This window comes from Rutilus rutilus (genome assembly GCF_951802725.1).
Source record: "Rutilus rutilus genome assembly, chromosome: 4".
NCBI lineage: Eukaryota > Metazoa > Chordata > Actinopteri > Cypriniformes > Leuciscidae > Rutilus > Rutilus rutilus.
This window is the reverse complement of record NC_140212.1, coordinates 8,262,571-8,334,659: the sequence shown is the minus strand read 5'-3', so window position 1 is coordinate 8,334,659 and position 72,089 is coordinate 8,262,571. Positions and strand designations below refer to the sequence as shown.

Here is a 72,089-nt window from a genome sequence, read left to right as displayed (position 1 = left end):
TCAAAAAACATAATTTCTCTCCCACTGAGGAAAGAAAGACATGGATATCTTGGATGGCATTGGGGTGAGTAAATTATTAGGAAATTTTCATTTTGGGGTGAACTAATCCTTTAAGTGGTCTGCAGTTTAAGTGTCTTAGATACTAAATACGTTTTAACTGCTATCCACCATATGTAACCACATGTAATAGTTTGCATTGAAATCTACTTAATTACATTTAATCAGTGTTTAACAGGAATAAATGCTTAGTTAAACTTCTCTTTCCAGAAGTTTTTTACAAAAGTTTTTGTGTGATCTCATTGCACTGAAACATGATGTAGACATGGCAATAAAAAAAAAAAAAAAAAGCCCAACATTCAGTCCGTTTGTATATAATTGTTATGATTTCAGATGCTTCACCATTTAACTTCCACTGCTCCAGTCTTTAACATTTCACAGCCACTTATAAAAATATCATATTCCTATTGAATGTAGACCCACTGATGGTGAACATATACAGTATATTTTGCCAAAAAACGGTGGAATGTACTTTGGGAAATAAGTTTACAAACAGCAGCTGTGATCAAGGATCTTTCCCTCAAAATAATGTAATGACTCTGAACTGAGCAGAGGAGCATGTTGTTCACTTTATGTCCTGCAGAGGGTGTTTTTACAGTCAGACATACACAGCATGCATACATGTTTTATACACTTGTTTCATATTTCTGTCAAATTTATTTTTATGTTTTCTGTTTCAGACTGACAATGTGCATGGATATTATGTCATCATTATCATATTGTGTAATTGGGGAATGTTGCAACATTTCTTTTTCAACAAACTGTTTTTTGTTTTTGTACACAAAATGCAAAATTCAATAAAGTTCTATGAATTATTGTATACTGTTATTCTGTAGTAGTACTTTGATATGTCTCTCTGTCTTAGTGTTTTTTGACAGCAGTTAGTTATCAGTGCTTGTATCTCTTCTCTGCAGGTGTCAGAATTTGCCACTGTGTACACTGAAGTGTTTCCCACATTCACTCTCATGACAGCTGGTTGAGTTTATCATGTGTGTGTGTCTCCTCCTTAAAGTGTCTGTAAGGTGGAGGAGGAGTCCCGTTCATCAACAGTGGTGTTCTCTTGATATATATGGAGATTTATTGGCTGATTTGTCGTTGTCTCTGTTCTCTTGAAGTTTAACTCTGAATGTGATTGGTGGTCATCAGAAGCCCCTCTCCTCTCTCTACGTTATCTTTCTCACCAGAGCAGACAAGAGTCTCTTTTTCTTCAGAATTGCTAAGAGAGCAGATGAAAAGATCATTGATCTTTCATAATTTAACTTTCATAGATAAACGACTCTTGTGTACAGGCAAAGTGAGGTTGGTTGGAGGTGATGGTCCCAAAATGGTCCCAAAATATTGCTCTGAGAGTAAATCACAAAGCATTTTAGAACTTAAACCAGCTCCTAAATCTTTGAAAAGTTAGGGGTAGTCAAGAGGACTTCTAAGTCACTAAGACCAAACCACAAACAATCATAAAATGGCTGTTGCTGGCAATGCCACGAAGTGCCACTGTGCCACGAAGGAAACGTTACTAGATGGTGTCTCCCCAAGGATACAACACTTAAAGGGACATGGTAAGCAGCTAAGGCCGCCATGTACACCTTTAGTGTGGAGGGGGGATAGACCTGCGGAGAAACGCTGCACCCACGGGGCAGATAACTGGGTCCGGCTGGTGCTCTCCGCACCAGGAAGTGAAAAAAATATCCACTTAAAGGCGTAGAGTTTCCTCGTGGAGGGAGCTCTGGAGTGGAGGATGGTCTCAACAATCTCGGTTGAGAGACCTGAACTTATGAGCTGGGCCCCCTCAGAGCCCAAGCCCAAAGTTTCCTCAATTCTGGGCGGGGGTGAAGGATCAACCCGCTCGCCTGAGAGAAAGGGTCCCCCCTGAGGGAAATCTCCAGAGGACTCTCCGTCAGGACATCTTTGTCGAAGCCTTCTTCGAGATAATGACTGTCCTCAGATCTGTCTTATCCCAAGACGACTACGGCTGAGACTACTAAAGGAACCAGCCTCTCGAGACTGGTCTCTAGTATAGCTCGAGAAGTCAATCCAGTGTCCTGAAACGGATGACCGGCAGGAAACAACCGAACTGACCCCTCTTAAACCCTCCTTCTGCGAGTCAGACACTGAGACTAGAACTTGCTGGAGACCGCTGCGCCCCAAAGCACACGAGGTTGTGGGGTTGGTAGAAAGGCCCCTGAGGGCACTGAAGAGAGATAGGCACCGTGTAATGAGGTGTTATCCATTTCCCCCTGGGAATTCACCATTTATTTTCTCTGAATTAAAAGACTCCTCAAATATCAGATGAGTACATATTTAAGTTTCTCAAAAATTAGAGCGATGCAAAAGCTGTTTGCTCACCATTATACTCCTGCCTATATATATATATATATATATATATATATATATATATATATATATATATATATATGTCACGGGGTGACAAACAGCTCCAGATCTGTAGGAGTGTTTGTCGTCATGACAACTAAACGGCAGATTGGCGACAGGTGTAGGGACTTCACTCTGAGCGTCTGATTGAGGCCACTCCCGCTTTTAGAGAGGATAAAACACACGAGGGGGAGAAGGCTGGGTGTGCTGTGCCATGCTGTGGTGCTGTGTTGTTCTTCTGCCCTGTTGATCTGGATCGTCCTCCCCCCCGATCGTTGGTGGTTTCTCTCTCGTGGGGAATTGGTTATGGGCACTGCAGTTGAGGGTTTGTCTTGAAGGAAGAGGAGCGTTGTTTGAGAGTACGCGAGGACGGCCCAGAGGAATGAAACGCGCTGACTGAGCTGGGGAAGAGAGAGATGAGTAGTTAACAAACTGAATCTCATAATTGCATTGTGTTCTCCACTAAATTGGGTATTGGATTGAAGTGTTTGGAGCATGTGTACACCCTTCACCGAGTGAAATACTGATTCTTTGTCGATCTCTCACCTCCTCTCCCCGATTGGAGTTCAGCGAGGTGAAGTCCGTCTGTGACCGCGAGGAAAAATCTCTCGAGTGTTCTGTCCGCCCCTGGCGATCATCAGTGCGGTAGACCAGGACTTGCGGGTGAGTGCTGGCCTTATGCGCACTAGAAGAGTGAAGTTGCAGTGTTTAAATTGACGTTTCCCCTCACGATTGCATGCTTAGAGTTGGATTGCAGTGTGTGTGTGTGGAAGAATATCTTTATTGCTGTGCAACCGCCCATGCGTCCTGGGGGTCTACTATCTACCGTGAGAGCTGAGTGAGATTGCTTACATCTACGTGCGGTGTCTAGAAAGAAGAACCTCTGCGAGACAACATCACCCCATTTGAGAACTGTGTATTGCTGTTGAAGTTGATTCTGTCTGTCCTAGAGAAGCCCCGCTCAGCCTGCGACTTGAGTCTGCTGCAGCCCTGAAGCCCAACTGCACGGTGTGAAGTTATCTGTCCCCTGCAACCCACGTGAGAGCTGTGTATTGCTGTTGAAGTTGATTCTGTCTGTTCTAGAGGAAGCTCTGCTCTGTCTGTGACTTGGAGTCTGCTGAAGCCCAACTGCATGGTGTGAAGTTATCTGTCCCCTGCAATACACGTGAGAACTGTATACTGCTGTGTGAAGTCTTAATTTCGTCTGCCTTAGAGAAAGCTCTGCTCTGACTGTGACTTTGAGTCTGCTGCAGCCCTGAAGCCCAACTGCACGGTGTGAAGTTATCTGTCCCCTGCAACCCACGTGAGAGCTGTGTATTGCTGTTGAAGTTGATTCTGTCTGTTCTAGAGAAACCCCGCTCTGTCTGTGACCTTGAGTCTGCTGCAGCCCTGAAGCCTACCTGCATGGTGTGAAGTCATCCGTCTCTTGCAACCCATGTGAGAACTGTGTATTGCTGTTGAAGCCGATTCTGTCACCTGTGACACTCACCTGTCTAACGCTCTCCCATTGAGAGTCTGGCACCAGTCTGTGAAGGGAGTGCGCCTTGATCCCTCTACTCACCTGTGATACTCACCTGTCTACTGCTCTCCCACTGCGAGTCTGGCACCAGTCTGGAAAGGAAGTACACTTTGAACCCTCTACTCACCTGTGATACTCACCTGTCTACCGCTCTCCCACTGTGAGTCTGGCACCAGTCTGTGGAGGAAGTGAGCCGTGATTTCTCTACTCACCTGTGATATCCACCTGTCTAACGCTCTCCCACTGTGAGTCTGGCACCAGTTTGTGAGGAAGTGAGCCGTGATCCCTCTACTCACCTGTGATACTCACCTGTCTACTGCTCTCCCACTGCGAGTCTGGCACCAGTCGGTGGAGGAAGTGAGCCGTGATTTCTCTACTCACCTGTGATATCCACCTGTCTAACGCCCTCCCACTGTGAGTCTGGCACCAGTTTGTGAGGAAGTGAGCCGTGATCCCTCTACTCACCTGTGACACTTACCTGTCGAACATCCTTCCACTGTAAGTCTGACACTCACCTGTGAAGGAAGTGATCCCCGTTCTCTCTACTCACCTGTGATACTCACCTGAGATTCTCGCCGGTCCATACCCGCGGCGGTGCTGTTCCGGGTTCCTGGGAAGAAGAAGCCAAGGAATTTTAGATTAGGATTTCTTAATTGCTTTTTAATAGAAAATAAAGTTGCCATTCCTTTTACTCCTGCCTCTTGCCTCCTCCTTGATACGCTCCTCTGGGTGACAGTGGTTTACGGGTGGGCGCAGTCTGGCTTGGCCCACCCCGACCTGTGACATATATATATATATATATATATATATATATATATATATATATATACAGTATATATATATATATATATATATATATATATATATATATATATATATATATATATATATATATATATATATATATAAATAAATACTGAGACAGTTTCACACAGAGCACTTGCTGAAGACACAGAAGCTAGTGACTGTTTGTTTCAGGTATGCTCTATAGTTTCCAATTAACGTCACATGACGTTCCGTCATGCCATTGGACTGATTTCATACGTGCTTCATGGCGCAATCACACAGAGGCGTTCCCACAGCTTCTCGACGCAGCTCGAGTTCCCTTAAAAGGGAACTGAGTTTTTCTCCGAATACTGAAGCCTGATTGGTTCACGTCTGTGCCCCCTACACAGACAAATGGCTTGTCAGTCCACCAAAACAGGCAGGGCTGACTGCCTATTTAAGTTGCCCTGAAAGCAATTTTATTTTTTATTTTTTTTGTTTTGTTTTGTTTTGAGCCCGTGGGTCATAATGCCACTTAGAGAAAACCCCAGAGGGTGGGAAGCGAATAGGCAGACAAAATCCATGCCTGGAGAGCAGGGACTTTTAGGTTATAAAATCTGGCAAAGGTGGATGGTTAGGACCAACCAGCCGGCGCACAGATATCAGCAATGGACACATGGACAATGCTATACTTTACTGCCATTGGGCCCAAACTCGAGACAGGAGGCGTCCACTGAAAGAGCCTGCAGCTCACCAACTCGCTTGAACGATGCCAGAGCCAACCAGCCTGGCCGAAGGTCGGCTGTCGTGAGTGGCTCAAATGGAGGGCCACAAAGTGCCTTCAAGACAATGGACAGGTCCCAGAAGCGGATTTAGCCCCCCTGGCCCCTCTGAGAAATCTGACCACCAGGTCATGGTTCTCAACTGACTAAAGCCCTGCACGGGCCTCAAATCTAGGCCCTAGATTTTTCTTTTTTTTTTTCTTTTTTTTTATGACGACCAAGCAGCCGACAGCGAGTTAAACATGTTTGATCAATTTAGCCTCTCAAATCAACACTTTTTACTTGGCTACAATAAAATCCATAGATATACAACAATTCAAGCATATCACACAGACACTTAGTTTAAATGTTTATTATCACAACCACAGTAAAACGACATTTTTGAAAAGCTGAGGCAGGCTTCTCTGCTGCTCGCAGTCACAACAGCGCTTGCAAACGAAATGAGCTATACAATCTAAACAAATAAAATAAAAAACAAACATGCAGGTTATCTTACCTCAAAAATCAAGTCTTCACTACAGAACATGGCCATTCTTATTTCCAATAGTTTCCAACAGTTAGACTAATGAAAATAAAGTCCAATCGAACGAAAAACAACAAGACAGCCTCCTAACATGGCTAAGAACAGTCGCTTACAGAGCATCGTGGAGAAAAAGCACAGCATCCACAGTGGAAGGTTTTAATCCAGTCCTCCTTTCTTCTATAACTCTTCCATCTGCGCTGAAGAGCTCACTACTGCTGCTGGCGGGGACACTAAACACAGAGCGAGCCAGTCTAATGTGAATCGTGGGTCGCGCCGCCGGGAAACTTTCTGTGTGCGTTTGCGTGAGCAGACTGTCATGTGTCAGTCATATGTCAGTGTGATAGGTTATAAAATGTCTTTCTATGTTTGTTTTTCCATTGCCAACTTCTCATATTTTCTTTTAATTAATGTCTAAAATATAAAAAGAAGGATAAGCCTAAAACAGGCCTGAGGCCCGGCCAGTGTGTGAACTATGACATGAAAATTGCCCCGAAGCCCGGCCCTAGGGGTGTAAATAAATTATTATTTAAATAATATGTAAATAATATGCTGTGAAAGCTTCTGTGTATACCTTGAACTCGGACGGGGTGCGTTCACCTGAAAGCGCCAGATGCACTGGCTCTGGGATACGAGGCAGCAAGTTTTTGCTCTGCTTGATCCTGAACCCCAGACTCTCCAAGTGGCTGAGGAGCATAGATCTGTAAAGTCCAATCAAACGAAAAACAAGTTCGAAAAACTAGTTCCTCCTTCGATTGGGCTAAGAGCAATCAATCATTGAGGTAATTCAGGAGAAGTACTCCCATCCGTCTCAGGGGGAGAGGGGCGCATACACGCATTTCATGAAGGTGCACGGAGCAGTCATTTGGGTCAGTCCAAATGGTGGGACTGTATATTGGTAAGCCACCCCTTCGAATGCAAATCTCAAGAACGGTCTGTGACGGGGAGCTACATGGATATGAAAGTATGCATCTATGCAATATCCTTTGTATCCTTGTGCTTGTGGGGACATTTTTTGGTCCCCATGAGGAAAACAGCTTATAAATCTTATGGCATCACTCGCATGTTACTTCCAAACTTTTTATAGGTTATTGATATCATTAAAAGTTAAAAGGGTTTTCTTCAGAAATCCTGACACTTTTTTTATTTAATTTTTTTACTTTTTTTTTATACTTGCCATTTCACAAGAGAAATTACCTAAAAAGCTCTCATCCAAACTGTAAAATACTCAATATATGAGGGTATATGAGGGCTTTGGCAGATACTGTAGTTCTGTACTGTACAGTACTGTAGTACTGGCTCTCTCTGCTGGTCACAATGTGAACAACATGCTTATCCTTACTATGGTTGTGGTTTTTGTGGGCCATCTGAAACCACTTTTGTGGAATTAGGTCAATTTCACATTAGTCAAAGCAATTATTTGAAGGAAGGTGTCACAAAATAAATATTGTGATGTTTTCCACCCCTCTGTGTAATTAGAGCTAACTTTTGCCATGTGCTCTTGCAAGCATTTATTAACTTATTTTTTTTAAATGCCATTTTACAAAAGTATCCATTTTACAGAGTTGAGTTTATTACGTGTTAATATCATGCTAACATATGTATACATTAATAGACAGTGTGTAGGACATTCACAGTTAGTTAGCACTGTGCTCTTGGTTAACATTTACATTTTTAATGGCTTTTTTGTTACTTGTTAATGTCATGCTAACATATCTAATAGACAGTGTTCAGAGTTAGTTATCAGTGCTTTTATCTCTTCTCTGCAGGTGTTGGGCTTTGATGCTGTAAATAAACTGGAGAGTTTCCTGTATCCTGTAAGTCAGTCAAATATGTGTGTGTGTGTGTGTGTGTGTGTTTCTGCATCCCCTCTTGATGGGTGGGGAGGAGGAGCTCATCAGCTCTGACTGTTAGATATGGAGAAGATCATTAAAGCCTGGTCTGATTTGTCACTGAAGTTGTTTGATGATTTCCTCTGTTCTGTCTAATAAGGTAACAGCGAGTGTGATTGGAGGGTTTTGAACCTCTTTCTCTCTCATTAAGGGGGCTGAGAGAGGACGCCTGTACTTCTGTATCATCAGTGCGGAGAAGCTTGTACTGGATGTTGAATTAATCAAGCAGAGAGAGATGGAGAGATGCCTGACACTCATTTTACTGTCTTCAGTTATAATACTCATCACAGCTGGTAAGTACACATGACATTTTTTATGATTTTTTTTTTTTTTAATGATGGGTTAAATGCTATATTATTTAAGATCTTAAAATTAAACTATACTGTAATGTGTTTTTTTTAGATGCCCGTGTAATCACATTGTCACAGTATAATGAATGTGCTCTTGTGTTTAACAGGCAGTTTATCTCTTTCTCTTTCTCTCTCTGTCTCTCCAGTTTATAAAGAGCTACAAATAAGTTTTACATGAGTGTCTTCTTTTTTATTCAATATAATATATTGTTATCAAAATAATATTAATTTATTAATTGAAACCCTAAGAGGTCATTATTGTAATTTTTTTGTCTTGTTGTGTTTTGATTGCAATTAAATTTTTCATGTGATATCAACATTGTAAATGTTGTCTCAATCTTCTGTTATCTAAAAAAATAAAACATTAATCACCTTTTCTCTGGTTGAAAACTATTTAATCGTCATGTGTCAAACATTATTCTATAACCATCAGGCATCTCTGTCCCTCGAGTTGGGTGGCCGTAAAATTGATCACACATTTGGAGTTCTGATTTGATAAACACTGATTTGGAAATATTAGTGACAGACATGTTAGCTTGAGCAAGTCCCATGAACATGTTTATGAAAAAGAAAAAGAATTACTCATTCATAATCCAGCAGGATAAATGCTGTATAATGTTATGTCAAGAAGTTGTGATCATGACAAACAAAAACAAAACCTAAAGGCCTTTTATAGGGTTACAATGTTAGTCTCTTAAACAATGCCAAGACCTCAGCTTCAGAAGAACTATATAGAGTGAAAAACATATATTAAAAGAATACACCAGGTTTAATATAGTTTAAGCTCAATCAACATAATTTGTGGCATAATTTTTTACTTAAATAATACATTTCTTCTTGTCCCCCCTTTAAAAAAAGAGGTTTTCCGTAAACTTTAAAATACTCACTGTCTCAATAATATAGAAAAAAGACGTAAACGAATATATGTTAACATGATTATAGTGTGGGAAAAAAAAATGCTTACTAACCTTTTCTGTGCAAACTTATTTCCAGTTTTAAACTTTGTTTCCATGACAACATAACGGTATAAACCCTGTAATTGTTTTTAACTATTTACAGCTGAAACAATAATGCATTTTAGGATAATTGATTTAAGTGCTTTTATAAAATTATAAGCTTCACACGTCTTTAAACCCTCTTTTTTTATATAAAAGGGAGTCAGCATAACAACAGATATTTGTTAATCAACACACCTATGATGTTGATTGAGCTAAACTTGTATTGAACTCTGAATATTCATTTTAAATACTCAGGCGTATGTGTCCCATTTTCCCAGTTGACCCACTTTGTAATGCTGTAAATTGAACTCTCATCCCTTCATCTTTCATCTCTCATTGTTACTGCTTAATATTTAGACCGTATGGATGTGAGGCTGGTTGGTGGTCACAGTCGCTGTGCTGGTACAGTGGAGGTTCTTCATAGAGGTCAGTGGGGAACAGTGTGTGATGATTTCTGGGATTTGGCTGATGCTGCAGTGGTGTGTAGAGAGCTGGACTGTGGAGAACCTGTAGATGCTCTGAGTGATGCTCATTTTGGACCAGGATCAGGACCAATCTGGATGAGTTATGTCTCGTGTACTGGATCAGAGACAACACTGAAGAACTGTGGGTCAAGAGGATGGGGTAAAAGCACCTGTGATCATAGTAGAGATGCTGGAGTCATTTGCTCAGGTAAATATTTTACATATTAAAATTAATATGCGCTTCCAGATTGGCTTCTAATTTAGTTAGTTAGTTAGTTAGTTAGTTAGTTTTTTAAGTTTTAAAATGTTGACTTCAATAATAAATACATTTTATATTTATATTTGTTGTGGTTTTCTTTTGTGTTTTTACTTTATTCATTATAAGAAATGGCTTTGATGTACAAATCATTAACTTGAAGCCCCATAAATAAGCCATGCTTTTGTTGATCTGTGTTGTTCTTTCAGAAGTCCGGCTGGTTGGAGGTTCTCGCTGCTCTGGGAGGTTAGAGATACTTGATGATCAGTCGTGGGTCTCAGTGTGTGACGCTGCCTTTGACCAGCAGGATGCAGAGGTTGTGTGTAGAGAGCTGGACTGTGGGGCTCCTGTACAGGTGCTGGGAGAAGATGCTTTTGGCAAAGGAGACGCTCAGATGTGGACACAAGAGATTCAGTGCAGAGGAAATGAGTCTCAGATTCACCTCTGTCCAACATCACCGTTAGATGAAAACAACTGTTCTCATGAAAATGATGTTGGACTGGTGTGTGCAGGTTTGAGCCTTTTTTAAATAAACTGAAATCAAATTTAATGTTCCCAAATTCTACACTAAATATTAGTCAATTTTATCATAGTTTTTTCTCTTATTGTGATACTTTTTTCCTCATTCTTTCCTTTTGTCCATATGTCTTTACTCCCTCTTTATTTATTTTATAGACAATTTGAGAGTAAGGTTGGTTGGTGGTAGCAGTCGCTGTGCTGGTAGAGTGGAGGTTCTTCATAGAGGTCAGTGGGGAACAGTGTGTGGTGCTGGTTGGGATTTGCCTGATGCTGCAGTGGTGTGTAGAGAGCTGGACTGTGGAGAACCTGTAGATGCTCTGAGTGATGCTCATTTTGGACAAGGATCAGGACCAATCTGGACAAATCGCACATTATGTTCGGGATCAGAATCTACACTGAAGAACTGTGGAACAATAAATTGGGGTTTTTATGACTGTGATCATACTAAAGATGCAGGAGTAATCTGCTCAGGTAAACTGCTCAAAACCCTGCACTGTTTTTACATCACTGATAATTCAACTGCCTTAAAGGGAAAGTTCAGCCAAAAATGAAAAATCAGTCATCATTTACTTTGTCTTTCAAACCTCTATGACTTTGTTCTGTAGAGCACACAATGTTTTTTACTTTCATTATATTGAAAAGACTACCAGGATATTCTGTAAAATTCCCCTTTTATGTTCCATAAAAATGAAAGTCAGATGATATGGATTGACATGAGAGATTGAGTAATTTGACTGTTTTACTCCTTTCACATTAATAAGTGGTGCTTTATGGTAGAACAATAATGACAAGAATTACACACCTTTAGATAAACAAAATTGAAACGTTTCTTATCTCTTGCTACTTCAGGTGTCAGGCTTATTGGAAACTCCAGTTGCTCTGGGAGGTTAGAGATGCTTGATGATCAGTCGTGGGTTTCAGTGTGTGACGCTGCCTTTGACCAGCAGGATGCAGAGGTTGTGTGTAGAGAGCTGGACTGTGGGGCTCCTGTACAGGTGCTGGGAGAAGATGCTTTTGGCAAAGGAGACGCTCAGATGTGGACACAAGAGATTCAGTGCAGAGGAAATGAGTCTCAGATTCACCTCTGTCCAACATCCTTACACAAAAACAGCTGTTCACATGATAATTACCAGGGGCTGATCTGTGCTGGTGAGTTAAAAGAATATAGTAATATCATACCTTTTTACTAATAGGGTGCATCTCAGTCAGCTTCATATTTCACAGTCAGAACACTGACCAAGGAGCCAGCCATTTTAAGGTCTGTCTCAATCACAAAATCCTTCAAGTTCACTTTAATGTTTGCTCCCTAAAAATCCCACAATGCACTCCAAAAACTAGATGCTCACTACATTCCCCTTAATGGAAATTCTGTTAAGTGCAAAACAAATCGCACAAACCAATATGTCAGTATAAACATCAGTAGATAGGTAGTGAACAGTGTAGTAAATATTTATATTTAAAATTTGGCTAAAATGTTTCATATATATATATATATATATATACCAACAATCAAAGTATATTTCATAACATACTTTAAACAGCAAAAAGAAATGTCAGAAAGCTGTTATGTGTGTTGTTAATAAATACCAGTGGTGAATTTGTGTACACAATACTGATACACAAACTAGTGTGCTTACGGAGATGTAATCACAGTCTCTATCTGTATTTTTCTGTCACTTAGATAAAAAGAATGTGAGGTTGGTTGGTGGCAACAGTCGCTGTGCTGGTAGAGTGGAGGTTCTTCATAGAGGTCAGTGGGGAACAGTGTGTCACTATGACTGGGATTTGCCTGATGCTGCAGTGGTGTGTAGAGAGCTGGACTGTGGAGAACCTGTAGATGCTCTGGGTGATGCTCATTTTGGACCAGGATCAGGGCCAGTCTGGATGGATGTATTATGCACTGGATCAGAGTCAACACTGAAGAAGTGTGGGTCAGCAGGATGGAGCGAATATGTCTGTACTCACAATAATGATGCCGGTGTCATCTGTTCGGGTGAATAATTTAACTGATTGCCCATTAATTTGTTGTGACATAAAGAATATTTTGTTTGGAAAACTGTTTGTATGTTTATTGTATTTAACTATCAAGCATTTGTTTTTGTCTACTCTGCACTGTCATTCCTGTAATATTAACAGGTCATCAAGCTTCCAGACTCGTTAATGGATCTCACCTGTGCTCTGGGAGGTTAGAGATACTTGATGATCAGTCGTGGGTTTCAGTGTGTGACGCTGCCTTTGACCAGCAGGATGCAGAGGTTGTGTGTAGAGAGCTGGACTGTGGGGCTCCTGTACAGGTGCTGGGAGAAGATGCTTTTGGCAAAGGAGACGCTCAGATGTGGACACAAGAGATTCAGTGCAGAGGAAATGAGTCTCAGATTTCATTTTGCTCAATTTCATTATCACACAAACAAAGCTGTACCAGTGACTATAATGTGGGTCTGATCTGCTCTGGTAAATTATAAATATTCAGTGTCTCTTTGTTTGTATTTGAAACATTATATGTTCTATGTCAGCTGCATTATACTTTATTTTAACCTCTATGTTCTTTATTCAGGTTACACAGAGGCTAAACTGATGAACGGTTCAGACTCCTGTTCTGGAAGAGTGGAGCTTCGGTTCCTCAGTAAATGGGGCTCAGTGTGTGATGCATGCTGGGATATGAGAGCTGCCAGTGTCCTCTGTAGACAGCTGAATTGTGGGATTGCTGTGTCTGTTGTGGGATCAGACTGGTTTGGAGAAGGAAGTGGTGAAAAGTGGGCTGATGTGTTTGATTGTGACGGGAATGAAACAAAACTCTCAGAATGTTCCATCTCTTCATGGAGTCGAGCTGAATGTTCTCATAGACAAGATGTTGGAGTCGTCTGCTCTGGTAAAATTATATTTGTCACTCAGAGCATTATGCTCTTTTTTACCATGTTATAACACAATTCTTATTTTAGTAAAACATGAGATCTTCTCCTCAGGTTCCTCTCTGGCTGTTCATGATGGTCTGGTGCGGTTGTCTGGAGAGAGACAGTGTGAGGGGGAGCTGGAAGTTTCCATCCATCAGGTCTGGAGGAGAGTTCTGCTGGACTCCTGGAGTCTCACTGAATCCTCTGTGGTCTGCAGACAGCTGGGCTGTGGCTCTGTGCTGAACTTCTCTGGCTCCTCTTCATCCAGTCCTGAACACAGTCATGAGTGTGTGACGGGCTTCCAGTGCTCTGGGAGTGAAGCTCATCTGGGGAACTGCAGCTCTCCACAAACTCTCAACTGCAGCTCCACACAACAGCTGTCAATCACCTGCCTTGGTGAGAACAACAACATCTGGGCAGATTCTTCAGTTGTTAGTGATCAATAATGTGTTTTTCTCTCTCTGAATATCAGGTCGCGGGTCCATCAGGCTGGTGGGTTCTGGGGGAGACTGTGCAGGGAGGCTGGAGGTTTTTCACAGCGGCTCATGGGGGACAGTGTGTGATGACTCCTGGGATATTAAAGATGCCCACACTGTAAAAAATTTGGAGTAGGATTTACTTGAAAAAAGCTTGCTAATTTTTTTCACTCTGAAAATGCTAGTAAATTTACAAAGTTTGCCAAGTAAAAACCTAAACATTTATTAGTAGCTTTAATTAGAAATCTTTAAGTTAAATTTACTTGGAATATGGAATTAAGTAAACTTTACTTAACCTAGTTAAGTGAAAGTAACAAAGATAATAAGTAATTTTAACTTGGCTAGTAAAAGGTTGATTAATATCAATTTAGTTGAAATTTCCTTTGCATTACATTTCACTCAAACAATAATATTGAATTATACCAATCATTTATAGTATGTGCTTTACTTAGATTATCTAAGTAATTTATACGACATCATGTCAGATGTTAAGTCTCATGTGAATGCAAATACAGTACCTCAATACTTCGTAGACAATACACAATGACGGTAACATTTGATGGATCATTTTTGTGTTTGAATGTGTCTTTTTGAGCAGAAAATTTACTCAAAATGTCACAAAATGGCAAGTTACTAATCCTGACAACAAAAGCAATGATAAAACAGTGTAAATACAGCTGGAAAACAGTGAAAAATGAACCTCATTAATTATTCAAGGTCCAGTGCATGATGGGAACCCCAGTATCAGAAAAGTTGAGTAATTTTTACTTAATTTTATTGAGTTGATATTTACGCTTTCATTTCTACTCGCTTGAAATAAGTACTGATATGGAATTTACTTAGTTTTTTTTATTCTTGCCTGGACTAACTTTTTCATGTAAATTAAATTGTTTTTTTTCAGTAGTATTTACTTCACCAAAAAATCATTTTTTACAGTGCATGTGGTGTGCAGACAGCTGCAGTGTGGAGTGGCCCTCAGTAACCAGCAGGTACCAGCCTGGTTTGGTCCTGGTTCTGGACCCATATGGCTGGATGAGGTGGAGTGTGAGGGGAATGAGACGTCCCTGTGGAACTGCTCTTCTCCAGGCTGGGGGAAACATGACTGTCAACACAAGGAGGATGTAGGAGTCGTGTGCTCAGGTAAACACAACTAAAAAACTAAACTTTTTTGTAACATTTAAAATCTAAAATATTATGTGGTATATTTCAGTCATCCATATATATGTAAAATTCAGTAGTTGAAATAAATGGAGTTCGATGAAAGCTATTAGGCTGTGTTTCCATCTAGAGTTTAAAGAGATCAGGTTAACTGAGGGCTGTGAAGGGAATGTGGAGGTTTTCTACAATGGATCCTGGGGTAATGTGTGCTGGAACCAGATGGAATTAGACACAGTGAGTCTGATCTGTCAAGAGCTGAACTGTGGAAGATCTTGTGCTTTTTCCAATTCTATAACAAGGGTGGAATCAGCTCGTAACTGGCTGGACAAAGTAAAATGTCGACAACATGATACAAATCTGTGGCAGTGTCCGTCTTCACCTTTGGGAAAGAATGACTGTGGTGAAAATGAAGTGGCCAAAATCACCTGCTCAGGTAAGGTATAATATAATATATTCTCCACCTTTTTTCCTGAGCAACCAATGAGTGCTGCCATGATAGATTCGAACGTCCGTTGTCCTATTTCTGGTCTCCATAGTAACCCATGTTAATACTAGATAAAAACAGCAACTGAATTAATTAAACAGAAACTTTTTGAACACTACTAAGAATACAAATAAGCTCAGGGTCAAGCCAATAAGATTAAGGAATTCTGTTTTGAGCACTACCCCACAAACCTGTATGAACTGCATTCTGTGCCAAATACTGATGAGACAAAAGGAGCATGGCTTGCAGCACCATAAGTTAAAATACTCCCCAAATAAGGTATATGACTGCTGCTTATTATTTTGGGGACAAAAATCCCACTGAACTTCACTGCGATCTGCAGCTGTATTGGGAAATTAACGCCCACCTGTTATCAGTGTAGTTTAACTCAGGCCGCTTCATGTCATCTACTGACATTGAACTCTTGACAGCTGCGGTACTGCCAAAAGACAGTTATTGCGACACTGTAAATTGTCAGCATTATGGAGACATATCTTTTTTTGGTAACACTTTACAAAAAGGTTTCATTAGTTAGCATTAGCATGTTTATTAATAAACATTAACAAAAATGAATAATGTTTATAATGCTCTAACTTGTGAATCCAGAACATAAAAGTCTTGAATCCCCTCGGAGCTATTTGACATGGTCTACATTTCCCTACCAGAGACGGTGTTCAGGTAAGTTAATTTGATGGCAAAGAACATCATAACAGTCATGTGACCAGAATAGTACTCTTCTGGATATTAATGTATTATCTTCTATGTCCAATTTAGAACGCCTTCCTCTCAGACTGAGTGGAGGTTTGGGCCGGTGCTCTGGGAGGCTGGAGGTGTATCATAACGCTGTGTGGGGTTCAGTGTGTGCTGATCTGTGGGACATCAGCGATGCTCAGGTGGTCTGCAGGCAGCTGGGTTGTGGAGCAGCACTGAGGGCTGATGGGAATTCAGTCTTTGGTGCTGGTGAAGGTGTTGTGTGGCTGAACAGAGTCGAGTGCAGAGGGAATGAGATTCACCTGTGGGACTGTCCTCTCTCCCTGAAGAACCACACTGACTGCTCCCACAAAGAGCACGCTGGACTCACCTGTGCAGGTCACTGCAAAACACTGACCAATGTTTGTCTTTCTTTCTTTTTTTAACATAATTTTAGTGCTAATAATACTGTTTGTGACTGTTTTGTCAGATTTGTCAGTGTCCACTACTCCTGCCACAACAACATCAGCTTCTCCTCCAGTTTCTCAGACAGTGCGCTCAACATCAGTCACTCCTCCACAAACTCCTCCAGTGTCTCTCTCTGTGCTTGTGGTTGTACTGGGAGTTTTGCTCTTACTGCTCTTAGTGCCACTGCTTATACTGATTCAGCAGAACAGAGTGATGAGGAGAGGTAGGAGAGATCCAGAGACTGTCATATTGTTTGTTATTCATTGTGTGATCAGTCATGTGTTGTTTTTACGAACTGCTCCGAGACACGAAGGTTGAGTTCCAAATGCAGCTTTAATCAAGGGGCAATCCAGACACGTAATCCAATATACAGGCAATTGGTCAAAACTCAGGTAGGCCCTTCAAACAAACAAACAAACAAACAAACAAAACAGGCAGGGGTCAGAGGCAAAAGAGTAATCCACGGAACAGGCAAAAAGTCCAAAAACCAAGAGACATGAAACCAGGGAAAATGTTTGGAAATGCAGTGCAACAACATACAAAACTTTGCAATGAGTGAACATGGTATAAATAGGCTGAGACTAACAGGGTAATGAGACACAGGTGAATGCAATCAGTGATGATGAGTCCGGGCAGTGAGTTATGGGAAATGTAGTTTGTGAGGGAGTGATAATAGTCTGGTGTGGAGTACCTGTTCTGAGTGCCTAGTCTGGTGGCTCTCAAGGGCACTCCAGCTGGTGACCGTTACAGTTGTGAACTGACAGCAGGTTTGTCTGTCTACACTCACAGCTCTCTCTAAGAGGAGACACAAGACGACGACTGAGGCCGTTTATGAGGAGCTTCATCACAGACCCTCTAATAGACAGAGTTTCTTCACTCAGAGGGGTGAGTAAATGTCATAGAGTCTGATTTGAGGAGATCATAATCACTTTATTCATAGCGGAGAGTAAAATAAATCACATAGATCCAGTTGTGTTATCTGAAATGACACAGGGTTAGTGTTGTGATTCAAAGGAATTGGGGATTTTGGTTGATTTACACCTGTGAACGTGTGTCTGATGAATCTACTTCTCCATAATAGGAAGTGTCCTTTCAGAAGAACAGCATTCTGGGTATGAAGATGCTGATGAGCTTCTTTCAGGTTAGAGGACTCAACTATAAATCAATATATCTGCTACATACAGAAATGAATGGATGTTGAATTAATTAAAAACATTCTCTTAGCTGGTTATCTTAACTGAGTTTAAATTATATAAACCATCCAGCACGTAATAATTCAGATAAGGATTTATTGAATCTCTCTTTTTTTTCATCGATGCTTTTAAAAGCGAATTTTGCAGGAGGAGCCGCACCTGACTACTATAATGACATCACCACCACTGAAGGGTCAAATAAAGGTCAGTGACTTTAACTCATTTCACTAAATTAAATGAACTATTGGACCTCTGAATAGTTAAAGCAGTTTTTGTTTATTTCCTCCTTGCTGTTAACTCATTTAGAAGAGCAGCAAATCACACCTGAGAATTATGATGATATAATCACTGTTGGACTGAGATCTCGTGATACAGGTTTATTTCTTATTATCATTTCTACAGGTTTTAACAATATACATATATGCATTTTAATTATGCATTTGCACTGTTTCAAAATCCAAAATCTTGCACATTTAATAGATGCATTTAATTTTTCATTATTTTGTCTCTTTTGACTTGCCAGAAAACTATGATGATGTCATCATTGTACGACAATTCTCCAAGGATAAAGCAGGTGTGGGATTCAAATCACTCTCTCTCTCTCAAAAAAAAAAGTCTGTTTGTTTGTTTGTCTTCAAATTATAGTGGCATATAAACTCATGTAATTAATAATAGAAACATTTATATTAGAGGGTGTTCAGGAGGAATATGATGATGTGAAGAATATCAGGGAATATATGAGTGGCATGTTTGGTACGTTACTGACACCTTTTTACCTTGAATTTACGTTTTGTTTTTTATAATCGTTTTATAATATCAATTTCTGTGATCTTGATAGCTAATTTAACTTGACTGCCAATATTGATGTGTTCATTTATAATACATTTTAAAGCATATATTGATAAATTAATTTGCTCTTGTTTTCTAATAACAGACTATGATGATGTGGGGGAGGAGCCAGGAAAACAGGGAGGGACTTTATAACTGAAACCACACCCACTGCCTCAAATCCTTTCAAAGTTTTCTGTAGAGTTTAAATGTCTTTGATGCTATACAAGTGCTGTTCGCCAATCTTTTATGTAACACTTTGTATTGAAATCTACTAAATCAATTGTTTAATCAGTTTTTGACTGAAAAAAATGCTTTGCTTTCATGGCTTTTTCAAAAAGTAAAAATTTCTCTTTCCAGAGGTTTTTACAAATCTCATTGTTTTTGTGATCCCATTGCACTAAAACATTTTTTATCAATTTGTTTATAATTGTTATAATATCAGATGCTTTAACTTCCACTGCTCCAGTCTTTAATATTTCACAGCCTCTTAAAAATATAAATAAATATAAAATATATAATTTTTCTTTTGAATGTAGACCCACTGATGGTGGAAATATATATTTAGCTAAAGAACGTTGGAATGTACTTTGGGAAATAAGTTTACAAACAGCAGCTGTGATCAAGAATGTAATGACTCTCTGAACTGAGCAGAAGAGCATGTTGTTCACTTTATGTCCTGCAGAGGGTTTTTTGAGAAACAGTACACGGGGTGCCTACAGCATGCATTTAATTTACTTGTTTCATATTTCTGTCCAATTTTACTGTTGTTTTGATTTTTTTTTTTTTTTTTCTGTTTAGGAATTAAAATCAGACTGACTATGTGCATGGATATTATGTCATTACTATTATTATTATTATTATTATTATTATCATTATTGTGAATTTTGTTTCAACAAATTGTTTTCTGTTTTCTGTAGAACTTTTTGTATTGAACAAAAAGTTCAATACAATTCTATGAAATGTTATATACTTTTATTCAGGAATAAACCTTTGATATGCATTTCTGTCTTCTCAGTGTTTGTGGTCAGCAGTTAGTTATCAGTGCTTGTATCTCTTCTCTGCAGGTGTCAGACTCTGGCGCTGTATGTACACTGAAGTGTTTCCCACACTCACTGTCATGACAGCTGGGTGAGTTTATCATGTGTGTATCTTCAGTAAATTGTCTGTAAGGTGGAGGAGTACCGTTCATCAACAGAAGCATTCTCTTGATATATATGGAGATATATTGGCTGATTTGTTGTTGTAACTGTTCTCTAAGTTTAACTCTGAATATGATTGGTGGTCATCAGAAGCCCCTCCCCTCTCTCTACCTTTATCTTTCTCCCCAGAGCAGACAACAGTCTCTTTTTCTTCAGAATTGCTAAGAGAGCAGATGAAAAGTTGGTAACACTTTACAATACGGGTGCACTAATCTGCATTAATCCATGCTTAACTAATGCACAGATCATTTGTTAATGTATGACTCATGAAGAACTAAACCATTAATTAATGATTACTGCATCAGTAATAAAGATTCTAAATGATTAATAGATTAAGTAATATATGAATTGTTATTGATTAAATGTGTCATAATGTATTCATTCCTTAATAACATATTTTATTAACTAATAGTGTAAATTAATGCATTAATTACCATAATGGGTTGAAGTCATGTACTTCAACTTTGAATTGTCTGGCATATTACTTAACAATTAGTTAATAGTCATGTGCCTCAACAAGTAAAGTCATAACATAATGATACATTTGCAAATCATTAGTTAATGATTAATTAAAGCAGACAACTCGAAGTTGAAGTATTGCTTTGACCAATTGTGGTAATTAACACATTAATTTACACTTTTAGTTATTAAAATATGTTATTAAGAAATTAATACATTATGACACATTTAATTAATAACAATTCATATATTACTTAATATATTAACCATATAAAATCTTTCTTAGTTGCTGATGCAGTAATCATTAATTAATGGTTTAGTTCTTCATGAGTCATACATTAACAAATGATTATCTGTGCATTAGTTAAGCATGAATGAATGCATATTAGTGCACCCGTATTGTAAAGTGTTACAGAATAGTTTGTACTGAAGTGCAGAGGAAGAGGAAGATGAAGAGCTGTCTGACAATCTTTCTGATGTCCACAGTCGTCACACTCACCAGTGCAGGTATTTTATCTCTCAGTTAAAGGGCCAAACAGTTCCTTTCAACATATTAAATGAAAGTGGTTTAATATTTAACATAAGGATCCTACAGCGTACCATCAATGACTTGTGTAATATTACATTTCTCTTAGTTTAATTTATATACACTATTGTTTGTATTTCCTTACTGATATTTATTTATTTCTTTTATTAAAAAAATAGCTTATGGTAGCAAAGAATTAGATTCTCACTGATTCTTTTTTTGTAAATAATCAATTGCATTAAATGGCCTTGTGGTTTGATGTGTTGTCATATTATACATGCAGTTTTTATCATTTATTAATTGAGTGAAACGCAAAAGTGATTTTCTTTTTCACACCACATGATTATTTAACTGCAAAAAAAGCAGCATAATTGATCTTTCATAATTTAACTTTCATTGATAACAACTCTTGTGTACAGGCAAAGTGAGGTTGGTTGGGGGTGACGTTTCCTGTGCTGGTAGAGTGGAGGTTCACCACAAGTAATGTCACACACATTTTAAGAATCATTGCAAATAATTTACCAGCAGCTGCAACTTTCAATATACAACAAGAAAGACATATTAATGTAGTATTTGTAATCAAATTGTTTTTTTTAGTTCATTTACAAAAATAAAAATAACTTAATTGAATTTAACATATTTTATCTAATTCTAGAGTTTAAAGAGATCAGGGGCCGTATTCACAAAACATCGACCGTATTCATAAAACATCTTAAGGCTAAAAGTAGCTCATATCTTGCCCATTTAGGAGAAACTCTAAAAATAATTAGCATGTTAGTCCTAATTATAGGACAACATTTTTGATCTGTGTAATTCACAAAGCATTTTAGCACCAAACCCAGCTCATATCTGTGAAAAATTCAGTAAAGAGGACGTTAAAGTCACTAAGACCAATTCACAAACAATCCTAAAATGGCTGTTGCTGGCAATGTGCCTCAGCAATCTGCCCAAAGACACTGTACACCATTTAGGCAATAGGCGATAGAGCATTGGGTGCTGAGCCATTTCTTCATAAATGCAATAAATATTTTAATTTATAGATTTTAGTCTTCAATGACATAAAGGTTAATTTGGCAATATGCATTGAATGATAGAGAATAAAACATTGCAGTCAAGTTGAAAATAATCTCCTATTATCTGCGCTGATAGTCTTGTGGGCAGTTCGGGTGACTTGAGTTTGAGTTTCGGCTCGTGGACCTTTCCTAATCCCTTCCCCCACTTTCTCTCTGCCACTTCGCTTTCTACTCACTCTCCTATCATAATAAAAAGGTAAAAACACCAAAAATAAATATTTCTAAAATAATTAAATGCATAAACAAATTAGTATTAGAATAGGAACTGCAGAGGGATGCAGAAACTGTCGAGGTAGGTGAGTCGGGTGTGTGTATATACAGTTGTAGTCAGAATTATTGGCACGATATGATCAAAGATGGCTGTAAAAATAAATCTATATTGTTTATCATTTTGATCTTTCATTAAAAAAATTCACAAAAATCTAACCTTTCTTTTAAGTAAAATAATTGAAATTGGGGGGGAAATAACATTATGAAATAAATGTTTTTCTCCAAAAACACGTTGGACATAATTATTGGCACCCTTTTATTAAGTACTTTTTGCAGCCTCCTTTTGCCAAGATAAACGCTCTGAGTTTTCTCATATAATGCCTGATGAGTTTGGAGAACACCTGACAAGAGATCAGAGACAATTCCTCCATACAGAATCTCTCCAGATCCTTCAGATTCCCAGCTCCAACCGGCCACCGCATAGATATCAGCAATAAACACTCCGCTAGACTAAGCCCAAGAAACCATTCACCTGGTGGAGTGGGCCCTCAACCCAATATGGCACTTCAAGTCCAAGGACTTGTAAGCTAGCACTATTGCATCCACTATCCAGTGGGATAGTCTCTGCTTCGTAATTTGCAGCCCCTTTGAGCGGCCTCCGAAGCACACAAACAGCTGCTCTGACTGCCTGAACTGGCTAGAGCGCTCAATGTACACCCTAAGGGCCCGAACTGGGCGAAGTGAGTGTAGCATCTGCTCGCCCTCAGCAGAGGGGAGAGCAGAGAGTAAAATGACTTGTGCTCTAAAGGGCGTGGAAAGCACCTTAGGCATTTAGCCTCATCTGGGCCTACGGATGACTTTACTGTCGTTGGGCCCAAACTCAAGACAGGATTTTTTCCAAACTGGAGTCCACTGAAAGAGCCTGCAGATCACCAACTCACTTGATAATAGAGCCAGCAGGAGGGTGATCTTTAGCGAGAGATGCCGAAGGTCGACCTCACAAGACAGAGGGTCTACATTCTGAGCTGAGCACCAGCCGGAAAACATAAGCCATTTCTGGGCATAAAAGTGCCTTGTAGAATGTGCCCTAGCCTCAGAGATCGTGTTCAACACCTCCCTGGAGAGACGTGAAGGCTCCCGTCGAGAGGCCACAGATGGAGGCTCCACAACTTGGGTTGGGGATGCCAAATTGACCCCTCCACTTGGGAAACGAGGTCCCTCCTCAGCGGGATTGGCCATGGATCTGCTGATTGGAGCTGCTGATAGCAGCTGAACTATTCCCGGGAACCACTGCTGGTTCTGCTAGAGTGGTGCCACAAGTAAAACCAAGCATCTGTCCTCCCTGATTCGGTTGATGACCTGAGGGAGCAGGGCTGCTGGAGGGAAGGCATAAAGGCACAGAGAGGGCCACCTGCGGGCAAATACATCCTTCTTCTTTGGGAAGAATATTTGGCTGTGGGCGTTCTCCTTCAATGCAAATATCAGAATATCTGCTCCCATGTTCATGGATCCCGGCACATGTATCGCTCTTACTGAGTGAAGATTGTACTGTGCCAACAGAAGGTGGCGGTGTGCCAGCCTGTTTAGCGGACGAGACCTGAGACCCCCTTGATGATTTATATAGACTACCACTGTCATGCTGTCTGATTAGACCAGGACATGGTGCCCCCTGAGATCTGACTGGAACTCCTTGAAGGCCAGAAGTACTGCCATAATTTCCCCAACCAGTCTTGGAGGCAACCATCACGACTACTAGAAGGAAAGTAGTCGTGACGGATGCTTTCCAAGACTGGTTGGGGTGCCCTATGATGAAACCGAGCCCAGTTCTACTCCTAACTGATACAGATGGAGCGATTTCCAGGGGACCAGGGCTTTGGTACAGCCGAGGGTCACCCTGAGAGTGAGGCAGCCCTCACGCCATGCTCGAGGTAGGACGCGGGCATTCAACCAGTGTTGTAGTTGCCACATACATATAACAGGCCCAAGGAAATACTGAGGAGGCTACTTCCATGAGGCCCAGTAGGGTCTGAAACATTTTCAGGGGGAGGTTGTCCCCAACTTTGAATGACGCCACTAGTCCCTGAATTTTCAGGGAGCGTTCTGGCAAAATCCAGGCATCTGGGACGAATCGGACACTGCCCCCAGGAACGAGATCCGCTGGCTGGGGGACAGCAAGCTTTTGCTCAGCTTGATCCTGAACCCCAGACTTTCCAAATGGCTGAGAAGCAGAGATCTGCACGCACATAGCTCCTTCTTCGATTGGGCTAAGAACAACCAATCATCAAGGTAATTCAGGATGCGTACTCCAGTCCATTTCAGGGGGAGAGGGCCGCATCCACGCATTTCGTGAAGGTGCACGGAGCTAGGGCCAGTCCAAATGGTGGGACTGTATCTTGGTAAGACACCCCTTCTAATGCAAATCTCAAGAACGGTCTGTGACGGGGAGCTACTACATGTATATGAAAGTATGCATTTATGCAATATCCTTTATCCTTGTCCTTGTGGGGAAATTTTTTGGTTCCCATGAGGGAAACAGCTTATAAATATTATGCCATTACTCGCATATTACTTCCAAACTTTTATAGGTTATTGATATAATTTGTTATGAGCTAAAAATGTCTTCTTCAGAAATTCTGTCTTTTTTTTTTTTTTTCATTTTTTTTTTTTTTTTTATACTTGCCATTTCACAAGAGAAATTACTTAAAAAGCTCTCATCCAAACTGTAAAATACTGAAAAATATGAGGGTACAGTACAGGGTGCTTTGGCAGATATGTACTGTAGTACTGGCTCTCTCTGCTGATCACAATGTGAACAACATGCTTATCCTTACTATGGTTGTGGTTTTTGTGGGCCATCTGAAACCACTTTTGTGGAATTAGGTCAATTTCACATTAGTCAAAGGAATTATTTGACATACACTGAAGGAAGGTGTCACAAAATTAAGTTTGTGATGTTTTCCACCCCTCTGTGTAATTAGAGCTAACTTTTGCACTGTGTCCTTGCAAGCATTTATTAACTTAATGTTTTTAATGCCATTTCACAATAGTATCCATTTTACAGAGTTGAGTTTATTACGTGTTAATATCATGCTAACATTATGTATACATTAATAGACACTGTGTAGGACATTCACAGTTAGTTATCAGTGCTTTTATCTCTTCTCTGCAGGTGTTGGGCTTTGATGCTGTAAATAAACTGGAGAGTTTCCTGTCTCCTGTAAGTCAGTGAAATACGTGTGTGTGTGTGTGTGTGTGTGTTTCTGCATCCCCTCTTGATGGGTGGGGAGGAGGAGCTCATCAGCACTGACTGTTAGATATATATGGAGAAAGTCATAAAAGCCTGGTCTGATTTGTCACTGAAGTTGTTTGATGACTTCCTCTGTTCTGTCTAATAAGGTAACAGTGAGTGTGATTGGAGGGTTTTGAACCTCTTTCTCTCTCATTAAGGGGGCTGAGAGAGGACGCCTGTACTTCTGTATCATCAGTGCGGAGAAGCTTGTACTGGATGTTGAATTAATCAAGCAGAGAGAGATGGAGAGATGCCTGACACTCATTTTACTGTCTTCAATTATAATACTCATCACAGCTGGTAAGTAGACAATGAATGAAAGTGATGTTATTTTCAGAAATTCAGTATTGTATTGTTCAAAAACTTAAAATTAAGTTTGACTGTAATGTGGTGCCTCCGATGATAATAATAATAATAATAATAATAATAATAATGAATGCATTTGTTATTTACAGATCATCAGATTATTAGATCTCTGCTTAATTTTCACATGACAAAAAAAACTGTACACAATTTCTCTTATAAGCTGCAAATTATTTAATCGCATTTGTCAAACATAATTTTACAAAAGTTAAAACTATTTACTTATCCATGATTAAGCAGTGTGTGTGTATATATATATATATATATATATATATATACAGTATAGAAATGGCTTTTGTTACATCCATACCACTTTTTTTTAACTTTTGTTAGTTTGAGATCCTAAAGAAAATTAAGCTGTGATCAAACATTTTTGTGAAAAACCAAGAAAGAAAAAGAATAATAATAATAATAATAATAATAATTCATTACATTTATATAGCGCTTTTCTAGGTACTCAAAGCGCTTTACATGAAAGTGGGGAATCTCCTCAACCACCACCAATGTGCAGCATCCACTTGGCAGCCATATTGCGCCAGAACGCCCACCACACACCAGCTTACTGGTGGAGAGGAGACAGTGATGAAGCCAATCAGTATATGGGGATGATTAGGAGGCCATGATGGACAGAGGCCAAGGGGCAAATTTGGCCAGGATGCCGGGGTTACACCCCTACTCTTTTTCGAAGGACATCCTGGGATTTTTAATGACCACAGAGAGTCTGTGCATGTACATAATACATGGCACCTTATGGCTTCCATATTGCACTGTTATTATTTCAATAGCTAAACAGGTCCACTGCACCATACAGAGAAAAAAAAGGAAGAAATATTAATTTATAATTTATATTAATAACTTTTTTTACCCTGTGTATGTATTTTTCTCTTCCTCTTTTCCTCTCTTCCACCCTTTCTAATCCCTTTATCTTTCTCTCATTGTGTCAGCTCTCTCAGCATCAGTCCATGTGAATGTGAGGTTGGTTGGTGGTCACAGTCGCTGTGCTGGTAGAGTGGAGGTTCTTCATAGAGGTCAGTGGGGAACAGTGTGTCACTATGACTGGGATTTGGCTGATGCTGCAGTGGTGTGTAGAGAGCTGGACTGTGGAGAACCTGTAGATGCTCTGGGTGATGCTTATTTTGGACCAGGATCAGGACCTATCTGGATGAGTTATGTCATGTGTAAAGGATCAGAGTCAACAGTGGAGAAGTGTGGATCAGGAGGATGGGAAAAACACAACTGTGATCATAGTAAAGATGCTGGAGTCATCTGCTCAGGTAATATATGTGTATAACGTTTTGTACTTCCTTATTGGTTTCTCATTGATTTTAATTGTTAAAATGTTTAATTATTCAGTCATTCAAAAGCAAATCAACAAATCATTTTTGTTGATCTATGTTGTCCTATTTAGAAGTCAGGCTGGTTGGAGGTTCTCGCTGCTCTGGGAGGTTAGAGATACTTGATGATCAGTCGTGGGTTTCAGTGTGTGACGCTGCCTTTGACCAGCAGGATGCAGAGGTTGTGTGTAGAGAGCTGGACTGTGGGGCTCCTGTACAGGTGCTGGGAGAAGATGCTTTTGGCAAAGGAGAAGCTCAGATGTGGACACAAGAGATTCAGTGCAGAGGAAACGAGTCTCAGATTCACCTCTGTCCAACATCACCATTAGATGAAAACAACTGTTCACATGAGCACAACATTGGTTTGCTGTGTACTGGTAAGAGTTCAAAATGTAACAGAGCAGTTTTATTTCATTTTATTTTGACATTTTACATGTCAACTCACTTTTTTTCTATTGCCTTTCTCTCTTTCTTTCATTCCAAGACATAAGAAATGTGAGACTGGTAAATGGTAGCAGTCGGTGTGCTGGTAGAGTGGAGGTTCTTCATAGAGGTCAGTGGGGAACAGTGTGTGGTGTTGGCTGGGATTTGGCTGATGCTGCAGTGGTGTGTAGAGAGCTGGACTGTGGAGAACCAGTAGATGCTCTGGGTGATGCTCAGTTTGGACTGGGATCAAGGCCAGTCTTAATGAAAATTGCAATTTGTAGTGGATCAGAGTCAACACTTAAGAAATGTGGATCCATAAAATTGAATGTTCCTGACGAGTGCCTTCATAAGAGCGCTCAAGTCATTTGTTCAGGTAAGTTAAAAGTTTCATATTATTATACAAAACACTTGTCAGAAGCAGTCATCATTTTTATTTTCCATGATTATTTTCTACCTTTCTCTTCTGTTAAAATTAATTTGATATAAAATAGATATACTCTATTAATTATAATTGTACAATTTTAATTTGAAATGTTACAACATTTCCTAGATTTGCTTACTGTAGCACATACTTAAATATATGTACACATACAGTTAAAGAGGAAACTAAATACAGTGTACAGTTATGAAAATCTGAGGTTGTGTCCCAGATGGACCTGTGGAACTCACAGGCATTCGCAAGCAGCAGCCATTACTATTCTGCAAGACCTCAAATGCACCTCAAGTGCTCCATTCGGGACAGGGCCTTGTAGGTGGAAATCTGTCCTGCTATATACCTTTAAAATAAGCCATAATTTTGTTGATCTGTGTTGTTTTATTTAGAAGTCAGGCTGGTTGGAGGTTCTCGCTGCTCTGGGAGGTTAGAGATACTTGATGATCAGTCGTGGGTTTCAGTGTGTGACGCTGCCTTTGACCAGCAGGATGCAGAGGTTGTGTGTAGAGAGCTGGACTGTGGGGCTCCTGTACAGGTGCTGGGAGAAGATGCTTTTGGCAAAGGAGACGCTCAGATGTGGACACAAGAGATTCAATGCAGAGGAAATGAGTCTCAGATTCACCTCTGTCCAACATCACTATCACTTGAAAACAGCTGTTCTGATAACACCGGTGTTGATCTGGTGTGTGCAGGTTAGAGGATTGTTTTTTTAATAAACTGAAATTAAATTGAATGTCCACTAAATCTAGAATACATATTAGTTCCATAATATATTTTTCCTATTTTTGTGATACTTTTTTCTTTCTATTTGTTTGTATCTTTATCTTATCTCTCACTATTTGCATTAATCATTTATAGACATTATGAGAGTAAGACTGGTTGGTGGTCACAGTCGCTGTGCTGGTAGAGTGGAGGTTCTTCATAGAGGTCAGTGGGGAACAGTGTGTGGTGTTGACTTTGATATGGCTGATGCTGCAGTGGTGTGTAGAGAGCTGGACTGTGGAGAACCTGTAGATGTTCTGGGTGATGCTTATTTTGGATCTGGATCAGGACCAATCTGGCCAAATCGCAAGTTATGTACTGGATCAGAATCTACTCTGAAGAACTGTGGATCAGTACAATGGGGTTTATATCAGTGTGATCATACTTATGATGCGGGAGTCATTTGTTCAGGTAAGCTGCTCCAAACCTCAATTCTGTTTTTGTATTACTCAAGATCCACCTGCCTTAAAGGGATAGTTCACCAAAAATGAAAATTATTTCATTATTTTACTCACCCTCAAGTCAGGCCAAATCAGAATCACTTTCTTCTGTGGAGCACAAAAGATGTTTATTTTTTTTCAGGATCCAAAATAAAAAACACCATAAAGTGGTAAATGAGGTTTGTGCAGTGTTTTATAAAATTACAATCAGTAGCTTTTTTGTGAGCAACAGAACACTTTGTCATGTTGGTGCTTCGACAGCCTGTCTTAACTCGCTTCCATTATGTTCAAAGCAGTGGCCACTGGCCAGGATATTTTTCAAGAATTTGCTTTTTGTGTTCCATGGAAGAAAAGAAGGTCAAATGAATTTGGATTGACATGCAGGATAGGTAAATTGGAGACAGTAAATTGTCGGTAGGTATTAGTGAGCATGTGAATATGTATGTCTGTGTGTGTTAGTTCTGTGATGGGCTGGCCATTCATCGTGGGTATGTCCCTACCTTTGCCTTGAGATGCGATAGGCTCCAGTTTGGCGGATGGATGGATTAGTAAATAATGGCAGAGTTTTCATTTTTGAATGAACTATCCATTTAAATGAACCTTTCATAAAGCTTTTCATTAATTTCCATTGATTCCTTTTTACATTAATGAATGTTTCTGTGTGGTAGAAATGAATGACATTTAGATAACAAACAAAAAACGGTTATTTATCTCTTGCTACTTCAGGCGTCAGGCTTATCGGAAACTCCAGTTGCTCTGGGAGGTTAGAGATACTTCACAATCAGTCGTGGGTTTCAGTGTGTGACGCTGCCTTTGACCAGCAGGATGCAGAGGTTGTGTGTAGAGAGCTGGACTGTGGGGCTCCTGTACAGGTGCTGGGAGAAGATGCTTTTGGCAAAGGAGACGCTCACATGTGGACACAAGAGATTCAGTGCAGAGGAAATGAGTCTCAGATTCACCTCTGTCCAACATCTTTTCATAAAAACAGTTGTTCACATAATTACCAGGGGCTGATCTGTGCTGGTAAGAAATAAAATATCAGATTATTATTATTTTTTTTTTTTTTTTACCTTTTACGCCTAGTCTCTCTCTTTATTCTTCTGTCACTTAGATAGAAAGAATGTGAGACTGGTAGGTGGTAGAAGTCGCTGTGCTGGTAGAGTGGAGGTTCTTCATAGAGGTCAGTGGGGAACAGTGTGTGGCAATTTTTGGGATATGACTGACGCTGCAGTGGTGTGTAGAGAGCTGGACTGTGGAAAACCTGTAGATACTCTGAGTGATTCTCAGTTTGGACAAGGATCAGAACCAATATGGATGAGTAGTGTGTTATGTGCTGGATCAGAGTCTACACTGAAGAACTGCTGGGCGTCAGGATGGAGCATAAATGTCTGTAGTCAGCATTCAAATGCCGGGGTCATCTGTTCAGGTAAATAATGCTGGACTTAAAAGCATTCCACTCTTGCTTTTCTACTTGTTGCCAATGGATTTATGTTTACACAAGTAATGATTTAATTTGTTTTATGTGGAAAACTTTAACAAATCTGTATTGTTACACGTTTTGTCTGCATTACGTCTGTAATGTTTGTATATGTTTTTTCTACTGTTCATGTAACACAAACAGGTCATAAACCTTCCAGACTTGCTGCTGGGCCTCACCTCTGCTCTGGGAGGTTAGAGATACTTGATGATCAGTCGTGGGTTTCAGTGTGTGACGCTGCCTTTGACCAGCAGGATGCAGAGGTTGTGTGTAGAGAGCTGGACTGTGGGGCTCCTGTACAGGTGCTGGGAGAAGATGCTTTTGGCAAAGGAGATGCTCAGATGTGGACACAAGAGATTCAGTGCAGAGGAAATGAGTCTCAGATTTCATTCTGTTCAATATCATCATCCCAGAAACACAACTGCACCAGTGACAATAATGTTGGCCTGATCTGTTCTGGTAAAGAATCAATATTCACTGTGTCTATATTACAAAAATGTATTCCCCCAAGTTGTTTATTTTTTGTATTGTTACTGAATAGTTAAAGTACACTATGTAACTTTTTGTTCAGAATTAACTAAATTTAAATAATGAGTGATGATTACATCATAAATCCATCTTCCAAACCAGGTTTTTGTCTCACCCTGATTCATTTGCGCTGATTAATGTTTCTGCCTGTGGGTGCCCACCAAAACAAATGCATACAGCTACAAACTGCTGTGGGCCAAAAGCTACATAGTGCATCTTTAAGAATTATTTGACCTCTTTACATCACACACATAAAGAGAAGATTTTTCTCATTCAAGATATGTTGTTTTTTAGATTTTTTTTTTATTGGGTCTTGTAATGACAAAAGTTTTTTGCACAGGTTACACAGATCTCAGACTGGTAAACGGCTCAGACTCTTGTTGTGGAAGAGTGGAGCTTCGTTTCCTCAATGAATGGGGCTCAGTGTGTGATGCATGCTGGGATATGAGAGCTGCCAGTGTCCTCTGTAGACAGCTGAATTGTGGGATTGCTGTGTCTGTTGTGGGATCAGACTGGTTTGGAGAGGGAAGTGGTGAAATCTGGGCTGATGTGTTTGATTGTGACGGGAATGAAACAAAACTCTCAGAATGTTCCGTCTCTTCATGGAGTCGAGCTGAATGTTCTCATAGACGAGATGTTGGAGTCGTCTGCTATGGTAAACTTATTTGACACACTACTGAAAAACTCTCTATAATATATAAACACTATTTTATATTGTTGAAACACAAGTCTTACTTTAGTAAAACATGAGATCTTCTCCTCAGGTTCCTCTCTGGCTGTTCATGATGGTCTGGTGCGGTTGTCTGGAGAGAGACAGTGTGAGGGGGAGCTGGAAGTTTCCATCCATCAGGTCTGGAGGAGAGTTCTGCTGGACTCCTGGAGTCTCACTGAATCCTCTGTGGTCTGCAGACAGCTGGGCTGTGGCTCTGTGCTGAACTTCTCCGGCTCCTCTTCATCCAGTCCTGAACACAGTCATGAGTGTGTGACGGGCTTCCAGTGCTCTGGGAGTGAAGCTCATCTGGGGAACTGCAGCTCTCCACAAACTCTCAACTGCAGCTCCACACAACAGCTGTTAATCACCTGCCTTGGTGAGGACAACAACATCTGGGCAGATTCTTCAGTTGTTAGTGATCAATAATGTGTTTTTCTCTCTCTGAATATCAGGTCGCTGGTCCATCAGGCTGGTGGGTTCTGGGGGAGACTGTGCAGGGAGGCTGGAGGTTTTTCACAGCGGCTCATGGGGGACAGTGTGTGATGACTCCTGGGATATTAAAGATGCCCATGTGGTGTGCAGACAGCTGCAGTGTGGAGTGGCGCTCAGTAACCAGCAGGTACCAGCCTGGTTTGGTCCTGGTTCTGGACCCATATGGCTGGATGAGGTGGAGTGTGAGGGGAATGAGACGTCCCTGTGGAACTGCTCTTCTCCAGGCTGGGGGAAACATGACTGTCAACACAAGGAGGATGTAGGAGTCCTGTGCTCAGGTAAACATGCTTCTATATATGTGTTTAAATTAAACTTATAATGAATATAACATTTTAAGACACTTCAAGTTAACACTTTACAATAAGGTACATTAGTTAACTACCTTAATTAACCTAAACTAAGAATGAACTATACTTCTACAGCATTTATTAATTCATTCATTAATTTATTAATTTCAACATCTATTAATACATTATTAAAATCAAAGGTTGTATTTGTTAACATTAGTTAATGCATGTGAACTAACATGAACAAACAACAAACGAACAGCTGTGTTTATTAACCAACATTAACAAAGATTAATAAATACTGTAACACATGTATTGCTTATTGTTAGTTCATGTTAGTTAATACATTAACTAATGTTAACTAATGAACCCTATTGTAAAGTGTTACCAACTTTAAAAACACATTTATGCGTCCATAATACCCACACTTTTAAAATGTACTCATTTTCCACTTCTATCTAGAGTTTAAAGAGATCAGGTTAACTGAGGGCTGTGAAGGGAATGTGGAGGTTTTCTACAATGGATCCTGGGGTAATGTGTGTTACCATAAGATGGACAGAGACACAGCGAATCTGATCTGTCAAGAGCTGAACTGTGGAAGATCTGGAAGTGAACCCAATTATTCAGAGGGACTGAAGTCTCATAATTGGCTTGATAAACTTAAATGTCGACGTCATGATTCCACTCTATGGCAGTGTCCATCTTCACCCTGGGGACAGAATGACTGTGATAATGAAGTGGCCAAGATCACCTGCTCAGGTAAGATGATATTTAACTGATTTAAGATAGTTGGAAAACATTATGTTTGTTTCAGTATGATTATTATTAATAATTTTTCTATTCAGCATTTAATTCAATTTTAATGTTTTAATTTTAGAGGAGCAGACTGGTGAATCTCCTTGGAGTCGTCTGACTTGTTCTACCTTAGAATCTCCTCATCAGAGACAGTGTTCAAGTAAGATAATTAAAATGATGTATTTTCTTTATTCACAGTATCTTGAATTATTCATATCTGAGCACTTGTACACTGAATCCACATTCATAATTTGTCACAACCTTGAATAGTCATAAAATGCATTATAAATGTATTGCTGGTCAGTGATGTTGCTGTGTGTGATTTAGATCATGTTCCTCTCAGACTGAGTGGAGGTTTGGGCCAGTGCTCTGGGAGGCTGGAGGTGTATCATAACGCTGTGTGGGGTTCAGTCTGTGCTGATCTGTGGGACATCAGCGATGCTCAGGTGGTCTGCAGGCAGCTGGGTTGTGGAGCAGCACTGAGGGCTGATGGGAATTCAGTCTTTGGTGCTGGTGAAGGTGTTGTGTGGCTGAACAGAGTCGAGTGCAGAGGGAATGAGATTCACCTGTGGGACTGTCCTCTCTCCCTGAAGAATCACACTGACTGCTCCCACAAAGAGCACGCTGGACTCACCTGTGCAAGTCAGAGCAAAACACTGACCGATAATAGTGATTTTCACACCATTTTAGTGCTAATAACTGTGTATTTGCATGATTTTTAATCTGTCTGTATCTGTTTTGACAGATTTGACAGATTTGTCAGTGTCCACTACTCCTGCCACAACAACATCAGCTTCTCCTCCAGTTTCTCAGACAGTGCGCTCAACATCAGTCACTCCTCCACAAACTCCTCCAGTGTCTCTCTCTGTGCTTGTGGTTGTACTGGGAGTTTTGCTCTTACTGCTCTTAGTGCCACTGCTTATACTGATTCAGCAGAACAGAGTGATGAGGAGAGGTAGGAGAAATCCAGAGACTCTGTCATATTGTGTCTTATTCAGTGTGTGATCAGTCATGTGTTGTGAACTGACAGCAGGTTTGTCTGTCTACACTCACAGCTCTCTCTAAGAGGAGACACAGGACGACGACTGAGGCCGTTTATGAGGAGCTTCTTCACAGACCCACTAATAGACAGATTTTTTTCACTCAGAGGGGTGAGTAAATGTGTGTGTCTGTTTTGTGGAGATCAAAAAGTGTAATCACTTTATTTATTGGCAGGGCCGCATTAATGCATGGGCTTACCTGGGCCCAGGCTGGGGGAGGGCCCAAGTAATGCTGGAAAAATATATATAATTGAACATTTAAATTTAAAATTTATTTACCCATTTTAAAAAGTTTTGACTATGCTGTTATAGTTTTGTTATTGATGCTTTGCTTTGAGTGTGCGTGACGTACTCGGTTACTAACGTAACCTCGGTTCTCTCTAGAAGAGGGAACGAGTACTGCGCAATATCTTACGCTAGGGGAAAATCTCTTTTCCGCAAGATATTGAAGCCAAAAATTATCCTTAATTTTGAAATAATGTAAAACGCGTTGCGGCAGCATGCAGACATAGGCAAGACGGCACGCGCACCCATTGGCTGCCCTGCGGCAACGGCAGCAGCCTATTGAGAGAGGCCCCTCGTGACTTCAGATCCAATGAGGGCGCTTCGCGCCCACTGCGTCACGTCCCGCCGAAACGGGCGTGGCTTGGGCCTATAAATACAGCTCGACAGGCTGATAGAATCTGGTTTTTCATCGCCGAAGCGAACCAGAGCGTGATGCGAGACGGCAAAGATACACAGTACCCGTTCCCTCTTCTAGAGAGAACCGAGGTTACGTTAGTAACCGAGTACGTTCTCTTACGAGAGGTCTCTCGTACTGCGTAATATCTTACGCTAGGGGAACACAGTGTAAAACGCCGTGCGTGCTGAGATCCAACACCAAAGTCCCAAGGGCAGGTGCCCGGGGCTCATATAGTGCATGATCACCAGGGACTCGCAGAGAGTCCGGGAAAGAGGGGCTAGAACAACATCATTCCCGTAATAAATAGCATCCTATTAAGAGCAAATTATATCAAAGTGTTCCACACAGTCAGGGCGAAAACTCGGCCTGAACTGATGAATATTAAGGGTCTTACATTAGACCGAAAACAGCTTAGCCTGCAAGGCGGGAACTTCTAGGTTATAAAACCTTATAAATGTAGACGGGGAGGCCCAGCCTGCCGCCGTACAGATATCTTGCAAGGCAATCCCGCTAGACCAAGCCCACGAAGAGGATGCCATGCCACATGCCTCTTGTGGAGTGCGCTCTGACACCTAACGGGCACTGCAGGCCCTTAGAAGTGTAAGCCAGCGCTATAGCATCAACTATCCACCTGAATAGACTCTGTTTCGACGCAGCTAGTCCCTTAGAACGTCCACTGAACGAAACAAAGAGCTGCTCCGTCTGTCTGAAGACAGTCGAGCGAGACACATAAGCCCTTAAAGCCCTGACCAGGCAAAGGGAGCTTGTGTCCTTTTCCTCATTAGAGACCGGCAGGGCCGACAGGGAAATCACCTGTGCCCTAAACGGTGTGTTGAGGGATTTAGGAACGTACCCGTGCCTTGGTTTGAGTATGACTTTCGAGTCATTTGGCCCAAATTCCATACACGTCGCGCTCACTGAGAGCGCTTGCAAATCCCCTATACGCTTTACCGAAGCGAGAGCCAGAAGAAACACTGTCTTGAGAGACAAGTGTTTGATATCTATTGATTGGATTGGCTCGAATGGGGCACCTTTCATGGCTTCCAAAACCGTAGAAAGGTCCCACATGGGGACTGAGGGAGGTCTGGGAGGGTTCAGCCTCTTAGCTCCTCTAAGGAAGCGGATGACCAGATCGTTCCTTCCAAGTGACTGGCCAAGCGTCGGTTTAGTAAACGCTGCTATGGCCGCCACATAAACCTTGAGCGTGGATGGGGTTCTGCCCTTATCCAGTAGCTCTTGCAGGAAGGAGAGAACCTCCGTCACCCCACAGTCTGAGGGTGATATGCCACGAGCTGTGCACCAGCTAGAGAACACAGACCATTTCGAGGAATAGAGCCGTCTAGTAGATGGGGCCCTAGCCTGCGTGATCGTGTTTAACACTCCCACCGGGAGGTTAGCGGGTACCCGTTGATGGCCCACGCATGTAGGGACCATAGCTCTGGGCGAGGATGCCAGATCGAGCCCTTGGCCTGAGAAAGGAGGTCCCTCCTCACCGATATCGGCCATGGGGCAGTGCTTGTCAGCTGCATCAGAACTGGAAACCAAGCCTGGTTTTTCCAGAAGGGAGCCACAAGTAGCACTGAGCATCCGTTTTCCCTGATCCGCTCTAATACCTGAGGCAGGAGCGTGACGGGGGGAAAAGCATAGAGCGGGCAGTGGGGCCAGACGTGGGCCAGCGCATTCCTGCTCTTGGAAAAAAACTCCGGACAGTGAGCGTTTTCTTGAGACGCAAACAGGTCTATCTTTGCTCTGCCGAATGTCTTCCACAGCAGTTGGACTGTCTGCGGGTGTAGGGACCATTCCCCTGCCGGAACATTGTTCCTGGACAGTCTGTCTGGTCCCACGTTCAGGTGGCCTGGCACGTGCGCTGCTCTCAGCAAGCGCAGATTGTGCTGAGCCCAGACCAAGAGGCGCTCCGTCAGCCTGAAAAGGTTTCGGGACCTGATACCTCCTTGGCGATTTATATAGGCCACCACCGACATGTTGTCCGAACAGACCAAGACGTGGTGTCCTATTATCTGTGGACAAAAACGCCTCAACGCGTTGTCAACTGCCATCATCTCCAGGCAGTTTATGTGTAGGAGCCTTTCCCGTTCTGACCACTGGCCGAAGAACGCTCTGCCCTCGAGCAGCGCTCCCCATCCCGAGGTGGAGGCATCCGTAGACACCACCTTCACTCTCGAGGAAGTCCCCAGGCTTACACCTGACCGTACCAGTTGGTCGCTCTCCAAGGTTTCAGAGCTGAGACGCATTTCTGATCGACCTTGAGGCGAAAAAGACCGGAGGTCCACGCTCGATGCGGTACTCGCGCTTTTAGCCAGAACTGCAGTGGGCACATGTGAAGCAGACCCAACTGGAGTACTGATGATGCTGAGGCCATGATACCCAGCATCTTCTGAAACTTTCTGAGCTGGACTATAGTGCCGCGGCGGAAGGATTCCGTCTTGCGCTGAATATTCAGTCTGCGCTGTGGCGATAGCTGTGCTGTCATAGACAGCGAGTCCAGTTCTGTGCCCAGAAAAGATATTCTCTGACTGGGAGACCAATTGACTTTGAGACCAAGATTCTCGAGATGTTCGAGTAATATGGTCCTGTGTTCTATGAGCTCTGAGTGTGATCGAGCTAGAATCAGCCAATCGTCCAAGTAATTCAAAACTCGCATGCCCCGAAGTTTCAGGGGTGCAAGAGCCGCGTCCATGCACATCGTGAATGTACGGAGTGCTAGGGACAGGCCAAAAGGCAGCACTGTGTATTGATATGCCTGGCCCTCGAAGGCGAATCTCAAAAATCGCCTGTGACGTGACGCTATTTGTATTTGGATATACGCGTCCTTCAGATCTATTGACATAAACCAGTCCCCTGGGCGAATTTGCGAGAGGATTTTCCTGGTTGTGAGCATTCTGAACCGGCGTTTCGAAAGCACTTTGTTCAGCTGTCTTAGATCTAGAATGGGTCTGATACCCCCGTCTTTTTTCGGTACCAGAAAATATCTGCTGTATAGACCCCCTTCGCTCTGAGCTTGAGATAAAGGCTCTATGGCCCCTTTGCGCAATAGTTTCGCTATTTCGGCTTGAAGTAGATGTGCTACTTACCTTTTCACCGTAGTTTTGATTCGCGCCGCGTAACGGCGGGGGCGTAGAGCGAACTGTAGCAAATAGCCTCTTTTTATAATGTTCAGCACCCATTCTGATACCCCGGGGAGCTTTGCCCATGCACTTGCATGAATAGCTAGGGGTTGAATGAGATCTGGGCTCTGGTCACGACATGGTGGCGACTGGAGAGCTTCGGTATGCTGTAACATAGACGCCGTGCTTGCAGCGTTCGAGGCGGGGGGTGCGCTGATCACAGCGGGCAGCCTGCTCTCGACTCTCCTATAGCGGCTTGCTGAGAGAGAGCGAGCGGGGCTAGCCCTGTGGGGCTTGTCATGTCTGTGAGTGAATGTGGGCACGGGACAGCGGGCACATTTACTACACTGAAATCACCGTCTGCTTGAGCTGACTGTATGTGCGTTGGTTTCGTTTTTACAGAAACCGTGAGACATGCAGTGTGTAGTGTTTGTGGGCACTGGGTCGTGGGCACATTCACTACATTTAATGCACAATCGACATGAGCCGATTTTATGTGTGCGAGCCCTAGAGTGTAGCGGGCTGTGCTTGTGTGTAGGGATGAGCACTGGACTGTGGGCATTTTTACTACACTCATAGCACCATCGGCCATGGCCGGAATACCAGAAAATACACTCTTTATGGGATTTATCTGGGTCGCCGTAAAAACGGCGTTTGTGTGCAGGCAAACGGGCTGTGGTACCAGCTTGTTTTCTGCAGAATCCACTGGAACAGTCGCATTTTCTGGAACTGAACGAGCGAGAAGTTTTGGTGGAAGTCTGGCCGCAGCAGGACTTGAACACCGTTGTTTTCCTAGTCGGGCTAGGAAGACTTTGAGACCTTGGGCTTTATCTCGATCTTAGGCCGGGGCCCACGCGGAGGGGGGCGGCGGCCAGTAGAGCGAGAGCGTGGTCTTGGGTCCCAGGCCTGTCGACGCTGCGAAGCGGCGGCGGTGGCGGTGGGTGGAGGCTGTGGCTGGGAGCTTCGAGCAGACGGCTGTTTAGAGCGACCTGCTGCGGAACTGGAGCGCTTAGGCAGAAAGTGCTTCATGGCCTGAGACGTTTTCTTCACCTCAGCGAATCTATCCGCGAAATCCTTGACGGATGATCCAAAGAGGCCGGCAGGGGAGATGGGGGCGTCGAGAAACGCGGTGCGCTCCGAGTCCGACATCTCTGAGAGCGTGAGCCATAAGTGTCTCTCCGCTACGGTGAGAGAGGCCATGCTCCGCCCTATGGCCTGTGCAGCGGACTTAGTGGCGTGAAGAGCTAGGTCCGTTGCGCTCCTCAGGTCCGGCACGCTGATAGCTTCCGGTCCTTCCTCATCCAGTTTACGGAGAAGGTTGGCCTGGAAGATTTTCAGGATGGCCATAGAATGCAACGCAGATACAGCCTGCCCAGCGGCGGTGTAAGCACAAACGTGCATGGCTGACGTCGTACGGCAAGATTTTCCCCTAGCGTAAGATATTACGCAGTACGAGAGACCTCTCGTAAAAGAACTAGAAGATGCGGGCTTGTGAAGTTGTGCATTAAACTCTTCCACGCTATGCTACCGTTATCTCCTCAGCATCCTCAGAGTAGAGAGTCGACAACACGGTCAGAGACATTAGCGGGGAGGAGATAACACAACAAATCTAAGTTTTTTCTTTAAACTATTTGACTGAGCAGCAAAATTAACACAGCCCATGTACCGAATGTGACAAAAAATCTGCTTAGGCGAGCAAATAAAACAAACATACTCAGGTTTTTCTTGCTCCAGAACTCAAAGAAGCAACACATACACTATGTGAAATGAGTCCTCGCAGGATTAAACCTCCAAAACTAAAATTCATGATTTGATGCCAGTTTAGACGGAGACTTGATCATCTTGAGAGACTTATGTCCTTTGTTATTTTTCTCAATTATACAAGAAAAAACAGGGGACACATGGGCTCATAGGGATACATAATAGCTTAAAACTATATATTTAAATAGCATATTTAATATTCAGCAGAGCTAGATACATTTGGTTTGTGATGTATGGTGTGATGACTTTGTTTTGTTGTGGAAAAATCATGCAAGAAGATAAAAGACTGACAGTAAAATTAATCCGTCTCTGTTTTGCTGAATAATTCATGGTCTTAAAAAAAAAAAAATGTGTGAGCCAAAACAATAAAAAATCACGTGTATAAAAGTTTAAAAGAATGTATACATATTCATAAACATGTAGTCAATTTTGAACATAGAAATATGAAATGATGGAAAAATAGAAATTATATTTTTAAACTAAAACTAAAGTATAAAAATAAAAATAAAACCGCCAGTAGGGGGCAGCATTGAATCCTTTATAAATCGATTAGTTCAAAACGGCTTATTTATTCATGAACGAAGCAAGTGACTGACTTTATGTATGGGTCATTGAATCAATCACTCAACCGAATCTTACGAAACGTGAATTCTTTCAGGAACAAAACACCACTTTGTGTTGCTCGGAAATGCACAAAGGTTCTGCTGTGGCTTTGTTCGGAACTATGTTCATTTGCGAGCAAAACTGCATAACTGCTGTATAAAGTCAATATCACATTTGTAATCATGCTGATATTTGATAAAACAGCATTCTTGCTGATGTGATATTGCATAACTAAAAAATATAAAAAACAAGAAAACCCATCCAGTTTTGAGGGCATTTTTATCCATTTTTGCTCCAAACCACTGTTAATTTCAAGGTAAAAATGATCCACACTCATGGGTCTATATACAGATAATATTATGCATTTTTGAGGAATGTATGGGTGTGCATGCAGTGTGGGGCTCCTGAGAGTTAAAGCTTCAGGGCCTCTGATTGTGTTAATGCGGCCCTGTGCATAGTGGTCAGTAGAGTAAATAATTTGTGGATCCATTTGTGGGAGTTTTGTGTGTTATCTAAAATGATACAGGTGCTAATTTTAATTGCAGTTAATTTGTTGACGAATAATTTTCGTCATTATTAAATAAAATTCAGTTCTGAATCACAAAAACTATTACGAAAATCTATTGACATTTTCGTCAATGAATAAATATTAGACAAAAATGTCATAAAAATGTTTCATCTCATAAAACGTTCAAAAATGTAAACTTTTTAGAGAAAGAGCAGGCCAGACATATGGATAAATCTAAAAAAGCGTGATGACCACTGGTCGAAGTCCAAAGTAGTCGAAGTCCAAAGTAGTTCACGCCCATAGGTTTAGTTACCTATGATCACGCGCGTGAACTCGACAATCGACTACTTTGGACTTCGACCCGAAAACAGGATGTAAATACAGGTATTTGCCAAGGGTGCAGGGATTTGTATTATTTTGAAGTACCCCCGGACGCCGCCATTGGCTAACGGAACCCCACCTGCAGTTAGCATCCCATTGACTCCCATTCATTTTGGCGTCACTTTGACAGCGAATAACTTCACATCTGAGGCGTTTAAAGACTCCATTTGTCCATTATTTATTTCTAAAGAAACACGACAATGTATAAAATGCTCCATTACCTTGTATCTTACGTTATGGCCCTGTAGAAGCAGTTTTTGTAAAAGTAGGCTAACGATTGCGTCACAGCCACGCGACTCTCTGTCGCACAGTAGAGAATTACCGTATGGACAGGAGGAGAAGCTCGCGGGCAATCGGGAGGACGTCGAGGCAAAATGACAAAGTAATTAATCAGAACACCTACAAAAAGTTTCTCCTGCTCCAAGATCATGGACAGCTCCTACTCACACTCTCCGTCTCTGCGAGTTTCGGAAAGTAATGATTCAGATTGATCTTGGCACAGCTACTAGAAGACAGACGGTTTGCTCACGTCACATCTACGTCGTCGAGCTCAGTTTGAGTCTGCGCAGTACGCTGGACCCCCAGGAAGTAAGATTTTCTAATTGGCTTCACTTTGTCTCCGTTGAATCCAATGGGGTCGCTGTGTCCATTTATTTTACTGTCTATGGTATTTGCGCTGGCTTAAATAACATCATTTTTATTCTTATCTTTCACATCTACTGCAGTCAGATTCACTCGTGTTCACTCTGAAGGAATCACTCACATTGGCTGTGCACTTGTAATGACACATCAAGGATATTAAGAGGCTAAAAGCAGGTTTAAACATTGCCCCTTTGAAGTCAACAGGGTGCAAATTTTAAAAAGAGGATAACACGGTGTAGGCAACACCGATTTTTGTCGTTGTTCTCTGTATTGACAGCACTCCAAATGTACAAAAAAAATGAGCTCAATGTTAAAATTGACCGGAGTTCTCCTTTAAGTGAACGTAAAAAGTTTGAAAAGAATACCGGCTGTGTTTCAGTGATTCATGCATTCAGCCTTAAAGTGACAGCAGCCTAATAACCTGCTGCTGCTGTCCGTCATTAATGTTAATCAAACAACAAAAGAAAAACAGAAAATCACTCAATGCTCTTGACTGAATAACTTTAGCATTAATAAGGATTAATCTATATTTAATTTATACAAATAAATATGTCTGCTTGAAAGAATGTATGTTGTATGCAAGTTGTTATAAAGAATGCATCATTAATTAAAAAGAAGACCATGTTCTTGTTTCTTTATGAGAAGTGGTTTTATTTAATTCTAAGACAAATAAAGACATGTTATATGTCACAGCAGTTAAATCTGTGTCTGCATTGCATGTTCAAACCTTAATATCATTTATTTTAACAGATTAATGTTTTCTCCAGGAGTATTATAATGAGTGTGGAAGTTTAAGAGATGCTTAATTGATGCATTACAATTTTACCAAACCCATTAGATTTTAGTTGATTAAATCTACTGTTGATTTAGTCAACTAAAATATTTTAATATTTAGTCAACTAAAACTAAAAAAATTCAGATGACTAAAATTAAATTAAATAAAAATTTGCTGTCAAAATTAAGACTGATACAGTGTTAGAGATATTGTTAGATATTGGCTGATTTACGGTTGTGAACGTGTCTGATGAATCTACTTCTCCATAATAGGAAGTGTCCTCTCTGAAGAACAGCATTCTGGGTATGAAGATGTTGATGAGCTTCTTTCAGGTTAGAGGACTCAAACAAAAACACTCACTTAGCAGGTTATCTTAACTAGGTTGAAATTATGTAAACCATTCAGCACGTAATAATTCAGATAAGGATTTATTAAACTTTTTAAAGCAAATTCTGCAGGAGGAGCCGCACCTGACTACTATAATGACATCACCACCACTGAAGGGTCTAATAAAGGTCAGTGACTTTAACTCATTTCACTAAATTAAATGAACTATTGGACCTGGAATAGTTAAAGCAGTTTTTGTTTATTTCCTTATTGTTGTTTACTCATTTAGAAGAGCAGCAAATCACACCTGAGAATTATGATGATATAATCACTGTTGGACTGAGATCTCGTGATACAGGTTTATTTCTTATTATCATTTACAGGTTTTAACAATCTAGATTTATATGCATTTTAATTATACATATGCACTGTTTCAAAATCCAAAATCTTGCACATTTAATGGATACATTTAATTGAATTTTGTCTATTTGTCAATTTTGACTTGCCAGAAAACTATGATGATGTCATCATTGTACGACAATTCTCCAATGATAAAGCAGGTGTGGGATTCAAATCACTCTCTCAAATAAATTTTTTGGTTTGTTTGTTTGTCTTCAAATTATTGCAAATGTAATTAATAATGGACACATTTATATCAGAGGGTGTTCAGGAGGAGTATGATGATGTGAAGAATTTCAGGGAATATATGAGTGACATGTTTGGTATGTTACTGACACCTTTTTACCTTACTCTGAATATACGTTTAATTTTTTATAATCGCTTTATAATATCGATATCTGTGATTTTGATAGCTCATTTAACTTGATTGGCAATATTGATGTGTTCATTTATAATACTTTTTAAAGCATATATTGATAAATTATTTTGCTTTTGTTTTCTAATAACAGACTATGACGATGTGGGGGAGGAGCCAGGAAAACAGGGAGGGACTTTATAACTGAAACCACACCCACTGCCTCAAATCCTTTTAAAGTTTTAAGTTTTCTGCAAAGTTTAAGGGCCCTATTTTAACGATCTTAGTGCATGGTCTAAAGCACAAGGCACACGTTCACTTAAGGCGTGTCTGAATCCACTTTTGCTAGTTTAAAGCTACACTGTGTAATTTTTTAAGTTGATTCTTAGCAAAAAACACTTTGTTCTTTCAAAATGATATGTGCTCATTAATGTGTAATTACTTCTACCAACTTATCAAGTATTCTCGTAAGCGTAGAATCTGCCATTTAGAATACATACGAGCGACTCGCTCGAATGGCGGCAGCCATGTTGCGCCTCCATCTTGAAAATACATTAGCCAAAGAGGGACATACCCAAGTGGGTAATCTTTCAGAAAAAACTGAAGCTTCCCCGGGGGCCGCCATTGATTAGCAGACCATCACCTGCTGTTAGCATTCCATTGACTCCCATTCATTTTGGCGTCACTTTGACAGCGAATAACTTCACATCTGAGACGTTTAAAGACTCCATTTGTCCATTATTTATCTCTAAAGAAACACAAAAATGTATAAAAGGCTCCATTACCTTGTATCTTACGTTATGGCCCCGTAGAAGCAGTTTTTGTAAAAATAGGCTAACGATTGCGTCATAACCACGCGACTCTGTCGCACAGTAGAGAAATTACCGTATGGACAGGAGGAGAAGCTCGCGGGCAATCGGAGGGACGTGGAGGCAAAATGACAAAATAATTAATCAGAATACTTAGCAAAAGTTTCTCCTGCTCCTAGCTCATGGACACCTCCTACTCACACTCTCCGTCTCTGCAAGTTTCGGAAGGGAATGATTCAGATTTCTCTTGGCACAGCTACTAGAAGACAGACAGGTTGCTCACGTCACATCTACTTCATCAAGCTCAGTTTGAGTCTGCGCAGTACGGTCAGCCATCAGGAAGTGAGTGCTTCTAATTGACTTCACTTTTCTCCGTTGAATCCAATTGTGATCGCTTTGAATACGATTTAATTACATTAATTATTAATGCATATTTAATACACATTAAATCGCTGTGTCCATTTCTTTTACTGTCTATGGACAAACCTGGAAATTCAAGCTTCGCCTTTCGCGTTTTGACACTCATTGGCACCGTGACAAATGCGAGGGGGAGATTATTCGCGACTGCCGGCAGATTTGAAATAATACGGCCACCATAGGAGTTAAAAAGCCCTTGGAATGGGAGGGGCTAGAAAGTAATATTCAGTTGGTAGACATAAACAATTTCACCGCTAGATGGGAGAAAATCCTACACAGTGTAGCTTTAAGGATGGGAAAAATGGTCTGCATGCATGGCCTAAAAGTGTTGTTACTATTCTCTTAATGATTAATGGGTGTGTTTTGGGTGTAACGTGAAATAAACCAACCAGAGTCTCATCTCCCATTCCCTTTAAAAGCCAAAGCGCGCGAGCAGACCATCTACTCTACGGGACAAGCCGGATTCCACTATATCTTTATGACACAATATTAATCTTTTACACTGTAATCCTTTTATTTTTAATATTTGGCATGTTTGTGTGCTGCTGCGAATCCCTTTGTGTGTAAAAAGCAGAGTGGACGTGTTGTGGACCCGCCTAGTATAATGTACATTAGCCTACTAACGCGCTCTTTAAATAACAAAAAATATATTGCGCAGTCTATTTCAGTTCCCTCAAAATTCAGTTGGGTGCAAATGCATTTGCTATTTAATCACTGTGGTGCAGGACGTAAAAATGATAACTGCGAAACACTTGCGTTGCGCCTGGCGCTGCATAGCTTATATGTTTTAACTGCTATCCACCATATGTTACCATATATACTATTTTGTATTGAAATGTACTAAATCAATTACATGTAATCAGTGTTTGTCAGGATAAAATGCTTAGTTTAAACTTCTCTTTCCAGAAAAAAAAAAAAAAAAGTTTACGTTTTTGTGATCCCATTGCACTTAAACATTTATATGATGTAGACATGACAGTTTGAGAGAACAAAAAGGAAAAGAAAAAAAGAAAAAGAAAAAAAATCACAACATTCAATCCATTTGTATATAATTATGATTTCAGATGCTTCACCATTTAACTTCCACTGCTCCAGTCTTTAATATTTCACAGCAACTTATACAAATATAATATTCCTATTGAATGTAGACCCACTGATGGTGAACATATACAGTATATTTTGCTAAAGAACGTTGGAATGTACTTTGGGAAGTAAGTTTACAAACAGCAGCTGTGATCAAGGATCTTTCCCTCAAAAGAATGTAATGACTCTTTGAACTGAGCAGAAGAGCATGTTGTTCACTTTATGTCCCGCAGAGGGTTTTTTGACAATCAGTCATACCCAGCATACTGTACATTTGTTGTATATTTCTGTCCAATTTTATTGGTTTTAATTTATTTTAATGTTTTCTGTTTAGCAATTAAAATCAGGCGGAATATGTGCATGGATATTATGACATTATTATTATTGTTATTGTGAAATTGGGGAATGTTGTAACATTTTATTTCAATGTTTTTTGCACACAAAATACAAAAGTTCAATAAAATTCAATGAAATATTGTATACTGTTATTCTGGAATAGTGCTTTGATACTGTATGTCTCTCTGTGTTCTCAGTGTTTGTGGTCAGCAGTTAGTTATCAGTGCTTGTATCTTTTCTCTGCAGGTGTCAGACTCTGGCGCTGTATGTACACTGAAGTGTTTCCCACATTCACTCTCATGACAGCTGGGTGACTTTGTCAGCACTTTATCATGTGTGTGTCTCCTCAGTAAAGTGTCTGTAAGGTGGAGGATGAGTCCCGTTCATCAACAGTGGCTTTCTCTTGATATATATGGAGATATATATTGGCTGATTTGTCTTGTCTCTGTTCTCTTGAAGTTTAACTCTGAGTGTGATTGGTGGTCGTCAGAAGCCCCTCCCCTCTCTCTACCTTTATCTTTCTCACCAGAGCAGACAACAGTCTCCTTTTCTTCAGAATTGTAAAGAGAACTGATGAAAAGTTAGTCCTGAAGAGCAGAGCAGAGGAAGAGGAAGATGAAGAGCTGTCTGACAATCTTTCTGATGTCCACAGTCGTCACACTCACCAGTGCAGGTATTTTACCTTGAATTAAAGGGCCAAACAGTTCCTTTCAACATATTAAATAGTTTTATATTTAACACAAGGATCTTCCTGTGTACTATCAATACGTTTTGTAATGTTAAATTTCTCTTAGTTTCATTTATATAGATTATTGTTTATATTCGCTTACTGATATTGATTTATTTTATTTTAAAGAATTTGCTCATGGAAGCAATAAATAAGATTTTCACTGATTATTTTTTCTTTTTTTGTAATTGCATTAAATGGCCTTGTGGTTTGATGTGTTTTAATATTATACATGCAGTTTTTATGACTTCATATTGAGTAAAATGCAAAACAATTTTCACACCATGCACAGGACTATTTAAGTGAACTGCAAAAAAGCAGCATAATTAAAATAAATGAATGGACTTTCATAGATAAACGACTCTTGTGTACAGGCAACGTGAGGTTGGTTGGTAGTAACCGTCTCTGTGCTGGTAGAGTGGAGGTTCTTCATGATGGTCAGTGGGGAACAGTGTGTGATGATGGCTGGGATATAAAATCTGCTGGAGTGGTGTGTAGAGAGATGAACTGTGATAGAGCATTACGTGCAGTTGGTGATGCTCACTTTGGAAAAGGATCAGGTCGAGTATGGATGGATGAAGTGAAGTGTACTGGATCAGAGTCAACATTGAAGAACTGTAAATCAAAACAATGGGGTGTAAATGACTGTGGTCATGATGAAGATGCTGGAGTCATTTGCTCAGGTAAGACGTCCAATCTTCCTACTGTAAATGTTTTGTTACCAAAAGAAACTGAACAGAATTAATTTCCTTATCTTAATTTTGAAAAAGTTATAATGTTGTTTATTTATATCATTTAAACACACAGGTCGCCTCCCCAGACTCATTAATGGATCTCATCTGTGCGCTGGGAGATTAGAGATACTTCAAATTAAGAAGTGGGTTTCAGTGTGTGACGCTGCCTTTGACCAGCAGGATGCAGAGGTTGTGTGTAGAGAGCTGGACTGTGGGGCTCCTGAACAGGTGCTGGGAGAAGGTGCTTTTGGCAAAGGAGACGCTCAGATGTGGACACAAGAGATTCAGTGCAGAGGAAATGAATCACACTTTGTGTTCTGTCCTACATCCAACTCTTCAAATACACACTGTTCCCATGACAATGCTGTAGGAGTAATATGCTCTGGTTAAGTAATATTTGACCTCTCTTTACATGTATTGCAAACATAAAGAGATTAAATATCTTTTCTAAAGAGCAGTAAGTGTCCTTAAACTTTTGTTTTGTTTCAATACATTTTGTGCAGGTTACACTGATCTCAGACTGGTAAACGGCTCAGACTCTTGTTCTGGTCGAGTTGAACGTCAGTACTTCAGTAAATGGGGCTCAGTGTGTGATGCATGCTGGGATATGAGAGCTGCCAGTGTCCTCTGTAGACAGCTGAATTGTGGGATTGCTGTGTCTGTTGTGGGATCAGACTGGTTTGGAGAGGGAAGTGGTGAAATCTGGGCTGATGTGTTTGATTGTGACGGGAATGAAACAAAACTCTCAGAATGTTCCGTCTCTTCATGGAGTCGAGCTGAATGTTCTCATAGACGAGATGTTGGAGTCGTCTGCTCTGGTGAGAGGATTTTATTGAAAAAAAATTAAATGCATAAAATACCTTGCAATATCTTGATTAAAATGCCAGATATTTCAATCAGGTTCCTCTCTGGCTGTTCATGACGGTCTGGTGCGGTTGTCTGGAGAGAGACAGTGTGAGGGGGAGCTGGAAGTTTCCATCCATCAGGTCTGGAGGAGAGTTCTGCTGGACTCCTGGAGTCTCACTGAATCCTCTGTGGTCTGCAGACAGCTGGGCTGTGGCTCTGTGCTGAACTTCTCTGGCTCCTCTTCATCCAGTCCTGAACACAGTCATGAGTGTGTGACGGGCTTCCAGTGCTCTGGGAGTGAAGCTCATCTGGGGAACTGCAGCTCTCCACAAACTCTCAACTGCAGCTCCACACAACAGCTGTCAATCACCTGCCTTGGTGAGAACAACAACATCTGGGCAGATTCTTCAGTTGTTAGTGATCAATAATGTTTTTCTCTCTCTCTGAATATCAGGTCGCGGGTCCATCAGGCTGGTGGGTTCTGGGGGAGACTGTGCAGGGAGGCTGGAGGTTTTTCACAGCGGCTCATGGGGGACAGTGTGTGATGACTCCTGGGATATTAAAGATGCCCATGTGGTGTGCAGACAGCTGCAGTGTGGAGTGGCCCTCAGTAACCAGCAGGTACCAGCCTGGTTTGGTCCTGGTTCTGGACCCATATGGCTGGATGAGGTGGAGTGTGAGGGGAATGAGACGTCCCTGTGGAACTGCTCTTCTCCAGGCTGGGGGAAACATGACTGTCAACACAAGGATGATGTAGGAGTCGTGTGCTCAGGTAAACAGTAAAGTAATGTGATCTATTTTTAAATATATAATTTCAAATGTTTAAAAGAATAATGTGCAGCTGGTAATTTTTGCAAAATAAACACCAGAATAATCAGGAGTGATTGGCTCATATTTTACAACAAAGACCATCTTACTGAATGATGGTATGATAGACAGCGCTGCCATGGATGCCGCTACTTTTTAAATATTTTTTTATATTGACCAAGCAGAATCAAGTAATACATAGGATTCATAATATATTATACAAATATAATTAAGTATCTTTTTCATATGCTACCAGTGCTAGCAGCATGCATTAGCCTTAACCAGTTATTTTGGTGAAATCTTAGGTTTAGCACAACCTAAATTCAAATATTTTTAATGCACATCCCTTTCCATCTAGAGTTTAAAGAGATCAGGTTAACTGAGGGCTGTGAAGGGAATGTGGAGGTTTTCTACAATGGATCCTGGGGAAATATATGCTACAACAAGATGGACAGAGACACAGTGAGTCTGATCTGTCAAGAGCTGAACTGTGGAAGATCTGGCAGTGAACCCGATTATTCAGAGGGACTGAAGTCTCATAATTGGCTTGATAAACTTAAATGTCGACGTCATGATTCCACTCTATGGCAGTGTCCATCTTCACCCTGGGGACAGAATGACTGTGATAATGAAGTGGCCAAGATCACCTGCTCAGGTAAGATGATATTTAACTGATTTAAGATAGTTAGAAAACATTATGTTTGTTTCAGTATGATTATTATTAATAATTTTTCTATTCTGCATTGAATTAAATTTTAATGTTTTAATTTTAGAGGAGCAGACTCGTGAATCTCCTCGGAGTCGTCTGACTTGTTCTACCTCAGAATCTCCTCACCAGAGACAGTGTTCAAGTAAGATAATTAAAAGGATGTATTTTCTTTATTCACAGTATCTTGAATTATTAATATCTGAGCACTTGTACACTGAATCCACATTCCACATTCATAATTTGTCACAACTTTAAATAGTCATAAAATGCATTGTAAATATATTTCTGGTCAGTGATGTTGCTGTGTGTGATTTAGATCATGTTCCTCTCAGACTGAGTGGAGGTTTGGGCCGGTGCTCTGGGAGGCTGGAGGTGTATCATAACGCTGTGTGGGGTTCAGTCTGTGCTGATCTGTGGGACATCAGCGATGCTCAGGTGGTCTGCAGGCAGCTGGGTTGTGGAGCAGCACTGAGGGCTGATGGGAATTCAACCTTTGGTGCTGGTGAAGGTGTTGTGTGGCTGAACAGAGTCGAGTGCAGAGGGAATGAGATTCACCTGTGGGACTGTCCTCTCTCCCTGAAGAACCACACTGACTGCTCCCACAAAGAGCACGCTGGACTCACCTGTGCAGGTCACTGCAAAACACTGAGAATTATTTTATTTTTTTTACATTTAGAGCTAATAATATTTTTATTTATTATTTTTAATGTTTGTGTCTGTTTGTGTCTGTCTGTTTTTACAAGGACAGATTTAACTGTGTCCACAACCACATCAACATCAGTCACTCCTCCACAAACTCCTCCAGTGTCTCTCTCTGTGCTTGTGGTTGTACTGGGAGTTTTGCTCTTACTGCTCATAGTGCCACTGCTTATACTGATTCAACGGAAAAGAGTGATGAGGAGAGGTAGGAGAGATCCAGAGACTGTCATATTGTGTGTTATTCAGTGTGTGATCAGTCATGTGTTGTGAACTGACAGCAGGTTTGTCTGTCTACACTCACAGCTCTCTCTGACTGGTACACAGGACTTAACAGGACTCCGACTGAGGCCGTTTATCAAGAGATTCATCACAGACAATATCACTTCACTCAGACGGGTGAGTCATCATGGGAAAATGTTAAAAGCTTTAATTATGTTACAATTTATGTTTAGAGATCCCCTGTATCCTCCCCTCGGACAGAATGACAAATACACATACTCTTTACTCTATTTGATTATATGTAAGTGTGAACTGATGAATATGACTTTATCCTGAAATAAGGAGAGACATCAGTGATCCAGATCTGATCCACTCTAGAACTAAAGCTTTTTCTTTCATTCACATTTGCCTTATCAATTTTAATCATATGAAAAGTTTTCTATATTCATGAAAGTGTCTCCACTGAGAATGTCAGATCGGTGTGACTATTTTTGTTTCTGGGTTGTTGATGTGTAATCAGATGAATCTGTAGATAAGACTTTACCAGCCACCAAACCACAAAGCTGCATGTTTATGTCATGTGTCAGTGAAGATCTTGTGTGAATTTTTAGAGAGTGTTAAGCACTAAGCAGGGGGTTATATTTGGTGCATTTGTAGAGTTGGAAGAGATAAAGAGCGTACTTAGCTTCCCAAACCCAATTAATTTTCAAATAAGTAAAAATATGATATGATTGATCACATCAGCTCTTTGAATAAATGATAGTTTATTGAAACAGAAATAGTTTAGTTCAAACATTTGGCTACTGACAGATGCTGAGCAACAGACATACTTCAGTGTACATACTGGATCAGTGTGTTATTGTCACTGTCTGATGCCGCTGGTCACTATTTTTCCCACGGACTGAACATCTTCCATCTGCATTTGTCGGGTCGGGGAATGTCTGAGCAGTATGGTATGATTTCTCAAAAAACTGTGATCTGATGATTGTCTCATGCATCTGTTACTGCAGTGTGAATTAGCCCTGAAAATGCTGTGAGCAACAGTGCCGTTCACACAGAACTGAGTTGTGCTTTAAAAACAAAACAAGGTGCAGAGCAGTAAAATGAGAATAAAAAGAAAGAAAAAAAACGTGGTCTCGAGATGTGTTTTCACAGTGTAAAAAAAAAAAAAAAAAAAAGCCCATGCACCGAGATCAAAGATTTTTACTGATGTCTTTTATTCATTTTTTTAAATAAATGTTTCTTTTCTATGCATCTTATTAATCTTCTCTTTATGAATTCTAGTCATTGATTGCTATATTAATATAACCATTATTAGCCTAATCGTTATATTCCTTGTGTTGCATGATTATTATTTTACATGTTCATTGATTTTCATACATTTTCGTCAGTTGATTGGTTCATCCTGTTGACCGTCTGTATTTTCCATCAGGATTGATTACGTGATGTAACATGGTATCAAAATAAGTCTCTTTCCATCTCTGCAGACATGAGATAATGCAAAATATGCAAAATTCTCTTAACGGTCTTAAAGGTGCAAAACCACAATTGCTTATTAAATTATTCCATGTCCCTTAGACCATGACCTAATCAGACCTGCTAGGGTACATGTTGTCTTGAGTCCATCATTAAATGGTTTCAAGAGAAGAACTTCAATAGGTACTTTCCCTAGTCCTTTCCTGTTACGTAGGCACTGCAAATAAAATGTTTCGTTTCAGAAGACTCTGGGCTTCTTCTTCTGCCTCTTCTCTTCTCTCCTGAGCTTTCTTTTTTCTCCTTTCATTCTGCAAATATTATACTTCTTTTGGGTCCTTCTTTCTCTATACTTTGATCTTATCTTTTAGATACAATTCTTTTGGATACTAATGCTTTTATTTACTTTTCTATCTTATATTGAAACTTATTTGCTACATTTTAATAAAATGTGTTATTCCTTAATAATTCAAGACATAATCTCGTCTGCTTGGATCTCACTGCATCATAATCTAATAGACCCAGACTGTCATGAATCTGAGTGATCTATGGTATTAAAAGTGTATTACAAGTTATAATGTGGTTTTATTTTACATGTGTATCAGAGGGAGATCAGGAGGAGTATGATGATGTGAAGAACAGCAATGAAGATGGGGAAAAACGGTTAGGTAAGATACTATCATCTGTTTACATAACCAGATACATTTAATTTTTATGTTGCTCAACTAAACTAAGTCTAAATGCAATTAAAACAACAGAGAATTTGCTTTTGTTTTTAATAACAGGCTATGATGATGATGTGGGGGAGGAGTCAAATAAAGAGGGTGGGGCCATATGACTCACTGACCACACCCACTTCATCTTTTCATGAAATCATGGGAGCTGCTGGGAGTTTCTTATATTGCTATTAAAGATCCAGTGCCTTATGGTTTTGGATTTTGGATGAATCTTTCCTATTCATATTTACCACATTTAAAAAAAATCATTTTAGACAGCATTTTGACAGCATTATCTACCAACATATGATTAAAATAACATGGGTATAGAGCATAACATGGAATGTTAAGGAATGTTTCTCACTCTTAGATATATCTTTGAGCAAGTGATGTTGTGTATTTATCATTTCTGAATTGGCTTATAATTGTTTAATTGTGTTGTATGATGCATTTTTACCTGACAAATAAATTGTTATTATATTTGATTGATTCTGTATTCTTCTGAAATCAGTATAGGTGGAGTCTGGTGTTTTCTCAAATACGTGTCCAGGATAGGTCAAACTAAAGGCTCATGAATGAATGGAGTAGTAGGCCGTAGGCACATCATCTGAAGACCTTTTAATTTCTGTCTATCAACGACTTAGCAAGTTAATAATAACTACATAAATAAACTACACTTTTTTTTGCACGAGCGAGAAGTAGGCAACCGACTAAAAAGGTAATAGTTAACCATAACTAAGACTAATGACTAAGGTCAGACTGGTGTGTTTGTGTCCGTGAAGATCCACGTAACCCGGCCGGCGTTCGGAAGAGTAACTGAAGAGTAAGGGGATACTAGAATAATCAAATATCTAAATTAACAACAAAACTAATATTAGTAATAATCTCAGTCTAAACTTTATAGTGATATGGAACTGGAGTTAGATTAAGTATGGAGCTGAAGTAAAATTGAAACTAAATTCTAATAGATCAAGTAAACTTTACAGAAGCGCATGTAAAAGACCTAAATGCATTATACCTTCGCCCACCTTGTTGGATTCCGTCGTTGGGCCAATGGGTGGTCCTAACACAGCAAAAACTGTGGAACAAAGCAGTCATCAGGAGGGCTGACAGGATGGACTGGCCAATATACCTGATCCTAACCCCATTGCACTTTTGTGGGATCAGCTAGACTGTAAGGTGAGTGAGAAGTGCCCGACAAGCCAGTCACATCAGTAACAAGTGCTGGTGAACCTGATTTGAATCATACATGTTCTTGGATCAACATCTTTGATGATCCTTGAGAAACCAATCTGATGGCTAGGATACAAAAGCTGCTGGGGTGGTGTGTAGAGAGCAGGACTGTGGTAAAGCATTACGTGCAGTTGGTTTTGCTCACTTTGGACAACGATCAGGACTTATATAGAGGGATGAAGCGTACCAGAGTCATGTACATTAAAGGTGCTGTAAGCGATTTCTGAGAAACACTGTTGAAAGTGCATCGGAGTCCAAGTGCCAAAATGCTCTTGTGGCCAATCAGCAGTAAGGGGCGTATGCACTGATTAGGAGGGAGGTGCCTGTGAGCATATAGCGTGTTCGTGAATTTTGGCCCAGAGCTATTACATTTTTACATTTAGTCATTTAGCAGACGCTTTTATCCAAAGCGACTTACAAATTATTAAGATGGGGGCGTGATCCTTTGGGGTAGGGGCATGTTTGTCTTGGGGATTTCAAATATGAACAACTTTTTTTATATATATATAGTTTACTGCACCTTTAAATTAAATTGAATAAAAGCATAAATTAAAAATATGACTGTGTAAACAGCCAATTCTCATCTCTCACCAAACCACATCCTTTATCATTGAAATGAATCCGTAATCTTACTAAATCCTGAAGCAGCAAAGGTTTATTTTGCCTCATATCCTCCATCCTCCACTCTCTCTCTCTCTTTGCTCTATCTCTGTGTTTTTGGCTGCTTGTTCTGCATATCTGATCTTCGACTGTTAAACCTGTGGTCTTCTGGCTTGGTGTGTTTGAGTTGATCTCTCTCTCTCTCTCTCTCTCTCTCTCTCTCTCTCTCAGGTCAGTTTCTGTGTGAAGAGTCTCGTCTGGGAGAGGCAGCAGTAATGGCTCAGAAAGCTGCAGAGCTGGACAGTTCTGAGTTTGACGTGGTGTTCAGCGCTGCTTATATGCTCAGGTCTGTGTGTGTGTGTGTGTGTACAGGTTTATATTACATTGTGGGAACCAAATGTCCCCACAAGGATAGTAAAACCTGAGATCACCTACATTGTGGTGAAATGGGTTAATAAACATACTAAATTATATTTTTTTGAAAATGTAAAAATGCATAAAGTTGTGTGTGATGGGTATAGGTTTAGGGGTAGGGTTATTGTAAGGGGACAGAATATACAGTTTGTACAGTATAAAAATCATTATGCCTATGGAGAGTCCCCACAAATATAGCGAGTGTGTGTGTGTGTGTGTGTGTGTGTGTGTGTGTGTGTGTGTGTGTGTGTGTGTGTGTGTGTGTGTGTGTCAAACATTCACATGCTATATCTGCACACTTTTCTTTCAGGTGTACTCCACTTGTTTCATCATTCACATAATTGCCGTATAAACACAGAAGGCTAAACATGTCTCTAGCTTGTACCAGCTTTACTCAGTCTAAATTGTCATTATTGCCTTCTCTTAATTTATTGTTGATAAATCCACGTTTTGTCATTTATAATGGTTGTTAAATTAAATTATCAATCTTCCCATCATTCAGCCCTCAATCAATCATTAATATATTGATGACTGTTGATGTAGGGCTTAAATTGTTTAATATTAGGCTTTTTACCAAAATATTTAACCACAATAAAAATGTCTGTTCGACCAGAAACAATCATACAGAATTGTCATTATGAGAAAGAACCGAACAATTCTGGTTCCAGTAAGAGATCAACATGGAGACACTCTCTCCTGCCGTAAAACAAGAACAAGACGCTTATCATCTCGTTTCTGGAATATGTGTTTTGCTGCCATTTATTGAAAGACAAGACTAACACATTGCAGTCTAAAATGCTCATTGTCTCCCTTGTCCGCCTGTCTTTAGAATAAGAAGTGTTTTGCTGCCATCTTGTGTGTGAATAACGCATTGCCACATTTAATGCACATGCCCATGGCTGCTGCTGTAGGCCTAAATACTTGCTATGGTGAATGATATAGTATATGATATAGTGAACACATAGCTGCCAACCTGCTGTTTTTATTTTTTCAATTCAATTTAATTATTGTGATTTGATTTAATATTGACTCATTTGGATAAATATTAGGTAGGCTACACAAGATAGGCATTAATTATTCTCAAGAAAAAAACAACTCACCTAATGAGAGAGCCCTATCAACTGGCAATATATTTAATGTTAAAAATAACTCAAATTAAATATAATGCTTTTTTAAATTATAATAACAACTTTATTTAATGATATAAGTAAAAATATAATAAATATGTAATAGTACACATATTTAGCAAAATACTCACTATAGCTCTTTTTTTCTAGCCAACTAACGTGCTATAGCCTATTATGGCCATCAAATGGCTTTCCTGAGGTAAATGTTATGTGACATAATTGTTCTCCAGCTGTTTTATTGACCCCTTTGTTTGATTGATTGGTCGATATTATGTATGAGCCTATGAGGAATATACATTTCGGTAAGTTGTACTGTATCTTTCAACAGTGTTCATTCGTGTTTATTTACTATTAGCTAACGTTAGAGATGATCGGTTCACGTGCCGCTAGGGATGTGTCGCGTCACATTTACAAGCGCCAAAACGGTATTTATTGTTTGAATTTCGTAATAAAAGTGACAGAATCTGAGAGCTGAGATTTTTTTATATCATAAGTAGCAGCTAACCTGCTCTGTCTAGTCTGTCTAGTGCTTCGCGATTTGAGAAAATGGGAAATAGAATGAGATTTTGTCTTCTTGCCATGCTGTAGAAAGAGTTAACATGTTTTTTCTTGTGTCCATTTCAATTTTAAGGAATTTTCCTTACTTATAGTTGGAAACTTCATGTGTTTTAAAGTTTGATCAATTATCACCATAGACTGTAAAAAATATATGTATATTAGGCTATATCCAGAGGCAGAACAACAGTAACGGCTAGCGTAACTCTGTGGTTGAATGCAAATATGATAAATCCGTCAAAGATCCGTCCTGATGACGAAGCAGCCCGCCTCTGGCAGGTGTGTGTGTGTGTGTGTGTGTGTGTGTGTGTGCATCCTTACTGAAGTGTCTTGATATAGATCCATACCCACCCCCTATCAAATATACAACGCCTGTCACTTCTGTGGAAGTATGATTTTGCATAACAAGGTGCTTTAGCAGAAATGTAGTTCACTGGCTCTCTCTGCTGGTGAAAAACATGCTTATTTTCACTGATAATTATGGTTTTTGTGGGCCACCTGAAAGAAACCACTTTTGGTTAAATTAGGTAAATTTCACAATAGTTACAAGAATGTTTTTGATACATACATACATATATATTAAATCTTTCACAAAATTTGCTTTAAGGAGAAGTAGTTTAAGGGTATTTTCTGCCTTTCGTTAGTTTAATAAAGGCTTACTTGTGCACTGTGCTCTTGGTAAACATTTAAATTTTTAATGGCTTTTTTGTTACTTGTTAATGTCATGCTAACATATCTAATAGACAGTGTTCAGAGTTAGTTATCTGTGCTTTTATCTCTTCTCTGCAGGTGTTGGGCTTTGATGCTGTAAATAAACTGGAGAGTTTCCTGTCTCCTGTAAGTCAGTGAAATACGTGTGTGTGTGTGTGTGTGTGTGTGTGTGTGTGTGTGTGTGTGTGTGTGCTTCTGCATCCCCTCTTGATGGGTGGGGAGGAGGAGCTCATCAGCACTGACTGTTAGATATATATATGGAGAAAATCATAAAAGCCTGGTCTGATTTGTCACTGAAGTTGTTTGATGATTTCCTCTGTTCTGTCTAATAAGGTAACAGCGAGTGTGATTGGAGGGTTTTGAACCTCTTTCTCTCTCATTAAGGGGGCTGAGAGAGGACGCCTGTACTTCTGTATCATCAGTGCGGAGAAGCTTGTACTGGATGTTGAATTAATCAAGCAGAGAGAGATGGAGAGATGCCTGACAATCATTTTACTGTCTTCAATTATAATACTCATCACAGCTGGTAAGTAGACGTGAAATGAAACAGATTAACTTATTTAAAGATTATTTTGTATTTTAATTACTTAAAATTAAGCTTGACTGTCATGTGGTGTTTCAAATGACAAATGGATAATATATAATATAATAATAATGGATAATAAGGATTTTTTTCTACAGAAACCCTAAGAGGCATGCGTTATTATTTTTTCCTGTCTTGTTTTCATTGGATCTCTGCTCAATTTTCACATGGCAAAAAAAGTACTGTATGTCATTTTGTACACATTTTCTCTGGTCAGCTGCAAACTATTTAACTGCATGTTAACTGCATCATCGCAATACACAAATGAGCCAAAACATTACATGACCACCTGCTTAATAGGCTGCAATGATATTTTGGTAGGTAGCACGTATCAAAATTACGTCCACAATAATGTCCTGACCCAGAGTTTCCCAGCAGAACATTGCCCAGAGCATCAAACTTGTCGTTGTCCCACAGTGCATCCTGGTGTCATCACTTCCCCAGGTAAACGGTGCACACGTACACGGCCGTCCACGTGATGTAAAAGAAAACAGGACTCATCGGACCAGACGATCTTCTTCCACTGCTCCAAGGTCCAATTCCGATGCTCGCATGCCCATTGTAGGCGCTTTTTGGTCTGATGCTACACAACCCCATACGCAGCAGAGTGTTGTCACATTTCTCCTAACCTTCATTAACATTTTGTGTGACTTGAGTCATGGTAGACCTTCTGTTGAACCAGACAGGATGGCATTCGTTGCCCTTGTGCATCAGTGAGCCTTGGGTGCCAACACCCTGTCGCCGGTTTTTGGTTTGTCCCTCCTCGGACCGCTGTTGGTAAATTCTCCCGCTGTTGGTAAATTCTCACCCATGCTGACCGGGAGTAACCCACAATATATTCTGACGCAGTCGCTCTTGTCAAATTCGCTTAGATCTTTATTCCTGCCTATTTACATCAAACACATTGATTACAAGAATTTATTATTTTCTTGCCATCTAATAGACCTTAATATGTGGCCTTGTTAGGAGATGATCAATGATATTTGCTTCACCTATGAATGGTCATAATGTTTTAGCTCATCAGTGTATAACCATACAGACATCTCAGTCCTTCATGTTGACTGAAAAAATAATAATGCATGGCACCTATTTTGCAATTCCTTTATACAATATCATTTTAATAGCTAAAGATATCCAGCCCTGCACTCCCTTTAGTTTCTTCATCTTTCTTTTGCTTCTGCTTAATATTTAGTCCATGTGAATGTGAGGCTGGTTGGTGGTCACAGTCGCTGTGCTGGTAGAGTGGAGGTTCTTCATAGAGGTCAGTGGGGAACAGTGTGTGATGATTTCTGGGACCTTAAAGATGCTGCAGTGGTGTGTAGAGAGCTGGACTGTGGAGAACCTGTAGATGCTCTGGGTGGTGCTCATTTTGGACCAGGATCAGGACCAGTCTGGATGAGTTATGTCATGTGTACTGGATCAGAGACAACACTGAAGAACTGTGGGTCATTGGGTTGGGATAAACGCAATTGTAATCATAGTCAAGATGCTGGAGTCATCTGCTCAGGTAAACTATTTTACATATTCTAAGTCATATTTGTGTAAGAGATTTGTGTGTCCATATCAGTTTCTAAACCTTAGGTTAATTAAAATTTGATTTACCTTCCACTATTCAGTCATTCAAAGACCAAAATAAAATTGAGTTGACAAATTATGATCTTCATAAATGAATATATAAATATACTGTATATGCCTTGTTTTTTGTTGACTGTGTCTTATTTAGAAGTCCGGCTGGTTGGAGGTTCTCGCTGCTCTGGGAGGTTAGAGATACTTGATGATCAGTCGTGGGTTTCAGTGTGTGACGCTGCCTTTGACCAGCAGGATGCAGAGGTTGTGTGTAGAGAGCTGGACTGTGGGGCTCCTGTACAGGTGCTGGGAGAAGATGCTTCTGGCAAAGGAGACGCTCAGATGTGGACACAAGAGATTCAGTGCAGAGGAAATGAGTCTCAGATTCAACTCTGTCCAACTTCACAATCACACAAACACAACTGTTCTTGTGAACACAACATTGGCTTGCTTTGTACTGGTAGGAGTTAGTTCGAAATGCATTATTTATTAAAATGCTGTTTTAATTATGTTGCCTCTTTCCAACTCTCTCTTTCTGAGTGCATGCTGGGAGTAATTGGACAAAGTGTGATGAGTGTGAGTACATGTGACCACAGCATTTGGCTGGTGTGGGTGCTCTTATCCTATAGTGTATTTTCTAATTTTCCAATGTTTGTTGTTTTTTGTGCATTAAGATGGATAAGATTCATTGTTAAGAGTAGCCTTGTGACCAGAGCTTGGAAGCAGACAAATCAGCGACTAATCAGCAACGAACCTGTCTGAAAGCATAAACTTTCGATTCCGCACGATTAAAAAGTGGATAAAGTAAACTGATAAATGAATGCAATTCAAATGTTGGGGTGGGGGTAACACTTTATAATAACAATCAGGTAATAATTTATAAATGACTTATAACTGAACATTAACAAAACATTCATAAAATGTTAGTACATCACTTATTAATAATTTAAAAACATATAGTCATGTTTTGTAAATTTTCAGTTCATCATTGACTAATGGTATTTATAAATGAGTTATATAAAGTGTTACCGGTGGTTCTTTAAAATCAGTTTTACATTAATAATTTGATTGAAATCTTTAAATTAGGTTTTCTCATTGCATTCATTTATTTTTTTATTTCAGATGTTTAATTTCATTTTGGCAAAATCAAAAATGGCTGTTTATGCTACTTGACAAAAACTATGATTCATTTTTATTAATCAATGAGAGAGCTTTTGAAATGGCTTGGTGTTACGGTGGTGCAATATTTTTAGTGTCATAAATTTGTCAAGAGACCAATCTCTCACTCTCTCGCTATCTGTCTCTCTCTGTTACAGACCAAAGGAATGTGAGACTGGTAAATGGCAGCAGTCGCTGTGCTGGTAGAGTGGAGGTTCTTCATAGAGGTCAGTGGGGAACAGTGTGTGGAGTTGGCTGGGCTTTGGCTGATGCTGCAGTGGTGTGTAGAGAGCTGGACTGTGGAGAACCTGTAGATGCTCTGGGTGATGCTCAGTTTGGACTTGGATCAGGACCAAACTTAATAAAAAATCCAATGTGTAATGGATCAGAGTCTACACTTAAGAAATGTGGATCCATGCAATCGAGTATTCATGACGAGTGTCTTAATAAGAGTGCTCAAGTCATTTGTTCAGGTAAGCTAAATGTTTTGTGGTGTTATAGAAAAACAGCCGTCAAAAGCAGTCATATATATATATATATAGAGTGGAGATTTTTTTTATTTTACTTAATGCCTATTTTACCATTTGGACATAAAATAGATGAGAACAAACAGAGAATGCAAATACTGAAGTTTAGGGGTCGGTTCAGGGCTAGTACCTTATTACCATGTTATTGTAATAACTACAGGAGGTATGCACCTGACTTAAGTTAAACCAGGTGTCCCCGACAACTCCAATATTATCCTCTGACTGTGTCGGCGACCCCTGATGCCAATATGTAGCTACTCTAACCACATTGAAAAACCTAGCCTAAGAATTATATTATATAATAATTTAATATTCTAAAAGTTTATATAGAATAGGTACAGTACATGGCCAAGGTAACATGACTCATTACATGATTTTTTTCTGTTATATTTAGTTAGCCGCTAGCCATGTCCAAATGCTTCCGTAATTTCAACACTCTAACTTTGGCTAAAGTGTTGGTACATTTTGTTCTCAAAAGCATATAAATGTTAATCCTGCAAGAACATTTTTTTTTAGTTCTGATTTAAAAAAAAATTCAAAGTATGTACATGTGAAACACGACTGTAAAATAAAGTGCTACCCAAATGTTTTTACTGTATTTTTTGAACTGTAGTGTATGTATATAATGCATTAATTAACGTACAAAAAACAGGGATGTCAGCAAACCATAATTATTCAAAATCATTAATAATCTTTTTTTTTTGGTAAGAGCCATTTTTGTAGCTTAGTTTTAATATAGGTTAATTTATTTATTTTTGAAAAAGGCACATTTTTACAAAGAAATTCCCTATGTTTTATGTGTATTTTGTTTTAAAAGATTAAGAAAAATAAAATAACTGATGTAAGTTTCATTCACTAATTCAAAAGCTTTTCTTATGTTCATTCAGAAGTCCGGCTGGTTGGAGGTTCTCGCTGCTCTGGGAGGTTAGAGATACTTGATGATCAGTCGTGGGTTTCAGTGTGTGACGCTGCCTTTGACCAGCAGGATGCAGAGGTTGTGTGTAGAGAGCTGGACTGTGGGGCTCCTGTACAGGTGCTGGGAGAAGATGCTTTTGGCAAAGGAGACGCTCAGATGTGGACACAAGAGATTCAGTGCAGAGGAAACGAGTCTCAGATTCACCTCTGTCCAACATCACCATCACACCAACACAACTGTTCCGGTGACAACGGTGTTGGACTGATGTGTGCAGGTTTGATCAGTTTTTTCAAATTTAAGCAAGTAAAATCAAATTTAATTCCCGTAAATGTTGAATACATATTAACTTCACAATAGTTTTTTCCTCTCTGTGTGATGCATTCCCTTGTCAATATCTTTTTCTTGGCTCTTGCTATTCATTATATAGATAATTTGAGAGTAAGGCTGGTTGGTGGTCCCAGTCGCTGTGCTGGTAGAGTGGAGGTTCTTCATAGAGGTCAGTGGGGAACAGTGTGTCATGAGGACTGGGATATGACTGAAGCTGCAGTGGTGTGTAGAGAGCTGGACTGTGGAGAACCTGTAGATGCTCTGGGTGATGCTCATTTTGGACCAGGATCAGGACCAATTTGGACAAATCTTATGTTATGTACTGGATCGGAATCAACACTGAAGTACTGTGCATCAATACAGTGGGGTTTTTATGACTGTGATCACTCTAAAGATGCAGGAGTCATTTGCTCAGGTTAGCTGCTCCAAATCCCACCATTTTTTTTATTATATATTATTACAGGGGTCATAAACTGCATTTTTTATTATTTTATAATGTTTCCTGAGGTGCACTGATAATGTTATTATGATTTTTACATCAAAAATTGACATCATTTGGAAATCAAAGGCCATTTCCTACCCTGATTTTAACACTCTGATATGAAAGGGGCGTGTTGGAAGGGGTGTGTCTGCTGTGAGGCTTGAATGTAAATGCCCACTGCTATGATTGGCTAGCATCTTGCATATAAATTCAACAGAAGTGCACACATCTAACGGGTAAAAAAGCTCAATGAGGGTGCTCAACCACAAAAAAAAATTGGGGGGGAAAAGTTGGCACACTACAGCTCCAAACATAGAAAAATATTTATTTCATGTTCTCACCACTGGTGACGGTTTGAGCCAAGTGGCTCTTTATCAGACAACACTGATAAGCCCTTATTTACACCAGAACTACAGAACTATCCTACATCAAATGACAAACCACATCTTTCATGTGAAATACATATTACATGTGGAACTTGCTCTATGGAACTACGTTATTACTATTACAGCTATCGATATTAATCCTGTATCTCTCTTCTCATCTCACTAACACACCAATGGGCGGATCCGAAGACCCAGTGATGTAGAAGTAGGCGTTGATTTAATTGTGCAGAGGCAGTCATTCATCGCACTATTACATAATGGTTATAATGCAACATAATTCCAAACGAGTCGTTTTCTGAGCTTGGATTCAATAAAAGCTGTTTTTGGACTAACAAGGAATTTTTGAGTTCCGATTCTTACACAATGCTTTTACAGTACAATGATCTATCAAATGATCAAGGAAATTTGTCATTTCCCAATTCATGACCCCTTTAATGATCTACCAATCATAAAGGGATAGTTCATCCAAAAATGAAAGTTCTTTTATTTTTTTGCTCACCCTGAATTCGGTCCAAGCCAGAAGGACTTTCATCGGTATAACACAAAATTTTAATTTGTTTTTGTTTTTTTGATGGTCCATGTGGCATTTATTTTATAAAATGACATCTAGAAGCTTTTGTGTGAGTAATGCATGATATTTAATGGTGATTTATTTATTCGTTTGTTCGTTCGTTCGTCAATTTGGTAGTCGACAAGCCCAGTCTTGATTAACTTTCAGTATGTTGAAAAGAGTGGATATAAGAGAGATAAATTATTTAGTTATTTAATTATTATTTTACCTTATTCCTTTTTTTTACACGATTCTCTGTGCTAGAAAATGAATGACAAGAATTACACAAATAGATAAAGTTTATATAAGTAGTTTCTTCTTTTTTAAAAAATCTTTTGCTTAAGGTGTCAGGCTTGTTGGAGATTCTCACTGTTCTGGAAGAGTGGAGATTTTTCATGGAAACACCTGGTACACAGTGTGTGACGCTGCCTTTGACCAGCAGGATGCAGAGGTTGTGTGTAGAGAGCTGGACTGTGGGGCTCCTGTACAGGTGCTGGGAGAAGATGCTTTTGGAAAAGGAGATGCTCAGATGTGGACACAAGAGATTCAGTGCAGAGGAAATGAATCTCAGATTCACCTCTGTCCAACATCACTATCAAATAAACACAACTGTTCTCATGATGATGACCAGGGGCTGCTGTGTGCTGGTAAGAGTTAAAATAATATGTGAGTAATATCTATTAAATATCCTACTTTTATTCACAGTCTCCTGCTTTTTTTTCGTTTGTCACATATAGGTGAAAAAAATGTGCGGTTGGTTGGTGGTAACAGTCGCTGTGCTGGTACAGTGGAGATTCATCATAGAGGTCAGTGGGGAACAGTGTGTCATGACTTCTGGGATTCGGCTGATGCTGCAGTGGTGTGTAGAGAGCTGGACTGTGGAGAACCTGTAGATGCTCTGGGTGGTGCTCATTTTGGACCAGGATCAGGACCAATTTGGGTGAATACTATTTTATGTGCTGGATCTGAGTCAACACTGAAGAACTGTGGATCATCAGGATGGAGTATACATGTCTGTACTCACAGTTTGGATGCCGGGGTCATCTGTTCAGGTAAATTACGCTTTGCATTCCACACTTGTTGTTTCCACCTGTTGCCCAAGAATTTGTGTTGCCGTGTATTGTGTTGAAAAAATAATTTGTGGTTCATGTAATATAAACAGGTCATAAACCTTCCAGACTCGTTAACGGATCTCACCTGTGCTCTGGGAGGTTAGAGATACTTGATGATCAGTCGTGGGTCTCAGTGTGTGACGCTGCCTTTGACCAGCAGGATGCAGAGGTTGTGTGTAGAGAGCTGGACTGTGGGGCTCCTGTACAGGTGCTGAGAGAAGATGCTTTTGGCAAAGGAGACGCTCAGATGTGGACACAAGAGATTCAGTGCAGAGGAAATGAGTCTCAGATTTCATTCTGTTTAATATCATCATCACACAAACACAACTGCACCAGTGACAATAATGTGGGCCTGATATGCTATGGTAAAGTATTAATATTAAGTGTCTCTTTATTTGTTTTTATTTTTACTGATTATATAACTTTCTTTCCCTAAGTGTTTTTTTCATTGTTACTGAATGGTTAAGTAATATTTGACCCCTCTTTACATTATATCGCACACATAAAGTAAAGAATTTTCTCAAACAAGATTGGTTTACATGTTATATGTTTTCTTTTTAATAGGCATTGTAATGACAAAAGTTCTTTGCACAGGTTACACTGATCTCAGACTGGTAAACGGTTCAGACTCCTGTTCTGGAAGAGTGGAGCTTCGGTTCCTCAATGAATGGGGAACAGTGTGTGATGCATGCTGGGATATGAGAGCTGCCAGTGTCCTCTGTAGACAGCTGAATTGTGGGATTGCTGTGTCTGTTGTGGGATCAGACTGGTTTGGAGAGGGAAGTGGTGAAATCTGGGCTGATGTGTTTGATTGTGACGGGAATGAAACAAAACTCTCAGAATGTTCCGTCTCTTCATGGAGTCGAGCTGAATGTTCTCATAGACGAGATGTTGGAGTCATTTGCTCTGGTAAACTTATTTGACACACTACTGAAAAACTCTCTATATAATATATAAACACTATTTTATATTGTTGAAACACAAGTCTTACTTTAGTAAAACATGAGATCTTCTCCTCAGATTCCTCTCTGGCTGTTCATGAGGGTCTGGCGCGGTTGTCTGGAGAGAGACAGTGTGAGGGGGAGCTGGAAGTTTCCATCCATCAGGTCTGGAGGAGAGTTCTGCTGGACTCCTGGAGTCTCACTGAATCCTCTGTGGTCTGCAGACAGCTGGGCTGTGGCTCTGTGCTGAACTTCTCCGGCTCCTCTTCATCCAGTCCTGAACACAGTCATGAGTGTGTGATGGGCTTCCAGTGCTCTGGGAGTGAAGCTCATCTGGGGAACTGCAGCTCTCCACAAACTCTCAACTGCAGCTCCACACAACAGCTGTCAATCACCTGCCTTGGTGAGAACAACAACATCTGGGCAGATTCTTCAGTTGTTAGTGATCAATAATGTGTTTTTCTCTCTCTGAATATCAGGTCACGGGTCCATCAGGCTGGTGGGTTCTGGGGGAGACTGTGCAGGGAGGCTGGAGGTTTTTCACAGCGGCTCATGGGGGACAGTGTGTGATGACTCCTGGGATATTAAAGATGCCCATGTGGTGTGCAGACAGCTGCAGTGTGGAGTGGCCCTCAGTAACCAGCAGGTACCAGCCTGGTTTGGTCCTGGTTCTGGACCCATATGGCTGGATGAGGTGGAGTGTGAGGGGAATGAGACGTCCCTGTGGAACTGCTCTTCTCCAGGCTGGGGGAAACATGACTGTCGACACAAGGAGGATGTAGGAGTCGTGTGCTCAGGTAAACACAACTAAAAAAAAAAACTATTTTGTAACATTTAAAATCTAAAATATTATTTGGTATATTTCAGTCATCCATATATATATGTAAAATTCAGTAGTTGAAATAAATGGAGTTCGATGAAAGCTATTAGGTTGTGTTCATGTTTCCATCTAGAGTTTAAAGAGATCAGGTTAACTGGGGGCTGTGAAGGGAATGTGGAGGTTTTCTACAATGGATCCTGGGGTAATGTGTGCTGGAACCAGATGGAATTAGACACAGTGAGTCTGATCTGTCAAGAGCTGAACTGTGGAAGATCTGGTGCTTTTTCCAATTCTATAACAAGGGTGGAATCAGCTCGTAACTGGCTGGATAAAGTAAAATGTCGACAACATGATACAAATCTGTGGCAGTGTCCGTCTTCACCCTGGGGACAGAATGACTGTGGTGAAGATGAAGTGGCCCAAATCACCTGCTCAGGTAAGGTATAATATATTCTCCACCAAGTGCTGCCATGACAGATTCGAACTTCCGTTGTCCTATTTCTGGTCTCCATGTTAATACTAGATAAAAACAGCAACTGAATTAATTAAACAGAAACTTTTTAAACACTACTAAGAATACAAATAAAGTCAGGGTCAAGCCAAAAAAATTAAGGAATTCTGTTTTGAGCACTACCCCACAAACATGTATGAATTGCATTCTGTGCCAAATACTGATGGGAGAAAAGGAGCATGGCTTGCAGCACCATACGTTAAAATACTCCCCAAATAAGGTATATGACTGCTGCTTATCATTTTGGGGACAAAAATCCCACTGAACTTCACTGCGATCTGCAGCTGTATTGGGAAATTAACGCCCACCTGTTATCAGTGTAGTTTAACTCAGGCCGCTTCATGTCATCTACTCACATTGAACTCTTGACAGCTGCGGCACTGCCAAAAGACAGTCATTGCGACACTGTAAATTGTCAGCATTATGGAGACATATCCTTTTTTTGGTAACACTTTACAAAAAGGTTTCATTAGTTAACATTAGCATGTTTATTAATAAACATTAACAAAAATGAATAATGTTTATAATGGTCTAACTTGTGAATCCAGAACATAAAAGTCTTGAATCTCCTCGAAGCTATTTGACATGGTCTACATCTCCCTACCAGAGACAGTGTTCAGGTATGATGGCATTTGTTAATTTGATGGCAAAGAACATCATAACAATCATGTGACCAGAATAGTACTCTTCTGGATATCAGTGTGTTGTCTTCTATGTGCAATTTAGAACGCCTTCCTCTCAGACTGAGTGGAGGTTTGGGCCGGTGCTCTGGGAGGCTGGAGGTGTATCATAACGCTGTGTGGGGTTCAGTCTGTGCTGATCTGTGGGACATCAGCGATGCTCAGGTGGTCTGCAGGCAGCTGGGTTGTGGAGCAGCACTGAGGGCTGATGGGAATTCAGCCTTTGGTGCTGGTGAAGGTGTTGTGTGGCTGAACAGAGTCGAGTGCAGAGGGAATGAGATTCACCTGTGGGACTGTCCTCTCTCCCTGAAGAACCACACTGACTGCTCCCACAAAGAGCACGCTGGACTCACCTGTGCAGGTCAGAGCAAAACACTGAGCAATGTTTGTCTTTCTTTTTTTTAAACATAATTTTAGTGCTAATAATACTGTTTGTGACTGTTTTGTTAGATTTGTCAGTGTCCACTACTCCTGCCACAACAACATCAGCTTCTCCTCCAGTTTCTCAGACAGTGCGCTCAACATCAGTCACTCCTCCACAAACTCCTCCAGTGTCTCTCTCTGTGCTTGTGGTTGTACTGGGAGTTTTGCTCTTACTGCTCTTAGTGCCACTGCTTATACTGATTCAGCAGAACAGAGTGATGAGGAGAGGTAGGAGAGATCCAGAGACTGTCATATTGTGTCTTATTCAGTGTGTGATCAGTCATGTGTTGTGAACTGACAGCAGGTTTGTCTGTCTACACTCACAGCTCTCTCTAAGAGGAGACACAGGACGACGACTGAGGCCGTTTATGAGGAGCTTCATCACAGACCCACTAATAGACAGAGTTTCTTCACTCAGAGGGGTGAGTAAATGTCATAGAGTCTGATTTTAGGAGATCATAATCACTTTATTCATAGCGGAGAGTAGAGTTAATCACATATATCCATTTGAGGGACTTTTGTATGTTATCTGAAATTATACAGTGTTAGTGTTGAGATTCAAAGGAAGTGGAGATTTTGGCTGATTTTCGATTGTGAACGTGTGTGTCCGATGAATCTACTTCTCCATAATAGGAAGTGTCCTTTCAGAAGAACAGCATTCTGGGTATGAAGATGCTGATGAGCTTCTTTCAGGTTAGAGGACTCAAATATAAATCAATATAACTCAAATCTAATCTTCTACATACAGAAATGAATGAATGTTACAGTAAATTAATTAAAAACATTCACTTAGCAGGTTACTAAGTTTAAATTATATAAACCATTCAGCATCGTGTAATAATTCAGATAAGGATTTATTTAATCTTTTGTTTCTTTCATCTACTCTTTTTAAAGCAAATTCTGCAGGAGGAGCCGCACCTGACTACTATAATGACATCACCACCACTGAAGGGTCAAATAAAGGTCAGTGACTTTAACTCATTTCACTAAATTAAATGAACTATTGGACCTCTGAATAGTTAAAGCAGTTTTTGTTTATTTCCTCCTTGCTGTTTACTCATTTAGAAGAGCAGCAAATCACACCTGAGAATTATGATGATATAATCACTGTTGGACTGAGATCTCGTGATACAGGTTTATTTCTTATTATCATTTACAGGTTTTAACAATATAGATTTATATGCATAATTATACATTTGCACTGTTTCAAAATCCCAAATTGTGCACATTTAATGGATGCATTTAATTTTTCATTATTTTGTTTATTTGTCTCTTTTGATTTGCCAGAAAATTATGATGATGTCATCATTGTACGACAATTCTCCAATGATAAAGCAGGTGTGGGATTCAAATCACTCTCTCAAATTATTTTTTTTTTCTTTGTTTGTTTATTTGATTGTCTTATTGTCAAATTATAGTGCCATTTATACTCATGTAATTAATAATGGACACATTTATATCAGAGGGTGTTCAGGAGGAGTATGATGATGTGAAGAATATCAGGGAATATATGAGTGACATGTTTGGTACGTTACTGACACCTTTTTACCTTACACTGAACGTTTACGTTTAGTTTTTTATAATCACTTTCAAATATAAATGTCTGCGATCATGATAGTTCATTTAACTTGACTGCCAATTTTGATGTGTTCATTTATAATACTTTTTAAAGCATATATTGATCAATTAATTTGCTCTTGTTTTCTACCAACAGACTATGATGATGTGGAGGAGGAGCCAGGAAAACAAGGAGGGACTTTATAACTGAAACCACACCCACTGCATCAAATCCTTTTAAAGCATTTAAGTTCTCTTACGAGAGTTTCTCTCGTATTGCGTAAGCTAGCTTACGCTGCGGGAAAGTCTCCTTTCACGAGATACTGAAGCCAAAAATTATCCTAATTTTTTAAAACTTGTCAACGCAGTGCGGCAGCCTGCAGACCTAGGGCAAGCGAATCGCGTGCCCATTGGCTGCTCTGCGGCAACTGCAGCAGCCTATGGCTGAGCCTTGCGCGTGACGTCACGTCCAATGAGCGCGTCACAGCCCGTCATTAGGGGTGTGGCTTAGCGTATATAAGCAAGGAACAGAGGCTGCTTCGCTGATTTCTGTCTCTTCAGCGAAGCTCTTCGCATCGCTGATCTCCGAGGAAGCCGCCGTTGAATCCAGCGACCAGCACGCCGAGGATCTCAGCCTGAGGACGCCGGCCGCTCGCCGCCTTCAGCCTTCCCTGCCTGCTGCGCCATCCGGCACATATATCCTTTTCTGCTCTGTGTTGTGTGTGTGTGTGTCCGCCGCGACACACTTGCATCTAAAAGAGCGCGAGGCGTTGTTTCAAATGCCTCGCACATCCTGTGGCTCGTGCAGAGCCTCGCTCAGCGACGGAGACCGCCACGTGCTGTGCGCTCTCTGCCTGGGTTTTGACCACGCTGTTCGCGCTCTCTCCGAGGGCGGCTGCGAACAGTGTGAGGAGTTACCGATGTCGACCCTACGGGCTCGACTCGCTAAACTTGAGGAAACTCCATCTTCTCCGGCCGCTTCTTCCGGGCCACGAAAGAAGAAACGTCGCTCTCAAAGGCCGCCGGAACTGGACGCTACAGCTGAGCGCTCGCCGGAACCTCTCCCGCGAGCCTCGCTCTCTCCTTCCCCCCCACCCTTCTCCGACGCGCAGCGGCCGGCCACTGCCCGCACTGCCGTCGCCCTGGGGGACGATGCAGATGATGCCGCTGACAGCTGCTCTCTGCTCGCGTCTGACAGCGAGGAGTGGTCGGGCTCGCACCGCTCCGCCCCCTCGACTCTGGAGTCTTCT

General features: G+C 40.4%; 2 protein-coding genes and 1 long non-coding RNA gene across 3 annotated transcripts; all 3 read left to right on the top strand.

Annotated features, from left to right (window-relative positions):
• Positions 1–9,813: 9,813 nt before the first annotated feature.
• Positions 9,814–15,501, top strand: LOC311289116 (scavenger receptor cysteine-rich type 1 protein M130-like; the record flags this gene model as incomplete). Its single annotated transcript, XM_084406873.1, has 11 exons — positions 9,814–9,925; positions 10,183–10,479; positions 10,649–10,963; positions 11,342–11,641; positions 12,174–12,449; positions 12,629–12,943; positions 13,047–13,361; positions 13,456–13,779; positions 13,856–13,991; positions 14,812–14,999; positions 15,148–15,501. The coding sequence occupies 11 exons, from the start codon at positions 9,814–9,816 to the stop codon at positions 15,459–15,461; spliced, it is 2,892 nt and encodes a 963-aa protein (XP_084262999.1). The 3' UTR covers positions 15,462–15,501.
• A 9,823-nt stretch (positions 15,502–25,324) lies between these two features.
• Positions 25,325–71,096, top strand: LOC311289115 (uncharacterized protein). Its single transcript, XM_084406872.1, has 56 exons — positions 25,325–25,367; positions 25,598–25,739; positions 26,747–27,076; positions 27,211–27,513; positions 27,621–27,935; positions 28,385–28,687; positions 28,854–29,168; positions 29,924–30,220; positions 30,309–30,623; positions 30,819–31,133; positions 31,543–31,857; positions 31,967–32,290; positions 32,367–32,684; positions 33,156–33,452; positions 33,571–33,648; positions 33,816–34,130; positions 34,243–34,443; positions 34,544–34,639; positions 43,278–43,337; positions 43,452–43,520; positions 43,622–43,690; positions 43,842–43,892; positions 43,992–44,054; positions 47,833–48,141; positions 48,266–48,577; positions 48,696–49,010; positions 49,093–49,455; positions 49,493–49,810; positions 50,204–50,500; positions 50,619–50,696; positions 50,871–51,185; positions 51,303–51,458; positions 55,726–55,844; positions 58,380–58,427; positions 58,686–58,827; positions 60,077–60,391; positions 60,608–60,910; positions 61,767–61,931; positions 63,023–63,319; positions 63,479–63,793; positions 65,140–65,436; positions 65,533–65,847; positions 65,958–66,272; positions 66,502–66,816; positions 66,928–67,290; positions 67,328–67,645; positions 67,802–68,104; positions 68,728–68,799; positions 68,906–69,220; positions 69,310–69,510; positions 69,609–69,704; positions 69,916–69,975; positions 70,177–70,245; positions 70,348–70,416; positions 70,570–70,808; positions 70,997–71,096. Exons 2-55 carry the CDS (start codon positions 25,682–25,684, stop codon positions 70,698–70,700), a joined length of 12,213 nt encoding a protein of 4,070 aa, XP_084262998.1. The 5' UTR covers positions 25,325–25,367; positions 25,598–25,681; the 3' UTR covers positions 70,701–70,808; positions 70,997–71,096.
• LOC311288814 lies at positions 51,561–54,098 on the top strand. Its single transcript, XR_014627012.1, has 3 exons — positions 51,561–51,649; positions 53,551–53,613; positions 53,731–54,098. It is a non-coding gene; the product is annotated as an uncharacterized lncRNA (long non-coding RNA).
• Positions 71,097–72,089: the final 993 nt, after the last annotated feature.

Coding starts and splice junctions, on each gene's coding strand:
- LOC311289115 (XM_084406872.1), top strand. CDS start 25,682: ATGGAGAGATGCCTGACACTCATTTTACTGTCTTCAATTATAATACTC. Junction 31,134..31,542: donor TGTTGGCCTGATCTGTTCTG/GTAAAGAATCAA, acceptor TTTTTTGCACAG/GTTACACAGATCTCAGACTG. Junction 32,291..32,366: donor GCTGTTAATCACCTGCCTTG/GTGAGGACAACA, acceptor TCTGAATATCAG/GTCGCTGGTCCATCAGGCTG.